At 46.3% G+C, this 70,573-nt stretch overlaps 3 protein-coding genes across 3 annotated transcripts; 2 read left to right on the top strand and 1 right to left on the bottom strand.

Annotated features, from left to right (window-relative positions):
* Positions 1-20,828: 20,828 nt before the first annotated feature.
* MZT2B (mitotic spindle organizing protein 2B) lies at positions 20,829-32,757 on the top strand. Its single transcript, XM_033151156.1, has 4 exons — positions 20,829-20,986; positions 22,766-22,884; positions 28,095-28,283; positions 32,359-32,757. Exons 1-4 carry the CDS (start codon positions 20,829-20,831, stop codon positions 32,499-32,501), a joined length of 609 nt encoding a protein of 202 aa, XP_033007047.1. The 3' UTR covers positions 32,502-32,757.
* A 4,235-nt stretch (positions 32,758-36,992) lies between these two features.
* Positions 36,993-51,534, top strand: HMGCS2 (3-hydroxy-3-methylglutaryl-CoA synthase 2). The gene is made up of 10 exons (XM_033151155.1): positions 36,993-37,150; positions 39,883-40,340; positions 41,113-41,238; positions 42,669-42,833; positions 43,914-44,082; positions 46,842-47,012; positions 48,479-48,585; positions 49,621-49,746; positions 50,333-50,475; positions 51,228-51,534. Exons 1-9 carry the CDS (start codon positions 37,047-37,049, stop codon positions 50,437-50,439), a joined length of 1,533 nt encoding a protein of 510 aa, XP_033007046.1. The 5' UTR covers positions 36,993-37,046; the 3' UTR covers positions 50,440-50,475; positions 51,228-51,534.
* Positions 51,535-52,142: 608 nt separating this feature from the next.
* On the bottom strand, positions 52,143-64,444 carry PHGDH (phosphoglycerate dehydrogenase). The gene is made up of 12 exons (XM_033151154.1): positions 64,277-64,444; positions 60,551-60,702; positions 59,131-59,196; positions 58,436-58,490; positions 58,242-58,340; positions 57,929-58,061; positions 57,085-57,233; positions 56,059-56,211; positions 55,403-55,535; positions 53,719-53,846; positions 53,070-53,292; positions 52,143-52,371 (listed from the first exon to the last, which is right to left on the bottom strand). The coding sequence occupies exons 1-12, from the start codon at positions 64,418-64,420 to the stop codon at positions 52,223-52,225; spliced, it is 1,584 nt and encodes a 527-aa protein (XP_033007045.1). The 5' UTR covers positions 64,421-64,444; the 3' UTR covers positions 52,143-52,222.
* Positions 64,445-70,573: the final 6,129 nt, after the last annotated feature.

Genomic DNA, 70,573 nt, shown 5'->3' with positions numbered 1-70,573 from the left:
CTCACCCACTAGGGAAGAAGCAGGGAGAGAACATCTATACTGGAAATGGGGTGGGGCGGAGAATCAAATCAACTTGTGGGGTTTGCCAGCATGTCCCCCACTTTCAGCAGCCATGTGCAGGAACTGTGGGTGTCTCCTAGCAGATGCTCAGAGGGCTCTTCAGCCCAGCCCCCACCCCGTGTGCAGTTGGTGGGGGACAAGGCTACCTGGCGTCCCCTGCTCATGTATGCTTTCGATAGGTACTGGGGTGTGTGTGTCTGTTTCCAAGGTGCTCAATCTCACTGTTCCTTAAGACCCTCGTTCTGCTGGTGGCTGTACAAAGCACAAGGATCTGGCAACACAACAGAGGAAGCGAACTTCTAGGAGCTGCCCTCATTGAAAGGAGTTGAACTCGCTCTCATCTTCAAAAAAAGGATGCAAGTTCCTGACTCTGCACCTAAATCTGTTTCTCATATCTTTGGGTCCAAGGGTCTCAACCAACAAACATTTCCCCAAGATGGCGTCGTTAGTGGAAACACCAATTTGAGCTCCGCGTTAGTAGTGCAGTTTTTATTAGTTTTATCAGTCTTTTATTTGTTTTTATCAGCCTTAGTATTTTATCTATAACATTTGGCAGCTCTTCCTCAACTATTATATACACAAAGCTGGAGTTAAAAGCTTAAGTTAAAAGTCCTATGAAAGTCTTGGAAAGTCTCGGAGAAAGCCTTAATTAGCCCCAGCTCGACTTAATCTACCAACTACTTATCAGCAGGAGTGGAGATTAAACACTCTATCCTGGGAGGATGCCAAACTTCCCGATTACAGCAGTAATTAGCAGTGGCTGCTGCATACCCAGGAAAATGTCTAGGAAGAAGAAGCGACCGGCCTCATCTCCACAAGTGAGCCCACAGCAGAAGTACAAGCAGAGTAAACTGGATGATTTCGTAAGAGCACAGAATTCAGAACCTGCTACATCTAAGAGAGCTCACTCCCAGGTAGGTGGGGAACGCTTTAATGTGTGGAGATCACCCAGGGGGAAATGCTGAGACGAGTGCTCATGAACTATCCAATGAACTACTATCCGAGGGGGCACCGCTCTATGCGGAAATACTCGCAGACCACAGTCTGCTGACTGCAAGAACAGTGGAGAAAATTAACATCAAATTAGAAAAGGTAGCGTCTCTCCAGTCTGAGTTGGTGCTTCTGGCGGACAGAAATAGCTCCCTCAATTCTAAAGAGGCCGACCACAGCATTGCCCTCCCCCAAGACCATCATGTACAGGGGTGTAGCCAGTCTGGACTTGATAACCGAGAGACTACAAATAGTAAAAACAATAAAAGAGAAAGCAGGGACCTGATCCTACAAAGCACTAAAGTAGTTCTCGGTGTATATCCTTTCAGTGGTAAGCTGCCTTACTGGAAATCAATCAACAGCGTGAAGAGAAACTTTAAGCTTTTACTAAACATCCAGTATGACAAGTTGATCGCGATAGAACTTGCTTTGCACGGACCCCCAGCATACTAGACTCATGCTGACATTTTCCGACTCGACTACTCCTTAAAAGCTCCTGAATCATAGGGCCCTCTTACAGGACTATAATATTATTTGGAGGCGGATCACCTCATCTGTCTCCTGAGAAATCTCTATGTGGGACAAGAAGCTACAGTTAGAACTGGATATGGAACAACTGATTGGTTCAAAATTGGGAAAGGAGTACGACAAGGCTGTATATTGTCTCCCTGCTTATTTAACTTATATGCAGAATTCATCATGCGAAAGGCTGGACTGGATGAATTCCAAACCGGAATTAAGATTGCCGGAAAAAATATCAACAACCTCAGATATGCTGATGATCCTGCCTTGATGGCAGAAAGTGAGGAGGAATTAAAGAACCTTTTAATGAGGGTGAAAGAGGAGAGCGCAAAATATGGTCTGAAGCTCAACATCAAAAAAGCTAAGATCATGGCCACTGGTCCCATCACCTCCTGGCAAATAGAAGGGGAAGAAATGGAGGCAGTGAGAGATTTCACTTTCTTGGGTTCCATGATCACTGCAGATGCTGACAGCAGTCAGAAATTAGAAGACGCCTGCTTCTTGGGAGAAAAGCAATGACAAACCTAGAAAGCATCTTAAAAAGCAAAGACATCACCTTGCCGACAAAGGTCCGTATAGTTAAAGCTATGGTTTTCCCAGTAGTGATGTATGGAAGTGAGAGCTGGAGCATAAAGAAGGCTGATCGCCGAAGAATTGATGCTTTTGAATTATGGTGCTGGAGGAGACTCTTGAGAGTCCCATGGACTGCAAGAAGATCAAACCTATCCATTCTCAAAGAAATCAGCCCTGAATGCTCACTAGAAGGACAGATCCTGAAGTTGAGGCTCCAGTACTTTGGCCACCTCATGAGAAGAGAAGACTCCCTAGAAAAGACCCTGATGTTGGGAAAGGTGGAGGGCACAAGGAGAAGGGGACGACAGAGGATGAGATGGTTGGACAGTGTTCTCGAAGCTACTAACATGAGTTTGGCCGAACTGCGAGAGGCAGTGAAGAATAGGCGTGCCTGGCGTGCTCTAGTCCATGGGGTCACGAAGAGTCGGACACGACTGAACGACTGAACAACAACAACAACAATCATATCACCCCTTAACCTTCTCTTCTCCAGGCTAAACATACCCAGCTCCCTAAGCCGTTCCTCATAAGGAATCGTTTCCAGGCCTTTGACCATTTTGGTTGCCCTCCTCTGGACACGTTCCAGCTTGTCAGTATCCTTCTTGAACTGTGGTGCCCAGAACTGGACACAGTATTCCAGGTGAGGTCTGACCAGAGCGGAATACAGTGGTACTATTACTTCCCTTGATCTAGATGCTATACTCCTATTGATGCAGCCCAGAATTGCATTGGCTTTTTTAGCTGCTGCATCACACTGTTGACTCATGTCAAGTTTATTGTCTACCAAGACTCCTAGATCCTTTTCACAAGTACTGCTCTCAAGCCAGGTAGTTGCTAGTTCAAGAAGTGATGATACCAGGGCCCACGGATTAATAACTGATGCCCCAGACATAGTGGAAGAAATACTTCAGGAACCGCCAGGGGCTCCAAGCGATAACCAACCTTCCGACATGCACCAAGATTGACTTTATGCCATAGCTGGGAACCTGGGGCAATATTCCTCCTTGAAGGTGTTATCGTGGAATGTGGCAGGGTGGTTCTCTAAGCTGTGTCTCCCTGACTTTACAAAGTTATTAAGGGATCATGATATAGTATGTTTACAAGAAACCTGGTCATTACGCCACATCGAATTTGCAGGTTTTAATGCCTTTTCAGTTCCGGCAACCAAAAGTCACAAGAAAGGTAGACCTTCAGGTGGACTGTTAACCCTGGTGGCTCCCCATATAAAAAGTGAACATATCCTGTCGACAAACGCTAGTTGTAAATTACTAGTAACAAAAATAGAACTGGAGAGCCAGGAAATGTTATTGATCAATGTGTATACTCCCCCCCCCCCAATCCTACTGTCACAGCCAAGAACTCACAATGGAATTTTATTGCACATGTCCTTGAGAATCTGGACTTCACCTGCCCTGACCTACCTATCATCTTGACGGGTGACTTTAATGCCCACTTAGGCCAAGGATGGGAAGTTTACATAAAAGCATGGGAGATCTTAGATACTTCTGTTCTCCCAGACTTCTGTTCTTGGGAACACAGATCCCGGGATCCAGTAATTAATCTGGCAGGTCTGCGACTCACTAAGCTGACTACCACCAGGGCCCTGACGTGGCTCAATGGGCTAATTAATTAGGAAGGCTCAGGGAACTTTACCTATATCTCCCTGCAGGATAGCAGAGTGGTTACCCATATTCTGTTACCCACTAAAATGATGTCCTATGTGGCTGAATTCTACATAGGTGATCCTATGCTTAGTGACTATCTCCCCCTACATTGCAAACTTGTCCTTCCACTGAGAAAGCCAGAACAGTCAATTAATCCACTCCACCAGGAATTGAGTCCCCAACATACAAGGACACGAGTAAACGAGCATTCTCTCTCTCTTTTCCAAAGCTTGGTGAACTCGGATCATGTAATCCATTTGTTCTTGGTAGAAAAAGGTGAACTTTCCCCTGTTGCTGGAGTCACTCAGTTTGAGGAATTCATCGACATTTTAACTGAGCTGCCCCATATACACTCGTATAGGCCACCTAAGAAGAAGAGAGGGATCGGCGATTGGACTGACAAAGAAACCATAGCGATTAAAACCGAGGTCAGGAGAATCTATAGAGAGTTCAGAGAGACAGACAGCTCTCGATTGCCTCATATTTACTTCTCCAGATCCCGACAACTCAGGGAAACTATCCAGCTCAGCAGGATAAGATATAATCAGGCCTGTTGGGATACACTACTTTCAGCTATCCTAACGAAAGATCATAGGAAATTTTGGAAGGCTGTAGCAGACTCCCCACAGACACAGGACGATTCGCTGACATTGATTATGGGAAGAGCATTTCAAGGCGATTTTTTCAATGATTGTACTCCCCCTGATCATCAGGATCATGCCATTTTTACTTTGCGGATGAGTGGCCCCCTGTCTCCATTACCGAAGTTTTAGGTTTAATTGATCAGTTGAAAGCAGGAAAGGCTGCCGGCCCTGATGCTATTCCATCTGAATTGATCAAAGCCAAGTCAGAGTGGTGGGCTCTGATACTAGCGGAATTATTCACTATGATAGATAGATCTGGAATTATGCCTAACTCATGGCAACAATCCATAATTATCCCAATTTTTAAAAAGGGTAACAAAAAGCTGTCATCCCACTCTCGACCAATATGTCTATTATCAAACCGGGAAATTGTACGCTAAACATCTGTTAAATAAACTAACTACTTGGCTTGATGAGAATAACATGATAGGTCCATCTTACGTTCAGTTCACATTTCTGCATCAATTTGTGAGTATTATTTTTTTAAGTCCTCATGAAAATTCATCAGCATTAAATGCACATTTCTTCTAGGCTGCACATGGCTGTATGCAATTTTGCCCGATGCACATTTTTTTGCAAGCCATTTTCCTTTAATAATATATTTTATATATTTATTTTCTAAATGTGCATTTTTAATTCACACATTCATCTAATATACAAATTTTTGTACATATTATTTAGTCAGAGAGCCAGTTTAGAAGAATATCTGTTTTTTGGTCCACATATTGTTTGAGAAGGTGCAAATTAGGTAGGCTTGTGTTAAATGTCTTACCGACCCCCCCCCCCACCCCTGCTCATCCTTGGCTCCGCCCAGAACACCTGCCATTAGCTGAACCAAAAGCTTTCCTCCTCCTGAAGGCTGCCAAGCGCAGCTTCAACGTGACCTTCATTCTGCCTCTTATCTCTGCCCTGCTCAGGTATCAGGCTGTTTGCAGTAAAAGGGAATAGAGGAGAAACCAAGGTGTGCCCAGCAGGAATTATTCTCCAACTGTTTCAGCCTAACTTCATTCTCCTGCCTCTTTCACTGGAACAATGTGGGAGGGAAGGAACAGGCAAACCAGAGTAGGAGAGGGTGAAGATGGTTCTTCTCTTCCTGGTATAGCCCATCTGGCTCATTTTCCTGCCTGGATGTTCACTAGAGGGGCAAATGCAGAACCAGGGAGAGGGTGTTCTTCTCCCTCATGCAGCCTGGTCAGAGAATATTCATTGCTGCTTCAATTCCTTCTGGGCAAATTGGGTTGGAGGGAAGTCAAGACTGGAAGCATCAACAGGCCATGGGGGAGGAGAGATCAGTGCAACCCACCTCAAGCCTTTGGAATAGGGCGAAGGAGGAGGAGGAGGAGGAGGAGGAGGAGGAGGAGGAGGAGGAGGAGAAGAAGAAGAAGAAGAAGAAGAAGAAGAAGAAGAAGAAGAAGAAGAAGAAGAAGAAGAAGAAGAAGAACTCACACTTGATGTAGATCCATTGTGTCTGTGGGTCTGGACTCTGAAACAGAAATGGAACAAAACATGAGGTTATGAAAGGTGCCTATAAGCTCCAGATGGAAATGCAGACATGATGGGACACTAGGGAACCCACATTATGGGGCCTTTTGCATGGGAAATTTTAAGAGATCTCAACTGCAGTCCTTTAGTACAACTATTTCCTGCAAGCTACAGAACTCCAGAACACTGCCTGTGCAGATCCACCCCCTAGGGGCTAAGGTCCCTTCACCCCCCCAAAAAAACCTATATGAGGATGCTGGGGGGGCCTGAAGTTGATGTGCATTGCCATTCAAATGGTGTGCATGCACCGCATCATGTGGGCAGGGTGGGGCTTATCTGGCCCCCCAAATATTTTATCCAAGTTGGCACCCCAATCCACTGCCTTACCCCCCCCCCCCCCGAGAGATGCTGGGAACATTGGCCTCTTCAGAGGCAGTGCACGGCACTGGGAGAGTGGAGTGCTACTAGAGAGTAAAACCTCTGTGGGCTGCAAGGTATCTACTTCTGTGTTTGTGTTCAGAGGCAGAACAGGGAATGCTGAGCTCTTAGTAAACCCCAGAGGGGTCAAGAATGATGGCCTCAGAATAGTTAATATTTTGCAGGCTTTGGGATTAGAGCACTTGGCAGCGTCTCATGTGTAGCAGCCCCCCCCCCCCCAAGCAAAAGGCTGTAACTTCACATATACAGCAGCTCCAAAATAGCCATGTTGCTATCCAATATTATTTCCTGCCTTTGTTTTAGTTATATAACTGGATTCGCATGCCCACAACATAGACTGCAGTATTATTAAAATTTTCTCTCTCCCTGTGTATGTGCATATGTATCTAATATATATCTGCCATATGTCTGATGAAATGAGTTTTAGACTAAAACAGTTTATACTACAATAGATCTGTTAGGGTTGTGTCCAAGGAACTCATATTTGGAGTAGAACCATTGAAATCACTTGACTAGTCATTTAGTTGAGTAGAATCCTTACAGCACAATCCTTTTTTTTTTTTCTCCCCAAAAATATTTTATTTATAGGCTGTTCAACAAAGATATACAACAAGCAATCCAACTTCAAATCATAATAAAAATGTTTCCAAAAAAGAAGAAACATTGTCACTTATTGTTGTCAGTTTGTTAAGTTACTGTTCCTTTCGTTTCTGGTTACAAAAAACAAAATTGCACTAATTTAAATGATGTTAGCCATACATATCCTTTCATCAATCCATATACATAACACCCAAAGGGAGAAAGAACACAAAAACCAAAGAAAAAATAAAGAGAGAAACAAATCAAACACCCTCATCCCCCTCCCTCCCCCAAATACAACCTAAAAAAATAAAACAACAAGCATATTAGACCTGAAAAAAAAAACCATGTCAACCACAAAACTCAACCCTCTCGACTTCCTGTCAGTCCCAAACGTAAAATTCTCTCTTACTCATGAGTGTGTACCAACATATCTCCTTATCTTTCTAAAACACTTTACTTCACTACCATCTCGACCAGTGCCCCCATTTCCCTTCAATCTCTTATTTTCTTTCACCAAGGCTATTGAAAAGCTGGCATAGCCATCCTTCCCTTAGTGTACTTTTCAACATATATTTTATATCTCATCCAATTATCTAAAATTTTTTGCTTTGATCCCCCTCTTAAACTGTTAGTTATCTGGGCCATCTCGGCAAACTCTTGCAGTTTGTTATGCCACTCTATTAATGTAGGTGGCTCTTGTTCTTTCCACCTCTTTGCGATTATAATTCGGGCAGCCGCTGTAGCATACAGGAAGACCTCCCTTAATTTGACTGGGATTTCCTTATCTAAAATGCTCAATAGGAGAGAATCAGGCTTCTTAGGGAATGTGATCCCTAACATTTTCTTAATTTCCTCATAAATCTGATTCCAGAATGTTTTTATCTTCTGGCAAGCCCACCACATATGGAACAGATCTCCGTTAGTCCCCCCACATCTCCAGCACACATTAGTTGTTCCTTTATAAATTTTTGACAATTTTGAGGGTGTGAGGTACCACCTGTGTTGGATTTTCATCATGTTCTCTTTTATATTTGAAGAAGTCGTAAAGTTCATACTGACCCTCCAGAGGTGCTCCCACTCCCTCATCATTATCGGTCTTCCAATGTCTTGCGCCCATTTCACCATAGAGGACTTCACAGTTTCTTCCATTACTTCCCATTCCAATAATAGTTGGTACATTTTTGCAATTACTTTATGATTATTCTTTATTAAATCTGTCTCCAACCTTGTTGTCTCTTTAACAAACCCTGTTTTTTTATCTTTCTGGAACACTCCATGTAATTGATGGTAATCCAACCATCCTCCCAACTGATCTTTTATCTCATCGTACTTTCTCAATTTAAGTTCTCCTTCATCCTCTATTAATAACATATTGTACGTAGGCCAATTAGTTCTCATATTTCTTCTTTTGAGTGCCTTTGCTTCTACAGGGGATAACCATTTTGGTGTTTTTGGTTCCAATAATCTTTTAAATTTTTCCCAGGTTTTAAATAGGGCGTTTCTGATTATGTGGCTTGTGAAGTCTTTATGAACTGCGTATTTTCCATAGTGTAGATATGCGTGCCATCCGTATCGAAGATCGAATCCTTCTAGATCTAACAATTCGTTATCTCGGAGTAGAAACCAATCTTTCAACCACGCAAAACATGCGGCTTCGTAATAAATTTTGAGATCGGGGAGTCCAAATCCACCCCTTTCTTTTTTATCTATAAGCACTTTATGTTTTATTCTTGGCCTCTTACCTGCCCATACAAATTTTGTTATCTCCTTATTCCACTCCTCTATTGGTGTTGTTTTCCCTATTATTGGGATGGTCTGATACAAAAAGAGCAATTTAGGTAATACATTTAATTTAATTGCTGCTATCCGTCCCAGAAAAGAGAATTTTAGTTTGTTCCAAAATATGAGGTCTCTTTTGATTCCTTCCCAGCATCTTTTGTAATTATCCTCAAAGAGGTTTATGTTTTTATTTGATAGCCAAATGCCCAGATATTTAATTTTGGCGTATATTTTAAGTCGCGTTATCTTTTCAATTTTGTTTTTGTCCTCCACCGAGACATTTTTAACTAATAGTTTAGTCTTATTGTAGTTCAGTTTAAATCCGGAGACTCTGCCGAAGTCTTGCATAATTTCTAAAACTTTTACCAGGCTCCCTATTGGTTCTTCTGTAGTCACAATTAAATCATCCGCAAAGGCCTTTAACTTGTAGATGTTCTCCCCCAATCGGATACCTTTGATACCTTCTTCTTTTCTAAGTTGGTTGTTTAGTATTTCCATAGTCAGAATAAAGATCAATGGGGACATCGGACATCCTTGTCTCGTCCCCTTGTTAATCTCACACTCCTGTGATATATCTCCGTTTATAATAATTTTAGCTTTCTGTCTCTTGTAGATTGCATTAAAACTATTGCAGAATTTATCCCCCATTGCCAATTGTTGTATCGTTGATGTCATAAATTTCCATGATAAGTTATCGAAAGCTTTCTCTGCATCCACTGCCATGAATGCAGCTGGTTTGTCAATTCTGGCATCTAAATATTCTAACAAATTTATTATTGTTCTCATATTGTTTTGAATTTGTCTCCCGGGGAGAAACCCTGCTTGGTCCCTATGAATGATGCTCTGTAGTACTTTTTTTGTTCTTTCTGCTAAAATGGAAGCAAATAGCTTATAATCGTTGTTGAGGAGTGATATCGGTCTAAAGTTTGATATATTCAAATGATCCATTCCTTGCTTTGGGATTAGGGTGATATAACTTTCCCTCCAGGTTTCCGGAATATTTCCTCCATTCATGATGTTATTCATAATATCTTTAAGCGGTATCGCCACTATAGCTTCAAGACATTTATAATAACTAGCTGAAAGGCCATCTGGGCCCGGCGATTTCCCACTTTTAGCATTCTTTATTGCTTCCTGGATTTCAAACATTGTAATAGGGCCATTTAACCACTTCCTTTGTTCTTCTGATATTATCGGTATATTGGCTTGTTTTAGGTAATTTTTTATTTCTTCATCAGTTTCCTGTCCTTCTCTATAAAGTTCCTTATAGAAATCCACAAATCTTTTTTGGATATCTTCGGGGTTTATTATAATTTGGTCACCTATTTTTATTTTATTAATTATCCTTTCGTCTTCCTTTTTCTTCAATTGCCACGCCATGAGTTTCCCTGGCTTATTGGCTTGTTCGAAATTTTTCTGTTTCATAAGTTTCGTTTTCCACTCCAACTCCTGATTAATTACCATTGAATATTGTGACTGTAATATTTTGATGTCTCTTTTTATTTCCTCGTCATCTGGTTTTTGATATAACTCCCTCTCTTTTTTCTTTAGTTCTTCCACTATACCCTGAATTTTCTTTTCCTTCTCTTTTTTTAAGTAGGCACTTTGCCCTTACAGCACAATCCTAACCATGTCTACTCAGAATTGAATCCTTTTGAATTCAGTGGGGCTTTGTGCCAAGTAAGCAGGATTAGGATTTTAGTCTTTAAGTTAGCATAAGGCTATTATTTAGACTGCAGCAGACTGGCACAGTCCCCTGTCCCGTTCCCCCCCCCCCCCAAAGTACAGTTTTCCAACTATACTTCCAAACATAAAGAGCACCAACATCTTCCCTGGTTCTTTCCGTTAGAAGACACCTCCAGAATGCTCTGGCACCCATTATGATTTTACATATTAAACAAACACATATGATTTAGATCAGTCACCCCCAACCTGCAGCCCTCCAGATGTTTTGGCCTACAACTCCCATGATCCCTAGCTAACAGGACCAGTGGTCAGTGATGGTGTGAATTGTAATCCAAAACATCTGGAGGGCTGAAGGTTTGGGGTGCCTGATTTAGATATTATAAATATAAAAAGATCTCTAATGTTCTGAACCAATTACAAAGATGATTACAATTTCACAGCTTAAAAAGAAGAGCGAAGGACCAGGGTTTTCCCCTAAGCAGCCCCCAAATGGCCAGTGCACTTTGGCATCTATCTGCCTAGAGAGCTCTTGACATTTGTAAATGGGCCTCTTACTAGGGAAGAGGTGGGAGCAAGCGCTGGTCTCCCTTAGTCAGTCTGTAGGTGGTGCATGTAGCTGCTATAGGGTCCTTGTGATAGTGATGCCTGGGGGTTTGGTTACCACTCTGTGTCCTCCTGCTCAACCACATATGGTGGTGACAGATGCTGTTTGTGTTCTGCAAGCAACCAAACATACAGGTAGGTTGGAATGTTGTGGAAGTATCTAGAGGCCGAGAAAATGAGACTTTATTTTGAATCCAAATGAAGGCAAAATTATGTTGGAAGGAAAGATTTAAGGCATCATTTTCAAGCTTGCTTTCATTTGCACGGTCCTGGTTTCAGATGTCATCCACAGTGGGACTAATTTGGCTTAGTATATGTACAGAAAGCAAACCAACTATGGATGGTGGTTACAGTATTCAAAAGGCAAAGCAGACACCTTCACAGCAACGTTGCAACCTTCTTGAGGATAGTCCCACTTCGTATAGCTAGCATGCAACAGTAGTGTCTCCAATCCCCATTTCATCTTTTCATCTTAAAACTATCGATAAATCCATGGTGACAGTTTGTTTGCTCGTTCCAACGATCTATATACTGCTTGCTACCATAATCTCTAAACCATGCAGAGCAAGCTTACAAAAAACATCCAACAGACATACAATGTTTTATCTTGAATTTTCATTCACTGGATACTCAAATGAAAGAATTTTAATAGATGGACAAGAATGAGAACTCGGTTATCAACTTTAAGACAATTGTTGAGTTGCAAATGTAATTTTTTCTAACCTGTTTATTTCAGGTTCTCCCTACCCCCCTTCCTCTGATCACTGTTGCAAAAGCCAATAAATGATTGTTTTTCCAAGGTAAAATACTGTGATTATCCTTGAAGTTGTATTACAGAAAATATGGGCTTGAGAGGCTGCACAAAAACTGAGGTTCTGCTCCTTGGTATGGGGCGTGGTAAAAGTTTGGTTGCAGCTTTATGTAAGGAACTACTAAGTGACACACAGGTTCAATATTGGGTACCAGCTTTGTTTAGGAGGGGGAGAGAGGAGAGAATATAGATGATGGTGGAATATGGCATGATCTGATCAGTCAGTGAAACCAATCTTGACCCATACAAGAGAAACCATGCTTTCATTGTATCATGGGTGGTACAAGACCCCAATACAAACTATGGGCTATATCAGCCTCATATGACCAACATGCTTAGCTCTACTTAATGCATGGAGGGGTTAAGGCCACAGTGTAAGCTTAGTTAGGTCACACCCCCTCACCTTGGGAAGAAGGGTTACCAAAGCCTTTGTTCTTTTTCCTTTCCTCCATGTGAACCAACTGTAAGGATGTCTAAGCTGAATGCTCCAAGCATAGACCATGTGGCTTTAGCAAGCCATCGTTTGTGTTTAGGAACATTTACCACTCTTTGAAACTACGTTGTACTGCCTGTCTTTTCTTGCTGCTGTATGGAAAAGCACATGAATTTGACCTTTGAAGAGTTTGCAAGTAAACCATTTTTAACTTCTCACAGTGTGGTCTCTTGCTATGCTAAGGGGAAGTGGGTAACTTTGGAAGAAACTTATTTTGTGATTTTAAATCTCTGCTAGGGCTCTCTTGCCAGAGACTACCAGGCACCCAGGAATTCTCTTTTTATACCTATTATTTTCCTTGCCAACCAGCCCACGTTACAGATAGCATCTAACATGCTTCCCAACTGCTGGTGAGGCTGCTAGGGGAGCCTACTTCCAAGTCTGGTGGAGTACCTGCAGGTCTATACATTTTGGTCTCTGGTTTTCAATGAAATTGCAGCAATTATCAGTGCTTTTTTTCCTTGGGATACTCAAGGGTATGCAGCACCAGCACTTACTGTAACAACTTCATGGTGAGTTCTGGCACCTTAAAAAAAAAAAAAAAAGCACTGGTGTCAGGGAACTGTCCCCGCTGCAGCGCAAGGTGGTGGAAGGGCTCTCCGGATGTTACAGAGAGCCCCAGTCCCATCTTGCCAGCAGCTCCTCCTCTGGTAGCGAGAGGAGCAGCCGAGACATCCAACGAGGAGGGGGAGAGTTCACAGGGGAAAGGGAGTAGAGGCTCTGGGAATGCAAGGGAGTCCCAGCACTCCCACAGTTCTGAGGGCGATACAGGGGGAACGCAATTTTCATCACCCCAAAGACGTCGTGGGGTGAAAAGAAAGGATGGGAGGCAGGGTTTTCGTATACCAAAACTCATTTGTTGGGGTCAGAACCGGAAGGGGCCATTCCTGGATTCTGACACCGCTTGATACAGACATGAACTTTTTAGCTCTGCACTGTACATAGTTTGCACAATAAAATCCTTAAAGGAAACAGTGGAGTTCTGGCTGCTTACTCATGAGCAACTGACTGAGAACCTTACAACTGGCAATTACTAAGGAGTTGATTCAATTATCCCCTCAGGCTGCCTCCACTGGAGAGGCAGGGAGGAGGGGCTGTAGTTTCCAGGTTCCAGACCTTTTGTGAGATCTCACTGGAAGCCACAGCCACACAACCCTGGCAAGTGACCCTCTGGCAGCAGCAGCGGTGGGGGCACCTTCCCGTTTCACCTCAGGTGGCAAAATGGAGTGGGCCAGCCCTGCATGCGGGACCACTAACAGTAACTGGCTGAAGACCTCTGCCCTTAAAAGTATATTGAAGCCAAGTTGTTAAGGGTCTTGTAAAATAATACAAGAACCTTGAACTTGACCCAGAAGCATTTGGGCAGCCAGCATGGGCAAGCTTCCGGGGACTTAGGTGCTGTCTGTCTGTCTCCACCACCAGTCCAGCCTCAGCATTCTGCGCCAGTGGGAGCTTCGAGATCAGGCACAAAGGCAGCCCCACATCAAGGGGATGGAGCAATTCCTGACAGGAAAAGTTGCAGGCATTTGGGACTTTTTAGTTTAGAGAAGAGGCGACAAGATAGAAGTTTATAAAATTAAACACGGTAAGGAGAGTGGATAGAGAAAAGCTTTTCTTCCTCTCATAGACATCCAATGAAGCTGAATGTTGGCAGATTTTGGACAGATTTTTAAAAGTCCTTCTTTAAGCAGCACATGGTTAAACTATGGAACTCACTCCCACAAGATGGCCACCAACTTGGATGGCTTTGAAACAGGAAAATTCCTGGAGAGGGCTCACAATGGCTAGTAGTCATGGTGGCTCTGCCCTGCCTCCACCGCTTCTGAACGTCAGCTGCTAGAAACCACAGTGGGGGAAGAGGGCTCAGGTCCTGCTTGTGGGTTTTCTCTAGGCATCTGGTTGCTGGACTGGATGAGACACTGGCCTGATGCACCAGGCTCTTTGTAGGTTATTACAAGACCATGTCAACCACAAAACAGAGACCATGGGGCTGAAACACAACCTGTCACTGGAAATGGCCCTGTATGTACAAGTGTCCCTAATATTCATCCCACAGACCCGGTTCAGGAACATCCCATAATCAGTGGAATCAAAAGCGGCTGAGAGTTTGAGAAACAGAAGCAGAATTGCATTCTCTGTCTTGTTCTCAATAAAGTGTCATCCATGCCTTGAACCTGGATTGAAATGGATCCAGGTATCTCCAGGAATTCCTGAACTTCTGCAAATAAAAACCCCACTCTCTTCACCAGCTTACCATCATTTTATTTCTGCCATTGGTGGTGGTTCTGTTAGGATTTCACCCTTCCCTACGCTGCAGATATAGGATTGTTGGGTCACGTGTCTGTATGTAATGCATTTCAGCTGCTGATTGTTAGAGCTATGTAAGCGGAAAGGGAGATACGCTGTTTGCTCCCTTCCTCCCACTGTTCTCTCACAGTGATGTTTTGTTTCAGAGGTATCTCTGAGGAAGAGAGAGAAAGAGGAGCCATGTTTACTTTGTACTGTTATGTTTGATTTTGTTGCAATAAATAAGGATTAGATGTTACACCTCAAGGCTAATGCTTCTATTTTGGACTCTGCTAGTCGTGTGCTCATGTCCCAGGAGGATATGGGTCACATCAGCGTGACGGGAGACCAGAGTGATAAATCCTGGGCAACGCTGCACTGGGGGAAGGCACAAGGCCTCGGAGTTATCTCCCAACAGGATAGAAAACGGATAGAAATAATTTTCTTTTAATATTAGAACCAGAGCCACACACACACACACACACTCACCGGTGACATATAATTCTTATTATTCAAAAACTCCTATTCACGTGGAGGAAGCCTAAAAGGCCATTAACTTGGTGTAATTCATTCTTGAATTGCCCCCCCCTTAAAAATCAAATTGCCCCCCTGGTGGGCGTGTGCCCCACATTGGGAACCACAGATCTAGAGGAAGAGATTGCTTTTGAAGTTCCACTGATTATAATTTAAAGATGTCGTTTAACAGTTCTTGACATTTCTGGAAGTCACTGGTGAAAGCTAAGGGCAGACTTTTTACTTCAGTGTTGCACAGAACACTTATGATTGCTTTCATGCAACCTGTTTATTGAGAATTCATCCTGCTTTTTTGTGGGGAGATTAAATAGACACCAACTTTTCACTGAACATTCATTCTTTATAGGCCAACATTTTCAATAAAATTTAAAGAACCACATGCTTAGTTTAAAACTAAATATTAAGGCAGGATTTGACCTGTTTGACTAAAAGCAAAATATAGTACAGTTTACTGGTTCCAAATGGACAACTGTATTCCTCTACCAGAGGAGTTTCTCATAGGAGGGAACTAATTAGCCAGTAGTTCAACCCTACTTCTGTTGACAAAACCCACACACTAGAATTTAAAAGGTTAAACCACAAAAACTGCAAAGCTAAGACAGATTATCTTATTTCTTGGACCAGCCCATCATCATGTATCAGATCATTACCTTTCTTTCATGATCCTTTATTTTGTTCAATGTATGGTTGCAGGTTTATCCATCAGGGTAGATCAGATATATTTTCCTCTCCAATCTGACCATTACATCAATTACAGGTTGATGAAGAAATAGTGAAACTTTTGAGTGGATACAGTGTTAAACACTAGGTTGATTTAGAATATGTCTCAATATGTATAGATTCTTTAGCTACATTTTAAAAAATTAAGACACAGTTTGCAAGGCTGCTATTCCAAGACCAATTAAAATGGCTCAATGAAACTTCCTGAGCCAAAAACAGATCAGGACTACTCTTAATTAACTTCACTGAGAGGAAGATGATTAGTGTGGTGTAATGCTGCTGTGACAGCATTACACCTATTGTAAATTCATTCTACTAGCATTTTGTGAAAATTTTCCCCAGCACAGAAATAGTATCCTAAGCACATTGCAACTGGCATGGAGTTCACAAGTAGGGCAAACTGGACTCTCAAAGGATGTCAACATGCTGCCCCCATTGCAACTGTCTTTATTTTAGCATTTCCTGTTCTCCACAAACACTAATAATTAACAGGAATACTGTAAAGCCCCTTTCCCCCCAGCCTTTATGTTCAGAACTAGAAACTTGTTGTCCCCCCAGCAGTCCCTGGATGATCAGGACTATCACATATTTGGGTCTCACTCCCAGCCCTCTCCACCTCTTTTCACTTTTATTCGCTGTGGTCTTCTAATCCAGTGTTTCCCAACCTTGGGCCTCCAGCTGTTTTCAGACTACAATTCCCACCATCCCTGACCACTGGTCTTGCTAGCTAGGGATGATGGGAGTTGTAGTCCAAAAACAGCTGGAGGCCCAAGGTTGGGAAACACTGTAATCTAATCTGTGCGTGGCAAACCTAGCCCCACTCCCGCAGGCAAGTACGTTTCCAAATCTGGACCTCCCTTGCTGAATCTGGCCAAAGTAAAAATGTGAGGTTTACTTCTGTTATTTTCCAGTGCTGGCATTTATCACTAAATTTTGGGGATGAGGGTGGCATTGCACTTTTTATTTAATGCACTTGGTAGGGGATTGGACTAGAAGACCCACGGGGTCCCTGCCAACTCTACGGTTCTATGGTTCTAAGCCTTATTTTCCAATTGTTTCAGTGTGCCTTGATAAAGCCTAGCATTTTCTAACAAAAGATAAGCATGAGAATGAAAATTGTCCCTAAGATTGCCAAGCCTTGAGATTATCAGCAAATTTCAAAAATAAGTGGCATGAGATTTTTTACATTTACTAGTTACAAATTCTGAGATTTACCAACAAATGATGAAAACGAGGACAAAGTTTATCTTTAGTCAAAGGCACTTGGCGATTTTTGAGGTATACTAACAACTGTTGAACACCAAGTGGAAATGTTCATTACGTGTTCCTAGTATTTAAAACCACCCGTTTCTAACAACAGTTGATGTGAGAAATGGCTATATTTCTCTCTTAAAGGAAGCAAAGCAATAAATCTGTCCCACATTGTTGGAGAATCTTGTGATTAAAGAGGAAAACAATGTGGGCAAATATTCGATTCAGAGGATGAGCTCAAATAACCTGCCATTTACATTATAACTTCTGCAAAGGTAGATTTGCACATACCCTAATTCCACAGAAGCCCACAGCTTTTTGTATGCGTTCCTTAGCATACATGCAAATGAACAGATCAAGGGACCATTTTAATAGCAGGCTTTCCAATACCAATCATGCGATTTTAAAACAGCCCTATTATATGAAAAGTGTGTAACTTTTTCTGATTCAGGAGAGCCTCAAACATAAACAAAATCTGTGGACTTCAGGATGGGAAAGCCTCATCTGTGTCAGGAGAGTCATACCTGTAAGGTTCTTTTGCAGACTTACCCTAAGGTAGCACAAGCCAATGCAGATCAGGCAGGCAAGCAAGACCACCAGCTGTACAGCCATGGTCCCAAGCTGCATCCAGATCCGTCTGCCTCTTTTCCTGTCCTCCTCACACTCCTCGGCAGGTGCTTCTTCCAGTTTTCTGGCCTCCATCTCCACTTGTTCCTCCATGTGCAAAGCACAAAGGAAGAAAACCAACACTTAAGCCAGAGAGCTGTGGATTCCCAGGGACAGCTATTAAATAGCATTAAGAGATCATTTTAAGCCTTATATGCAAACAGAGGCGGGGAACTTCTTTATGACTAATATGAAATTTCCCTTGAATCTCACTCTCTCTCCTTCTGTGGGTGATTGTGGTGGTTGATATTTAAGATATCCCAATTCATTTTTAATAGACATTTAAGCTGATCCCCAAGATATTTGCTGTCAACGTAAAGTTGTTCTGGCATATAGGAATTTCCTCCACTCAAGACTATCCTCTGGCAAAACTCCCCTTGAAGTGAGGGCAGGTTTCAGAGACTGGGTTTTGTTGTTTTATACCTTGGGTCAAAATAAGAAGAGACGATGGCTGAGGCTGAACTTCTTTCAGGTGTTGGAGGTAAGGATGGGGATTTATGGATATCTTTTTTCCTGGCTGTGCCTCTCAAACGTAGATGCACAAGGCAAATTAATGCCACTCAGTGAACACAGTACAACACAGTAAACTAGAAATAAATAGAGGGATGGGTTAGAAATAACATAAATAAAAGCAAAGTTTAGCTGGGATAGCTCAGTCAGCCTTAATCTCAGGGTTGTGAATTTGAGCCCCACGTTGGGCAAAAGATTCCTACACTGCAGGGGGTTGGACTAGATGACCATCATGGACCTTTCCAACTCTACTATTCTATGGTTCTAAATAAAAGATACTAGGTCAGCCCCTGTTATTAACCGGATCTCTTTAGTACTGCCCCTCACTCCTGAAATAATATCCTTGATCTTTGGCTTCTCCCTTTCCTCCTCTAATCATGCCTGCTCCCTCTAACCGTTACGCCTTAAATTCAAACAAGTTCTATAGCTGTGTTCACACCATACATTTATAGTGTAACCCCCCCCAATGGGAACTGTAGTTTGCTAACAGCGCTGGGAACTATAGCTCTGTGGGGTGTAAACTACAATTCCCATATTCTCATGAGGGCATAAACCTCCAGCAAGTGTCACACAGCACTGACCCCGAATGCCAGCCCTGGCCAAATTCTTCAAGTAAAGGAGGTTATTTTTCATTTTTAAATGCCTTCAACGGTTTGATTTTTTTCCCCAATCAGAGCAAGGTACCATTTTCATGTGGTTGTTTTATTTTTATTTTTTAAAAAAATCTGTCCTAGTACCATGAACACAAGGCAAATAACGTAACATTGTTGTTTAGTCGTTTAGTCGTGTCCGACTCTTCATGATCCCATGGACCAGAGCATGCCAGCCACTCCTGTCTTCCACTGCCTCCCGCAGTTTGGTCAAACTCATGTTGGTAGCTTCGAGAACACTGCCCAACCATCTTGTCTTCTGTCATCCCCTTCTCCTTGTTCCCTCCGTCTTTCCCAACATCAGGGTCTTTTCTAGGGAGTCTTCTCTTCTCATGAGGTGGCCAAAGTACTGGAGCCTCAACTTCAGGATCTGTCCTTCTAGTGAGCACTCAGGGCTGATTTCCTTAGGAATGGATAGGTTTAATCTTCTTGCAGTCCTTGGGACTCTCAAGAGTCTCCTCCAGCACCATAATTCAAAAGCGTCAATTCTTTGGCGATCAGCCTTCTTTATGGTCCAGCAATCCACTCCAGTATCCCTGCCAAGAAAACTCCATGGACAAAAACAACAGGCATATAAAACACAACATTACCTTTGATATAATCTAATAAGCAAGGAAGCATTTTGCTCACTTCTGAAGTCAAATGAGAAGTTCTTATTTCTAGGAGTTCCTAAGATGCCCCCTTGTGGCTCACATCTATTTATTGTTGGGCACAGCTTCAAGCCTGCCTTTTGCAGGAGGATTGTGCAATTAAAGTGGGTGAAAGTACTTGGCCATCATGACACATCATGGCCCTTTTGTGGTTGGGAAAGGGACAGGAAAATGCACTGAAAAGTGCAGGGCAAACAAATGATTAACAAGAAGATATATAAACACTGGGCAAGCAAATCAGGATGAATGCTCAGTTTTGTATATCACCCCTACAAAAAAAAAAAAAACCTGAAACACTCAATAAAAACTAGACAGCCTAACTTTTGCATAAGTTTTATGAAAGCAAATCAGGATGAAAGCTCATTAAATGGCTCGTTTGAAGGAGCCCTAAGCTGAGAGGTGCTCATTTCTGACATAGGATTGCAATTTGGAAAGTATCTGCATGAAAATTTCCATTCCCCAGAAGGTATTTTTTGGACAGGTCGTTTAGAAATAACTGGGCTTCCAGCAATTTAAGTAGAACAGTCTTGCAGGACCTCATAGTACCACCATAGGACCTAGCACAAGCTAGAAATTGTAGGACCACAACATTTGTACAGCCACAGCCCCCTTGTATATATACCTGGCCAGGAAGGGAGTAACAACTGGACAGTAGTTCTTCAAACCTCCGGGTTCAGGGAGGGCCTTGTAAGGAGAGGCTGCACGCACCACGGCCTCTGTCAAGGCGGCTGGACCTCTCCCCAATGGGGCATCCCGCGGGTAACTAGAGGGAGTCTTTTAAAAGAGGCCCCGTGGACTGAGCATGTGTGCTCTGTATCCTCGGGGCCTCTGTCCTCTTTCAAGTGTCTCGTCCATATCTCAAAGCTGCAATAAAACGGATTCTGAAACAACAGGGCCAGGTCGTGATTCCGTGGCCGCCCCTCCAATCCTGCGGCAATAAGAACGGAGTGAAGGCAAGTGACTTTGATGCTACGCTGGTCAAGCCTCCTTTCCTGAGCTGCCTTCATTTCCAACGGGCCTATCTAGCGGGAGTGCCGGGGTTGGGCGATGACTAGGGCCGCCTCGCTTGTCCCGCGGCTTCGCGCCCCCCCCCCCCCCGCTCCTTCCTTCGAGAGAGCGCGGGAGGACGAAGCAGCGCCGGGCCGCGCATGAGCGACTCGCCTCCCCCGCACCCGCCCAACTACGCTTCCCAGAGTTCTTCGCGGCAGGGACGGGGCGCGGCGACGCTCCCAGCATGCCTAGCGGGGCGATGTCTGGCCCGGGCGCGGAGGCGGCGGCGGCGGCGGGGGCCGGAGGGCCTCGCCCCCGGAGGAAGCTCCTCACGGCGGAAGAGGCAGAACTGTTCGAGCTGGCGCAGGCGGCGGGGAGCGGCCTCGACCCGGAAGTGTTCAAGTGAGCGGCGCGGGGGGGGGGTGCGGCGTCACGTGACGCGCCTTTGTAATCCGCCCCGCGACCCTTGCGCGAAAGGCGGCACACAAAAGCCGGCGGGGGAATTAAAAGGCTCCCCATTGCTAAGCCAAACTATGGTTAATGTATTTGCCACGTGTTATTTACACCCTGCCTTTTGTCCTGATGGGACTCCAGGCAGATTGCAGATAAATAAGGACAGGTGAAAAGCTCGAGGGGTTTGTGTAAACCCATTATTAAATAAAACAATCAAGCATTCATAGAATTACACCCACCCACCCACAGAAAATCTCTTGAAACCGCACAGAGAGTCATAGCAAGGACGGAACAGCACCAGCCTCACTTAAAGCAACCAGTTCCCCAAAGCCTGTGGGAGTAATAATAATAATAATAATTTATTGTTTGTACGCCGCCCATCTTCGCCTGTTCGGAGGCCCCTGTCCCTCTGTGGTGACTCTCTCTCCAATGCTACTACATAACATTGCAGAGGAATTGAAATAGTGCCCTTGGTACTCCTCTTATGTAGCAGGAAAGAGCCTTTTATGGGGCCAGCGCTCTAAGCTACCACTCTTAGAGGAATTGGCAATAGCTGGCACCAGAGAGGTACTCCTGCCTGTGTTACTCAGAGCTCCCAGGACCTTCGTTTTTTACCTCTTGTGCTCAAAGGTTTTCTGTAAACCATTCCCTCTGTCAGTCTCAGTTGCAGTATGAATGATAGTTCCCAGCAGGGCTGGGGAACTGGATTCAGGCAGCCATAGGATTATAGAATCATAGAGTTGGAAGGGACACTCAGGATCATCTAGTCCAACCCCCTGCAAAACAGGAATAAGCAGTTGTGCCGTATGGGAATCGAACATTGGTGTTATCGGCACCATGCTCTAACCAACTGAGCTATCTCCCCCTGCCCCATTTAAACATCTGTCTCACTTTTAGAAGACATTTGAAGGCAGCCCTGTACAGGGAAGTTTTTTAATGTTTGAGGGTTTTTGTGTTTTAATATTTTGTTGGAAGTCACCCAGAGTGGCTGGGTCAACCCAGATGGGCAGCTAATAATAATAATAATAATAGGTAGGGCTGCCCACCTGTCAGCCAATGGACATAATGGAGTCCGTTGATGCATTTTTGACCATGCATGCAAAGGCACAGACAACAAAATGCAGACAACCAGCTGATTGTCAAGCTTAGTGCTCAGTACTTTCCAAGACCCAACAATCAGCTGATTGTGTGGGGTTTCAAAGCTACAGCATTACCTGCCTCACACCTGGCATCATATATGGAGTAGGGCAGGTGGACATGGCTTAACAGGCCATCTTAACAGACCAGAAAGCTCACACACATTGTGGGGATAAATGGTCTGTTGTAAGCCACTTTGTCTCCACTCCAGTCCACAATATGGGGGTAATACCTATGAACTGAATTTGAATTTGCAGGACATTTTTTGTAACTGTTTCAAGACTAATTGACTGTAGGAAAGCTCAGTTGGTAGAGCATGGGACTCTTAGGGTTGTGGGTTCGAGCCACATGTTGGACAAAAAAATACTCCTGCATTGCAGGGGATTGTACTAGATTACCCTCATGATCCTTTCCAACTCTACAATTCTATGATTCACATAAAACAAGGCGTAAGTAAATGTGAACTAGTCTGTGTTTTTGCAAAAACAAAACAACAACAACCCAGCAACAACAAACGAATCAGGAAATCTAATTTCCAGACAATGAATTGTTAGTATAGTACTTTTAATGTCTACCTATGTTCCCTTCTAGGATTCTGCTGGACCTTTTGCGCATGAATGTGGCCCCTTTGGCTATTTTCCAGATGCTGCGCTCCATGTGTGCTGGGCAGAGGCTTGTCAGTGCTGAGGCTGCTCCTGAGCCAGCGCGAGGTTAGTGGTGCCCCATCCCTTAAGGAAAGAGGTGCTTGTTAAAGGCTGCTGCTCATCAGGGCTTAATTTGTGCCGGGAAAACTAGTAGCAACGATAAGAGTATCTTTAAGCATCTGAGTGCCTCTCCTACATTTTGATTATTTTCCACAGTCAGTTTTCAATTTGAAGAAAATGGTAAGCTGCTAGGATGGGCCTACAGTATCATTTTCTTTCCATATGTTAATAGCTTTCAAGTTGTACAAATCATGCAAATCTGACTGACGTTATACATCTTTGAAAGTATAAGGCCATTTTTAAAACTACTCTCTTTGCTATGCAGTTGAAATTAGAATTTGTGAAATGTCCATTTTCTGACCTCTGATATTTTCTGTATAACTCAAGCCTGATCTTTTTTGCACACAATCCATTAAAACCAAAGCTTTAAAAAATAAGTCCCACTCTCTGCATGAATTTATTTTACTGATTTTTAACATCCACTTTCTAAGCTGTAGGTAACATCCTGTGTAATAGGTATTGTATTGCTGGGACTATAGGAAACCCTCTTGATATGAGTCAGCCCTTCGTTTGGCTTAGTGTTGTCAACACTGACTAGCAGCTGTTCTCCTGGGTTTCACATGTGTCTTTTCCCCTGGAGACGTCAGGGAAAGCTGCACCGCTGAGCTATTGCTGAGTCAGCAAGTTTTCAATAAAATGCAACTGTACATTCTTGCGTTGCATTCAGTCTAATCCTAACTAGGCTTCTTTGGAAGTAAATTCTTTTGATTTTCAATTAGACTTGTCAAACTGCATTGAGCATTGCAGTCCCAATATGATATACATTCCAGATCACCCTTTATGTCTGTTCGTCAGGCAGCATTTGAAAGATCAGTAAATATTTACATTATTAGAGCAGATACAACTTTGTTCACCTTGTTTACTGTTCTTTTGCCTGTCATGGTTCAGAGTTATTGCTTCTAATCAGCATATCTGTGTTGACCAGAAGCAGTAGTTCTTGGGTGGCCTTGTTTTATTTCATAGCACTGTCTGTTCTTAGCCAAGGCCCCTTCACAGCAATTCTGACCATGTTTGTGCTTAGCACTGGATATAATCTGGTTTCTGGGTTACAGTCTCATTCAAGAGAAGGGCAAAAACAAGGCTTTATAAAGCGGGAGGCAGAGGACCAGGGAGATGAGGCTTAAGTACTAGAAGGCAGCACAGAAAAGGTGAGTTTGCGGTAGAAACTGTGAAGACTATGGGGAAGCTGTTCAGCCACTAGGAAGACATGGCAGTTGAGATGAAGGCACACGTGTGAGAAGGAAAGAAAGTGGGTCCACAGGAGACAAGCTTGCAGGAGGCGGGGAGCTGAGCACAACAGGCCACCCTCTCTGTTGCATGTTGGTGAGCATTCATGCATGCATTCACATACATATGATCTGTTAATTCTTCTGGTCCGTACTGGAGTCTGCAGCGCTAGACCACTTAACTGGATGGCTTCCTACTGATCAAAGGCTGAGGTCCCGCATACAACCCCCTGGATTTATTCTGTGTTTGGGCTTGCTTGTTAATTTCTCCCATCTCTGATATTGTACCTACCACCCTGAGCTGTGCTAAAAGTTGCCCAGATCTTGCCTTCCTGTTCACCTACTCCCCACTTTCATTGTAGCACTCTTCTTGCTTTTTAAGGCTGAGGGGGGCATTGAAATAAGCCAAGAGCCCTCATTCCCCCCCCCCCCCATCTTTCTGATTGAGGAGAAGAGTGCTGCTGTGTGGAGAGGAGCAACTGCTGCAGCCTAACATTTGTGGCTCCTCTGAATTAAGCATCAAATTACTTGGTGCACACAAAATAGTCCTCTTTTTTGTTTTGTTAGTGGAAAAGCAGCTTTTGGGAGGCAAAGCTTGGAACAGAGAAGTGGCTGCTGACTTAACTTTCTTTCCACCTACTGTTTCTCCACCCCCTGCTAAAGCCACCCACCCACCATGCACACAGGTTACTGCACTGACACTTATGTGACTAGAGCCCCAGACATTGGTGTTGATGGCTGCAGAATAGAAATGGCAGGTGGAGAAGCATTGAACGCCAGCTCCGTTGAGTCTGTATTCCAGATTGTGTCTCCCAACTGCCCACTCTCAGTAGGGATTCAGTGGCCTGCTCTGTCTAAACATAGAGGTTCCCTGTAGCTGCCGTGGCCAGTAGATCCCAATGGACCTCTCTTTCTCCACGAATTTTCTTTTGAAAGCCATCCAAGCTAGTGGTCATCACCACATCTTCTGGCAATGGATGCTATAAGTCTATTGCATGTTGTGTGAAATAACACTTTTCATTTTTAATTAACTGCCAGTCAGTTTCATTGTATGGCTCTGGTTCTAATATTAAAAGAAAATTATTTCTATCCGTTTTCTCCACAACATGCATAATTTTGATAAACTTTTATCATGCTTTCCCACCCCAATAATTTCTTTTCTTTTCTAAACCAAAAAGTTCCAAGTACATTAGTTTCCCCCGTGGGAATCACGTTCCGACTCCCTTGGCCATTGTGGTGGTCCTCTTCTGCATCCTTTTGAGATGGGTCAACCAGGAGCGTATTCTCAACCACGACCACACAGTTGATTATGGAAGGCATTGCAGACTCAAACTGGTACCGAGATGAAGCAGTCTAGCAAGCTGAAGGCTTCATATTACATGTATCGGGTAGGAAGGCAGAGGCCCAAATTGGCACCCGTGTTGTCACCGTATGCTGCACGTTACGTTACAGTCACCAGAGAAGCACCCTCTCACATAAGGCATTAGGAGACTGGCAGTTTTATTTGCAGTCCCTTTCCTAATGAGAGCTTTGGGCTGCTTTCAAGGAAGGGCGGTGGACACATTAAATAAATAAGTAACCCCAAGCCTGGAAATTGTCTTTTTCACAGCGGTTGCATCAACATCTTCCTTGAGAGGTGCACCACGGCCTCCCAATCTCTTTCCTGGTTAATCACTACCAGTTCAGACCTCATCAGTGTACAGAAGTTGAAATTATTTTTCCCCACTTACTCCTATTGAACTGCTGTACACCTGATTCAAATTACTAAAATACTTTCAATCAATCAATCATTTATTGTATTTGGCTAAAAGCCATTACAAATCCAGTTACAAAACCAGCAAATCCAATAAAACCTATTAAGAAAGCTCCAGAAATAAGCAATAATTTACAATAAATCAAATACAGATTGGCACAGCAGGGATCTATATAAAGGGGCTCGGCTTTGGTCCTCCAAAAAGGTTTCATCTGCTATTTTTTAAAAACCCTTTAACTTTTTAAGCTTCTCAACTTGCAAGTTGGATGCCCTTCTGGTTGTTTTGGGACCCTGTTTTAATTGTTTGAACTGTTTATTGTATCTTCTTACCGTCCCCTAGTCTGGAGGAAATTTCTTTCTAAGGAGCCTCTTCATTATTACCTCCCCTTAGCTGCTTGCTCCCTGTTTAGCTTTCTGCTACATTGGGTTATTTGCTTGCCATCATTAAATACTATCATAAATTATCTAATTTATGATTGTATTATATGCTACCAGTCACTCCAGATCCTTGCGGACTCTGCAGCTTGTATCCTGCATCTATGCTCTTTCCTGTTCTTTGACCAGTTGCTGATTCATATGAGGAGGACTTTTGCCACTATGCTGGGGGATATTTGTGAGTTCAAAGTATATAATGTCTTCCTCTATTAACATGCTTGTTAACACTCAGAGGATTGATGATGCGGTACTTGCCTTTGCAAAAGTCATGCTAATTCTTCTTGAACAAAGCTTGTGCTTCTTTCATTAGTAATGTTTCCACGAATTTAGGTGGATCAAGCATTAGATGAAATAGCTCGTAATTTGCTGCCCCCATCTCCCAGATGTTTTATTGCTCACTTGCCAATCTTTTGGGAGCAAGGCCTCTTTTTTCACATTCACTAGTTTCAGATTTTAGTTCCTATGTTTATGGTATCTGGTCCCATGTAGTTCCATACTTTTTCAGTAATGTTGGATAGGAATATATGACCTGCACTTTTATGTGATCATAAAAGACTTTTAGTATTTTTTTCCTGGTAACTTTGTGACAATACATGTTGATGAATCGTTAGCCTGGGCTTAGCGGAGGTATACAGCCTGAGCAATATTAAGGGGTTCCTGAACAGCCTTGAAAGATGCCAAAGGCGTGGGATTCAGGGAGCCATTCAGGCGGTGTATGGTTTTACACAGAGGTAGAACTGGTGTGAAGCATCAGGCATTAACATCTGCCAGCCACTCTTGCTCAGGGCAAGGGCAGCCAATTGGGCACCTTCCAGGTGATGTGCGCTACAACTCCCATCAGCCCCAGCCAGCATGATCAGGGATGATGGGAGCGACTCCATAACAACTGGAATCTTTCACACTGGCTTCCCTTGCGAGAGAGAGAAAGCAGCATAAAGCAAGTTGAAGCAAGTCCTTGAATAATGACATCATGATTATTATTATATTATAATTATTTAAAGAGATCTTATGTGTCAGTTTTACCACACTACATTGAGTTAGAACAAAGACAGTATAAGTGTTCTTTCTCCAGAAACACAAAATCCTAATCACACGTAAGTGAGTTGTCTTGTGCAGTTGTTGGGATGAACATATTTAGGTGATTTAGGACTGTTGAGAGAAGGAAATGATTTTGAGACTGAGGAAATCTCTTCTCGCCCTGTTGCACAAAGGAATCCCCCTCCCCCGAGCTGTGCCTGCCCCTCATTCTGCAATGTGCACTAGTGGGTCAGTGGGGTCAGGGCCACAACAGAACCAGGTTCCTCCTCACCTTGCCCGCCCAGTGAGCCTTGTTTTCTCTTCCCTCCATGCATGTGCCTCTTTGCAAGTAGAATGGAGCTGTTGCTTCTGCTTCTGCCATTCAGTATCTTATCAGGAACATTTCACAGAAATCCATATGCATATTTACAAAATCAAGACCTTTGGGTGCATTACATAATGGTGATATACCCCCTGTTTCCTTCTAGACCCTTCAGCCTGGCTAAAAGATCATAATACAAGTATCTAAGTGCAGAATTATTCCACTAATTGTGAATTGTATAGGGGGAGTGAAAATAGCCATGATTACATAGCCCTATGTAACAAAGCATTCAAGTCATACATCTTTGAACATTTGTTGGGATATTTGAGCATTTGCAAGTTTGTTTCTGTGTCTATCGCCATGTGGTGTTTCTAATTTGTTTCTGTGTCTCTCTTTGAATTAGAGCCCCCATTTGTCTCTGCCAAGACCAGTAAAATCCCTGCACCACTCTCACTTTCCTCTGCCCTTCGACCTCCAAGAATAAGAGTTACTAAGGCTGTGGTCTACAGTCCTGCTGCAGCTTGCTCGCCTCTCTCTCAAGGTCCCCCTGGCTCTTTCCAGTTTTCTTGCTGCCTGTTCTCTCCTTTTGCAGGTTGTGTGTGTTCATTACCTACTGGGTTTTAGTTCAGCCTTCTGTGACCAATAGAGAATCCCCTTCAAAAAGTTATTCTCTTGTTTCCAGATCCTAAACACATTTACTTGATAGTAAGTACTATTGATTTCAGCAGAACCTGTTTCCAAGTAAATGTGGTTAGTACTTTAACTTATAAAAAATTAACACTGTGTAGTGTTCATTGCAGTTTTAACGAGAGGGCATTTGGGGGGAGAGGAAACATGGGAAGCTTTTAATACTACTACCACTTTATTAAGAGAGTGTGGAAGACGGTTTATTTTCTTTTGTGCATATCCTAAATGCACCTTCTTGGCAGGAGAGGTGACTCAAAATTCCGGTGATTTCTGAGGGGGCTGCATGTCAAGACCGAAAACGCAGAATGGGTTGCATCCACAGAGGAATGCCTTCCCATGACTGCAGGGCCAAGCAGGATATGACGTGCAGAGATTTAGCTATTTTGTTGCTGATTTGGATTGTGCCACCCATGTGCTTTTTGCTACTTGGGATCATGATAGCCTGGTCCAGACACATCTGAACATTGCAATGCGTGCAAGATGCTTATTTGCAGAGGTCCCTTTGCCAAATACATTAGCCTGTCATGTGCTACCATGTGCTCTGGAAACCTCTGACTGAGTTACTTTTCTGAGATGCTCTGACTGAGCTTGGAGTTCTTGTACAGTTTCCCTTTCTGTTCAGACTGCATAACCTGTTCATTCTAAGATACAGCGTTGAAATCTTCAGCTTTCGGAATTCAAACTTTTGGGCTAAAATGTTCTGTCCACTCTTTTTGATACCTGAATTCAGTGTTCTTGAAAACGTTGGGCAAATCCTTCAAGAGCAGTTTTGTATGCGTGTGGCAATATAAAGTTGAATGTGTAGTGCGTGTGTGTGTGTCCCCTTCAGAATGCCATTGCATATACACAGGAGAGAGAGACTCCTTCCTCTGCACTGTCCCTCTTTGTCCCTTCCACAGCTCCCCAGCAGTTTTATCTGCAGCTTGCACTGGGTGCTGTTTGCCCTTCAGTGCTCTGTGTGCACCAGGAAGCATGAGGTCTCAGGCTGGAATTGCAGAAGGAAGCAGCAGCTTCTGCAAGTTGCAGACACTTAGGAGCAATGATGCCCTCTGGGGAGGCCGAGGGATCCACCCTGCAACTGAATTGGTGAAGGCTGGTGTAAGCCATCGGCCCCATCAGGATTAATCATGTTTGAGGTAGAAACAGTTTACCTCTGTGTACAAATGAAAAGCCTCCTACAGCTTCCACTTCACCCTCTGTGGAAAAGTATCTGGCAGGAGAGCCTAGTGAGAAGCTGGATTCCCTGAATGACTGACTGGTTCCTATGGTTGAGGGTCACGTAGAGGGACTGGATTCTGGAAGAGGATGAGGATGAGGAAGGCTTGGAGAGGAATAGAAACAGATTTCCATATAGACAGTAACACCTGAGGAGGATTGATTTCTGCTGTAAGATTTTGATTGGAGTTCTTGGTATATAACATAAAGGATGGACTTTAACAAGTTTCTCAAATAGCACAAGTTTTTGGATAGATACATTCAGAATAAAAATTCCAAGTGCATATAATGATGGACTCTTATGAAAGGGGAAAATACAGTGGTACCTCTAGTTATGAACTTAATTTGTTCCGGAGGTCTGTTCTTAACCTGAAACCTTTCTTAACCTGAGGTACCACTTTAGCTCATGGTGCCTCCCACTGCCGCCACCACGCAATTTCTGTTCTCATCCTGAGGTAAATTTCTTAACCCGAGGTACTACTTCCAGGTTAGTGGAGTCTGTAATCCGAAGTGTTTGTAACCCGAGGTACCACTGTACTGGGCACCTGAAGTGGGGCAAAAAAATTCTTGCATTGCAGGGGGTTGGACTAGATGACCCTCGTGGTCACTTTCAGCTCCACAGTTCTGTGATTCTGTGAAGTGACAAAGAAATGTATAGCTTTCCTTGGGAGATGGTGCCAGAGATGCCCAACCTCTACCCCCACCCCTTTCCTCCAGCCCTGGAAGCCAGAGTCCTAAGGAATCCTAAGGCTTTTACCTTGTTCTCTCCACTTCCTGGTGATGGTGACTCTGCTGCAGCCCGACCGTGGCAACATAAGAGACAATGTGCTATTATATGCATTGTTATATTAGTGTTACGTTATATTACATTAGCGTAGTAGTAACTTCTGTGGATGCTGTTTGGAAATACAGTAAGCCAGCAACTTACATGCATGATTTAATTCAGCTTTATGTGCTTGGCAAAAAGAAAGAAAGAAAGAAAGGGGGGCAGAAAGGGGGCTGGCATCTGGGGAGAAAAGTCTTTGGCACCCCACCTGCCATTGCACCCAGTCTGCTTTGGCTATATGTGATTTTGGCATTATCCCCTGCAACTTTCCCCTGCGTAAGTTGCAGGCTTACGGTATTACATCTGTAGATAAGCTTGAATATGTCTCCATTCAATATTATAGTGCCAAGAGCATAGAATACCATCTTTTAATAGCTGCAAGTTCTTAATTTGGGAATCTGAAATATACCCTACTGAAGCATTGTGATAAATTATATATTATATATAGAAGAACTATGTTTTCACCCTGAAATTCCACATAGTTGCTCACTTTGATGCAAATTGTATGGAAAAAAATACCTTGTCATAAAAGTGGACCCAGTGAGGAGTAGCTGGCACATCTAGACAAAAGGTGTCCTTGAATCTCAGCCCCACCAGTCAGTTGGGAAGGATGTGAGTTGCTGAATTGTTTCAGGAAGTGCAAGCTTGTCCGCTTTTAATGGAAATTCAGTGTGTGTTGTGCAATTGTTGCTTTCAATAGTCCTGCTATTTTGGAGGAGGCCCAGGATCCCTAAATGCAGAGCAGTTTGCTCTTACGCTAAGAATCGAAGATGATGTCAGCAGGGAGAAGATTATTATTATTATTTTTTGTATGGTGAGGAAAGAGGGAGGAATACACAGAGGGAAGCTCTGCTGGCTTTAGGTCTCTTGCCAGTTGCAGGGAGTATTGACGGCCGGAGGCAATGGATGGTGAACTTGGTTATGCTACCTGGATAGTTACTGTTTGTAAAAGTAAAGTTTAGGATAAGAATTCTGAATAAGTGTTGATGGATGTTGAGCTGAGCTCCTCTTTCAATCTGGCATAGTATGCTGCTTTCCTTAAATATTTGGTCAGACTGTAGCTCACAACTACTATTCAGATGGTATTTAACACTAGTAAGACAAAGTAAGAGATCAGTGCTAGCATTTTCAAGCCTCCAGAGTAAACATATTTCACATTCTGCAACCTTTCCACAAATACTGGAACTCTAATGGCAGAAATAATACTATTGGCAGTATTGTTGGTCATGATTTACCAAAAGATCCTTAGTAATAATATTTGTTTACCTTAAGGGAGCAGCACCCAGTGAGAATTTCATAATGACCACAGTTTGTATGACCACTTGCCCAGAATTGGGTGGGGAAACTGATCCACCTTCTTAGGTACTAAGAACATGTTATCCGGCATATAGAACCAAATTAATAACTATATGGGTCAGAGAAGGCTGACATCACAAGTCCATAAAGAAATTGGCTTTTAAAATTTCTTATTCAAACCACAAAGTTCTTGATGCCGTAAACCTGTAGAATGATATCCGACATTGGTCATACTCAGAGTAGTCCATTGATTTCATTGGGTCTGCTCTATGACTGATATTGAATATTACCCACATACTTTAATAAGTGAAGTATAGTTTTGTTCATGATCCTCAGTAAGACAGAGTGAAAGACAAGAGACAATTACTCATATTATGTTAAATAGTAAGAGTGGTATCTATGGACTGCTATGTTAACTACTGATCTGACAGCTTGTGTTTATTTACATGTGTTAACTTGCTTTTTAATGTTCGACTTACTATTCAAATTTAAAATTAAATAATAAAAGCAAAAAAGAGCAAACTTAAGAGTATATCATGTTATAGATAAACTTTAGGCAAATTTTATGCATTTGAGCAACGCTAGCAATTGATAGTTGGTCACAATACAGCTCCGCAGTTAGCATCCCTTTGCTTTCCTGTAGGGAGAACAAGAACCAGCTCTGCAGCAACTGGGAGCCAAGCTCTGCTAGATCCCAGCAACCGCGAAGGCTCTGTTCAGCGAGTCCCTCGGCAGCCAAGTGGCAGCAGGCTGCAGAAGGCTGGGTGTCACGTGAAGAGTACATAAGTGCTTGGAAGATTGGTGGTTCCAGTATTATGGTGAAATTGCAATGAAGTGCATGCACCTAGTCAAGATGGATTTGTAATGTTCCAAAAATGTCACATATAGCTCCTATCAAGAAAACAAGTACCAAGGTTGTTTCATCATGGTTGGGCTGGTTTCCAAATTCAAAATGTGGTCATAGCTGATGATATAGGATATACTTTTGCAACTCCCTGTTACAGGTGTGTGTCCTTCCTTCATAAAGACATTGTTGGTGCATCTCTCTCGTTGATTTGTTTTCCTTTTGGGGAACTTAGCAATCAAAGAAAAGCACACCAACTTTTTATAGTATGGAACTGAATCTTGTTACTGCTTACTGAATCCCACTATGCTGCCATTGTTGTTACATGCCAAATGTTAAAATCCATAAATAATTAAAATGCACAATGAAACAATTCCAGCAAAGCATCCATAATTAAAATAGACAATGAAACAAGACAGTTAAAAAGCAGAGCAGTTAAAACAGTTAAACAAAACAGTTAGGAAGGTCACGCTCAGGGGAATGCTTGCCTTCACGAGCCAGCAGAATGCAGATCTTGTAGGCATTCCTCAACCCTGGCGCCAGCAGGGAAAAGCTCTCCTCTGCATCACGGAAAGCTGATAAGCACTGGGCTGTGGCTAAACTAAATAAACTTTTTAAAAAACTACTTACAATTTTATAAGGTAGTCCAAGGGCCCTTCTCTCCATCCTTTCCCTTTCCCTTCTCAGATTCAAAGCTGCTTAGAGCAGCTAGAAAGTGTGGCTCTTGCTTCTGCAATGGTCCAGGAAGTTGCTGTATGTCATGATGTGTTGTCCCTTCCTGGGTAATTGTATGAAATGAAGAAAGTGCACCTGGACCATTTATGAAGCATTTCCAGGCAGTGTAGCAGATGCCATGCTTTTGAGCCTTTCTAAGCAGCTTCCAAGCATCAAAGGAAAAGGCGAAGAGCAGTCCTCAGATCACCAAATTGGACAGAAGAGCACATTCCAGAGCATACCGTTTTCTGAGCCACACATTGCTTGGGGAGCTATGGGGAGCTTGAGTTCTTCCTGGAGCAAATCCTCCATGTCCCTCTTAGCCAGAATTGGCCTTGTAGAGGAGGGTGGCAGCAGCAGCAGTCAAAGGGGAGGGGGGGTTAACTGCTTTCCTTCCCCCAAGGGGCCAAGTGGGAGTGAGTTGATGATACAAACACTTAAATGGATATATTAATATCAGAGGCTTAAATCCTTTTTGCTAAAATAAGAAAAAGATGACTGGCATATTATTAAGAGCTGTATATAAATTACCACCACAAATTCTCTTAGAACGTACAGCTTGCTTTTTAGAGACTCTTTAATTTATATAAGCATGGATGTCTTAAGCTGTATATCTTAAATTATATCCCCCTCTCTAGCCTATGAAACGTGAGGTATTTGATTGGTTTCGAGGTTGCGCTGGGGAAGAGCAGGCCTCTTGCACCTTTGAACAGCTGTGCCTTTTTTAGTATGGAAATACAGTTATGGCCAACAGCTCACCTGTTGACACTCGGTCTCTTCCATAGTTCTTTTTACTTGTGGGTGGCTCCTGACTTTCACACCCCGGTAAGTCAGTGGCCCTATAGTCTTACTAAAGGAGCCCAGGGCAACGTAGAAAAAGCTTCCCTACTTGTCTTATATTTGCCAAAGCAAAGACGACCAGATGGGGGTAGGAACCTGGCCATGGTTTTCTCCACTACGGTGAGATATATTTCATTGTTCATTTGCGTCTACAGTGGTACCTTGGAAGTCGAACAGAATCCGTTCCGGAAGCCCATTCGACTTCCAAAATATTTGGAAACCAAGCCGCGGCTTCTGATTGGCTGCAGGAGCTTCCTGCACTCAGTCAGAAGCTGCAGAGGTTGCGTCGGACATTCAGGTTCCAAAGAACGTTTGCAAACCGGAACACTCACTTCCAGGTTTGCAGTGTTCAGGAGCCAAAATGTTCGACTTGCAAGGCATTCGGGACCCAGGGTATATACTTATAAATTGGCATATAAATATAAATATTTATGCAAATAAGTGAAAGCTTATAATATTTGGGACTTTTAAGTTTGGGGCAGACATGATACAGATTTATAGAATTATTCATGGAAGGGAGAAAGTGGGTCCAGGGCAGAGTTGCTCCCTCTTGCATAATCCTTGGCGGGGAGTGTGTGTCATCAAATGAACCTGAGAGGTGGGACCAAAGGAGGCACTTCTTCACACGGGGTGGGATGGGACAGCTGGCAATGTTTAAAGGGACACCAGCCAAACTCATAAGGTAATGGGTGGCCAGCAGTCACGATGCCCACAATATTGGAGCTCGGATGCCTCTGAAGGCTAGTTGCTGGACAACCAGAGGGAGCCCATCATTGCACTTAAGTCCAGTTTCCAGCCTTCGCAGGGGTGTCTGGATGGGCCACTGTAGGAGACGGGATGCCGGGCGAGATTAACTTTGGATCTGCTCCAGGACAGCTTCTCGTAGAGTCCTACTGAGACTGAGTCTAAAGTCCCTGCCAAACAAAGGAGCAAGGGAGCCAGATCAGAAGGATCTGAAATCAGCTGCCCTCTTGAGCAAGATCAGCCTGCTGATGCTGCAGGGGTGACGTGTGGCCACCTGACCTCTGCCCTGCAGTGTTTCCTCACCCTTGTTGCTCTGACTGGCAGCCAGCGGGTGAGAGCCCTCATTCGTGATCCTTAGCAACTTCCTCTCGTTTCTGATCCCTCAGACTCACATGCTACTCGGCCATTTCAACAATATTTATCTGTTGCCTTGACCTCTCGCCTGCATTCCTGTGTGGCCTTTGCCCTGAATTATTGCCAGGGCCTCCTCTGAAGCAGAGAGCTCCTTGTTCTCCTCCCCCTCCTCTCCCCCCCCCCCCAGCTGGGCCACTGCTTTGAAATCTGCATTCAACCAGACCCTGTTCCGTAAGTGTGTGTTAAAAGAAAACAGAGCCACCTCAGGGTGCCATCCTTGCACCAGCTCCTTTCTTGGTGCCTTCATCCTCTCCATGAAACCATCCATGGACGACCCAGGACTTGCTGGTGGAGTTGGACTTGGGTGTCTTTGGAGCCTGCAGGGGGGAGCACTCCCCGGCTTCTGCCCTCTGCTCGAGGCTCCTGGGAGCTGGAGTCCAGCCACATCCCAAGGGGCAGCTGTGCAGAGTAGCCTATTCTGCCCGCTCCCTTGGTTTGAGGGGCTCTGGACCCTAGCCAAGCCAGCAGCCTTTTAGCCGTCCACAGGCGACCATTGTCAGAGGGCACCTATATTTTTAAAGCTAGAAACAGCAGTTGAATGAAAAGGATTTTTCTTTTGCAAACATAGGCATGGCTGAAACCCCAGCATAAGCATTGCTATTGCAGAGACAGATAAAAGAAAGCACATAGTTAAACAACAGAACACATTCCCACAGGAGGCAGTGATGATCCCCAGCCAAGATGGCTTTAAAGGGGGATGGGGCGCCATCTTGGAGAGGAGGAGAGGGCTATCGATGGCTAGCAGCCACAAGGATTCTGTTCTGCCTCCCCAGCTGGAGGCAGCAAGGCTGGGAACTTGGGTTGATTAATCAACCTTTGGCCTTTTAAACTGTTGCGGGGTGGGGGTGGGGAGACTTGTTTTTTATTATTATTTTATTTATTTTCGTGGTTCTCTCTTGAAGGGCGGTATAGTAATTTAAGAAATAAAAGCCACAGGAGAGAAAGAGCTCTTGCTATGTGCATTTGTTCAGCCACAGTGAGAACAAGATGCTGGACCAGCTGGGCCATTGGCCTGATCCTTCTGCCAGCCTTTGCTTATGTTCTTAAATCATGTGAGGGGCTGGCAGAGGAGACTTTTGTTAACCCTTTCCTCCCTGGCATTTTCTTCATCTAAATACAGTGGTACCTCAGGTTACAGACGCTTCAGGTTGCAGACTCCGCTAACCCAGAAATAACGCTCCACGTTAAGAACTTTGCTTCAGGATAAGAACAGAAATCGTGCTGTGACGGGACAGCGGCAGCAGGAGGCCCCATTAGCTAAAGTGGTGCTTCAGGTTAAGAACAGTTTCAGGCTAAGAACGGACCTCCGGAACGAATTAAGTTCTTAACCCAAGTTACCGCTGTACCTCTGCCTTAGTGCTATTTGGCTGGCTGGCAGAAACAGCGTATAGAAAGTGAGCATTTTGTCTCTTGCAGAGGGTTAGAGCTCCACGGTGGAAAGGGACAGGATGAAGCGGAAGGGGTCTTCCTTGGGATGGGAACCCTTGAGGGTAGCAAGGCTCAGGGCTTAGAGATGACTGGGGTCTTCAAAGTAAGGAATCCCCAGGACTAACCCTGCAAAAAAAGGTGTTCAGGCCTGTTAGATCTGTCAATGTGCTATGACCTTTAGTTGGGAAATAGTGAAGTACATCCCACTGGCTTCTTTGATAAGTGTGGGGAGGGACTTAGTTGGGCTTTGCCGTGGGGGCTCAGGGAATCTCTTTAAAAGCCAGTGGGGTTTGCAAGGAATTCACTCCCCAGCTTAGCTTGACTCTCCAGCCAGCCAGCCTGTGAAAATGTTCCGGCTTTTCAGCAACACAAAGCGCTGCTGGCAGATGAAACGGACATTGCAAAGGCCCCCTGGGCGAGTCCATTTACCATCAATGGTGCAGCAAAACAGGTAAGGGGGCCGAAGGGGGAGAGGGGGCAGCCTTGACAGCCTCAGTCTGTGTAAACAGGACATTTCACACAAGTTTTAAAAATATATACATGATCTGCCTAGAACGCTTTGACAAAATAATGATGCTCTAAGGAATGCAGGAGTTAACAAAGGGCAGCAGGTTTACATTTTCTCTAGACTCACCTGCATCCTACTTGAAAATGGAAAACAGGCCATTCTGAAAAATCCTTTTCTGTAAAACAACCACACCAGTTCTTTTTTATTTTCTTTGTATGTCACACCTTCCAAAACAATTACCACCAGTTCCTTTCCAACTTTTGGGAGAGCATTTGTGGATTTTCATACCTGGAGGCTGCCAGGACAAAGGAACCAATAGCTCAAGGGGAGCCTGAGGGATTTGGACCATTTCAGTGCAAGTGCAGCCACATTTTTCCAGGCTATGTTCCATATGAATGCCAAGCCCCAAAGCAGTTTCGTCCCCACTGGGCAGCATTCATCTCCCAAGGATGGGCATGAAGCTCCCAGACAGCAGCACTTCACTCTAGTGATGCCTTAACCACAGGAGGAGGGTACCACATCTCCAAATGCACGTGAAAAGTACTCATGAAAATCTTTCTACATGACAAAAAGAGGAATATTGATTCCTGGCTGCATTTCCCATATTCTAGCTGCACCAATAGCCTGTATCCAGCAAACATTTTCACAGAAGTGTTTTGCAGGCAGAATCCACAAGTAGGAGGCAAAGTTCCTACTGCTTCTGCTCAGAGATCCTGACTGCAGAATCCATAGATGGACTTGGGCTTCCTTCAAAACATTGTGATCCTGTATTCCTTCCTGCACACAAATCCCATAAGGGAGGAAACATTGTACATCCAACCTGACCTTAGACCAGGCACTGAGTAATGGGGGAAAGTGGATTGACAAAGTGGAGCCACTAGCAGAGGAACTGGAGAACATGTTTGTTTGCTTGCTTGCTTGCTTGTTTGACCGATCATTAAAATTTATTATGCCCTCCTTTTCTTTATAAAATAAACCCAAATTAGCTACCAAAAAAGTTCAAAAAATTAATAAAACACATTAAAACCTGGACAAATTGCTTAGATCAGTTTCCTATGATAAAACCAAGAGCAGGATAAACCAATCTGGCACAAAAACGGGGGCAGATCTTTTAAAATATGAATTGAGAGTGGGTTTTGTTAAAAGGGCAAGAATACAAATCTGGTTTGAAAAAATACATTTGCCCTTTGGACCTGAACTGGAGCTGTGTGCAGAAATGTTGACCTTGCATCAGCTTAATCAAAGGCCTTTCAATTACACATTAACCTCCTGATAAGCGTCAGTGTGCAGGGTGAGATTATAACACAGGAATCTCTTGATTTTAGGGTTAGGATGTGGGATGGTAAGGAGGTCCATGAGGGGGCAAAGGAACCAAAAATGTTTACCAGAAGGCACCCGGGTCCAAGTTGCTGCAAAGGTGACAATCTTAAGGGGCATCACAGCTCAAGCCAAGGTGCAAAGCCGTTACTCAAAGGGGTGGCGGGGGGTGGCAGAAGGTCACATCTCTTCTCATTTTTTAAAATCTTAAAATATTTCTGGAAAAAACCAGAAACAACAGCAAAAAAAATTGCACAATGCACTCGTTACAGAAAGAAGAATGATAGCCAGTGTGGTGCAGCGGTTAGACCGTTGGACTAGGGCCTGAGAGATCAGGGTTCAAATCCCAACCACTGGGTGACCTTAGGCCAGTCACTCTCAACCCAGGTCACCTCTCAAGGTTGTTGTGCTAATAAAATGGGCGGGGAAAGAACCATCTGCAGCACCTTGAGCTCCTTGGAGGAAAAGTGGGATGTACATAATAAAAACAGTAGCAGCAAGAAAGCAGGAACTAAAACAACACAGAAGCAAAAAGCAGAGATTCCTCTTCTCAGGACTTCTCAAAGGTTTTTACCAGCCTCTGGAAAGACAGCTATAAGAGCTTTTCTCAGAAGAACGGTACAATAAAACATAAAAATAGAAATGCAGGACGTTTCAAAGAATGATGAACAAATTTAACCAAAATGTTTTGAGCTGGTGTCAAAATTTCACAGCAAAAAGAGTTCCAGACCTGGCTGTCGCCATGGAGAGCAGGATGTTAGTGGCTCTCCATAGCACTGGTTTTCAGAGGGTGTGGCAGGAGAGGAGGGAAAGGGAGACCAGAAGATGGAAGAACAATCCATTTTGGGAATGAGCCACATTCTTACGTAGCTGCATTGTTTTATGTTTTCTGGATGCCCCATGATCATATGATGAAATAATTGTGCTCTGTGTTAGAAATCAAATACTGCTAGCAGTTGTTTCTTTTTGTTTTCCAATGCTTTTCTTTCTTATCAATTAAAAAAAATGGTGTTGATTGAGCAAATTTTTATTCTGAAAGTGTGGCCCAGAGAAAAAAAGTTTGAGAAGCACTGCTTACTAGCATGCAATTGTAAGCAGAGCTAGGGAGGGGGCTCAGTCGGAAGGAGATGCACTACTCGGGGCCCAGGATTTAAATCCGACCTCCTGGCCAATGATCCCTTTGGAACCTCTGCGGAGAGGTCAATGCAGCTGCTTTGTGATGATCTACCGTGGAGACAGTTCTGCGGAAAGCAATGCCATGGGGAAATCTGTTTGGTTACATGCATCTTGTCTGAGCAGCCAGAGTTCCTCTTCCTTTATAAACTGTAAGGAAACTCTTCTCTCTGCTTGCCTTGCAGTTTCTCCAAAGGCTCTGTGCATCACCAGGCAAATCCCTCCTCCTCCTGGCCCAATGATGTGGGCATCCTTGCTCTGGAGGTGTATTTCCCTTCCCAGTATGTGGACCAGGTTGAGCTGGAGAAGTATGATGGGGTGGAGGCTGGGAAATACACCGTGGGCCTGGGGCAGAAGCAGATGGGCTTCTGTGCAGCCCACGAGGACATCAACTCCTTGTGCCTGACAGTCGTGCAGCGTCTGGTAGAGCGAAGCCGCCTGCCCTGGGAGTCCATCGGCCGACTAGAGGTTGGCACAGAGACCATCATTGACAAATCCAAAGCTGTCAAGACAGTTCTGATGCAGCTCTTTGAAGATTCAGGAAACACAGATGTTGAAGGCATCGACACCACCAATGCCTGCTATGGGGGAACAGCCTCCCTCTTCAACGCAGCTGACTGGATTGAGTCCAGCTCCTGGGATGGTAAGTGATGGTGGTCTCAGACCCCCACCTGGAAGGTGTCGTCTCCAAAAACAAGCATCCAGGCATGTCCACAGGGCCGACTTGGCCCAGTCATATATCCTTCCATGCCTGCCTACAGGCATCCCACTCTCCACCCCATCTCTGAGTCATGGATGCGAGGCACAGCCGCTCTCAGAATAGCAGGTGGCGTTGAAGCCTCGGGGCCACAAACACTTGCCTGAGGTCTCAGACCAGGAGACAGTTTGGAAATGTTTAAGAGCTGGACTCTGTGGGAATCACCCTCAAATTGCCCTCCTTTGGAATTTTCAGAAGTTGCTGTGAGTGAAACATTTTGTGACGTTTCCTGGCTCCACTCAGCAAATGATGCTTCCTATTCCTGGAGCTTTTTGTAGAGAAGCCTAATGGTCCCCAGGCTCGCACCCCTGGGAGGTCACTTTGGTGCTGCTAATGCCTTCCGTCCCAGAGGCAGGCGGAAGACTGCATCAGCACATGTCCAGCCTGCCGTTCTTTTGCTTCTCCTTAACTACTTCTCTTGGCTCGCTACTGTCAGTTATACTGCAAGCAGGTGGGGGGAGGGGTTTGGCTTTTTTCCTGCTCTGACTGTGTGAAGTGCCAGACAGACAGACAGAGATTCAGAACTCGCTGTCACTATATTGCAGCTCACACCTGCAGGTGAAACACTGATACGTTTTTATGACGCAGAGCAGGAAGAGCTTTTTCCGCCTTCCTCGTCACTGGCCCTGACACTTTGGTGATGCTCTTCCCATGCCAGGACGCTATGCCTTGGTGGTTTGTGGCGATATTGCCGTTTATGCCACCGGGAATGCACGGCCAACAGGTGGTGCCGGAGCCGTGGCTATGCTGGTCGGACCAGATGCCCCCCTGGCTTTAGAGAGAGGTGAGTATCCAAATGTGGCCATGTCCAAAAAGGTTGCTTTGCATAGCGAGGGATTTCACCCATAAACCGACCAGCCTTCCATTAGATTTTTCTGCATTGGCTTAAGCGGGTGCCGTGGTCACAGGTGAAACCATGCCATTAAAATAAAAATAAAAAGGGAGGACGGGATGGGGGGGGCGTGCAACACCCCCCTTCTGCTACAAGAGGGCAGACTAGGTGGCCAACACATTCACACTGCCTGTGTCCCAACAGGCCCACTGCACGTGGGCATAGCCAGAGGGGTGCAAGGGGGGCAGCTGCCCCCCAACCAAGAAAATAAATAAAAATGCTTAACTAACTGACCAGTTGCATCACAGATAACTGGGTTCTTCCCCCCTAACATAAAGCCTGCCCCCCTCGAACTTAAATGCTGACTACATCCATGCAGCACAGAAGAAGTGGGGCGTGACGTCCGATCTGTGGATTTGCTTGAGTGCAAATGTAGAAGAGAGCAGGGCAGTCAAAGGAGGACTTCTGCCAGGCTTCATAAGCCCCTCTAGGCAAACAGATTCAACCTGCATGAACGAGTCCATTGTGGTGTGCTGGGCTGGAGATCCACGGAGCTCTTGCTGGTGGGAAAGCAGCACATCTCGGCCAAAATAGTCAAATGCATCCTCTCTCTCACAGTTTTCAGGAATTCATGTGGAAAGTGGCAAATGAGGGAGGGGCTGATTCTCCTTTTCTGCACCCGGAGGGGGGGGGCAGGCCGGCTTTCCAGGGAGGAGAATAGGCCCTTTATGCCTGAAGTATGCTTAGTGGTAGCTCTTAGAGTAGCTGCCAAAGATTCAGGGCTTCCCAAGTTAAAAAAAGAAAAAAGAAAAGAGAGAGAGAGAGAGAGAGAGAGAGAGAGAGAGAGAGAGAGAGAGAGAGAGAGAGGTTTCTTTTATTTTGGACATAGGCGCCAGTGTCTGGGCAACACTAGTGTTGGCTCAGGGTAGAATTTTGCTTTAGCATCTTTTGCACTCCCCCAGTAGATTCTCTCTCTCCTTAGAGTCACACACTTTTGCATCTTTGCTCCTAGACAAGGTGATGTCACCTGGGAGAAAGATGCATAGCTTGGAAGCATAAACCAAGTGTGTCAACCAGAAAATGTACCAGTCACACTAAGAAAAAGTTATTAGGGGTATCTGTGGGTTTTACCTCAAGTGCAATTGTTAATAACTGGAGGATTATTCCTTTTGTTGCCATTGCTAATACTGGGATGTCATACAATAGTCGAGTTGGAAGGTACACCCAGGAATCATCTAGTCCAACCCTCTGCAATGCAGGAATCTCACCATGTGGTCTCCCATCCAATCTGGAGCCATGCCAGACCCTGCTTAGCTTTGCAAATGTGCTAGCAGAGTTATTGCTGCACCACGCAAGCTCACCTGTGACTTTTTCCTGCCAAGGTCTTCGTGGGACCCACATGGAACATGTCTATGACTTCTATAAGCCGGACTTGGCTTCAGAGTATCCTGTGGTGGATGGGCAGCTCTCCATCCAGTGCTACTTTCGAGCCTTGGATCGCTGCTATGCCACATACCGCAAGAAGATTGAGAGCCAGTGGCAGAAAGGTCAGTGTGGCTGGGAGAACGGTCAGCCGCGCCTTCCTTCCCGGCTGTGGGTGCACCAGAGCATGAATGTGCACATGGACCACACAGATCTCAATCGTCCATGCGTGCTTCCTCGTATATTCATTTGCACCCGACTGCTTTCAGTGGAACCTGGTCCAGAAGGGCTTTGCTGGCTGGGGAGGAGCTGCTCCGCTGAGATCGCTGTTGCTTACCAGAAGCGGGAGGGGGCCATGCGGCAAGGAGGTCGGTGTGCCTCAAATGCACTGGTAAAGCCCTCATGCTGGTCCTGCCAGGGTGCTTGCACCATGCCAACCTCCCAGCCTCCCTCTCAGTGAGCCAACAGCCAGGATGCTGAGGGAGAAACCCGCCCCCCCCCGGTGGAGGGCCCCCTCTTGACTCCCTCTTTCCTGTCCACACGAGTGGTTGTCCCCCACCCTCCCTGAGCTCCAGAAACCTAAGGTCCACTGTGAGTCTTCCACTGAACATGAACATGCACAAAAGAGTCGGTTGGGGGGGGGAGCTGTGTGTCACACCTAGTGTTCCCCCACAGCCACTGAGGAATACTTTGCCCACAGAAGTAGGGGGTGAGGGGATAGGTGGTTGTGGCCCCCAGGAAAACACCCCCCTCTCTTAAAAAAAACCCAAAGCAAAAGGTCCCCAGAACATCCAAAAATGCTTCTGTACCTCCACAGTTGGGTAATTTGCAATTTGATTATGGTGATAATTTATTAAATGTGTATTCTGCCTTTCATCCAAAAAATGAATAATCTCAGGGTGGTTCACATAACACCCCCCCCATTTTATGTTTGATTACCTAACCCCCCCTCCACATTATCAGCAGATCAGGGGAATCCTAACTGAAGTTGGGGGTGGGAGTGTGTGGGTTGGCACTGGGAGGATCATGTGAACACTATGAAAAGCAGGCACCTGTGCTAGCTATTTTTTGGGGTGGGTGGGTGACATCTTGCATGCTGGGGCTGGGCAGGTGGTGTGTCTCCATTGCACGTCTCGTTTCCTGGGTGCAGTTGCGGGGGGGGGGGGGCTCCATCTCTCTGACACTTTCTTCTACCCCCGAGGCAGCTGGGATCCCCAAGCAGTGCACCCTCGAAGACTTCCAGTTCATGATCTTCCACACACCTTTCTGCAAGCTGGTGCAGAAGTCTCTGGCGCGGGTGTTGCTGAACGACTTCCTGGCCTCCCGCAACCCTGATGTTGAGAGTGGCGTCTACAAGGGGCTGAAGGACTTCAGGTCAGTGGAGACTCTGAGGGTCCAGGAAGGAGAAAGGGCCGGAGGAAGAACAGGGAAGGAGTCACAAGCAGTAGGGCAGCTTTCCCCAACCTGATGCCCCCCAGATGCTCATCGACTGTGACTATCGGCTGCCCTGGCTGGAGCCAAGGAGAGCTGTAACCTGACACATGGGGGGGGCAGCAAGTTGGGAAGGCTCCTTAGTGGGAGGGGAGTATGTTGGAATCTACAGAGTGGTAAATATTTTTCTAACAGCAGCATGCAAAAGAGTGTAGCTTCCTTTATTAGGGGCTTTGTATGGGCAAGTTCTAAAGACATCACCCAAGAACTGGAGAAGGTAGTGGGACAGGGGGCAAGCTTGTTCTTAGAAGTTCTTCAGGACAGGGATGGGCAGAAGATGGATCTAGATCTAGTAGATCCCTGAATGATCTACAATGGACTAGGTAAAGGTAAAGGTAAAGGGACCTCGACCATTAGGTCCAGTCGCGAATGACTCTGGGGTTGCAGCGCTCATCTCGCGTTAATGGCAGAGGGAGCCAGCATACAGCTTCCGGGTCATGTGGCCAGCATGACTAAGTGGCTTCTGGCGAACCAGAGCAGCGCATGGAAACGCTGTTTACCTTCCCACTGGACCGGTCCCTATTTATCTACTTGCACTTTTGATGCGCTTTTGAACTGCTAGGTGGGCAGCCCCTCTTCCCATTAAAATCAGGCGATTAGGGTTTCTTATCTGAAGTAACTCAGATGTACTTGCGTATGCAGGTCGCATGGTAGATCAATGGCTCTGTCCTCTGAGAGAGGGCTTGGTGTCTGGATCTGGTCTCCCCTGCCTCTCCCCCCCCCCTCCTCTCCCCCGTTTTTTGCACCTGCCTCTGGTTGTCTGACCTTGCGCTTCCTCCAGGAAAACAAAGTAGACCTTGCAAGTCCTCTGCTCACACCTCCCTTGGGACTGGCCTTCTTTTCTTTTAGTGATGATAACCCTTCGCTCTCATCCCTGACTTGAAATTCACCTCAAGTTCCCTTATCTCCATTAGCTTGCATTCACCCATTGTCAAACTCGCCTGCCAGCTGCTGGGGCAGAGTCTTCTCTTTTGCTGACTCTTCCCATGCGAAGCCTTTAGTAGTGCACATATTACAACCCTCAACTTCCTTCATATTTGCCAATAGACAAATTTATATTCTTTGGGAAAGCTTATTTATCTGTTTTATTTGTTGAGATATTTATAAATTACTTTTCTCAAAGATTGAAAACAGGGAACAAAAGGCAAAACTCAATATTAATAATTAATCCTGTAAACCTAACAATTAACCTGAGCAAGCCTCTGAAACAACTGAAAGTCAAGTGATTTTAAAGAAATGCTTTATGTATTTTATGCAGTGAGGTCCTTCTCAGCAAAGCACTTTGAGCCTGATTCGGGGGGGGGGGGGGGCAAGAAAGGCTTCTGCCTCCAGCAAGGCTAGGAGGAGAACTCCATAAAATGTTTATTTCTCTGCCAGCTTTGAATTTAGCTGAACTTGCCACCTCTACCTCTATGGAGAAAGTTTTAGGCTCTTTTAAAATGTTAATTTATTAAAATGTGCTTATGGAAATTAAGCCGAGCAGAGAAAGCTCAGTGCACCCCCATGCCTCTGTGTATGAGAGCACACTCCCTGGCGGTCTCTGGTTGCCAGACGTCTCCGTTTCCCGGGGACAGTCCCCGGATTTACAAATGTGTCCCCAGACAAAATCCATCCCCAGAATGGCCCCGGGTTTCATTTAATGTCCCCGGATTTATATTTTAAGTGTTGTAGATTTATTAGTAGGGACTGAATGTTGCGTGATTGGTTCAACAGCACAAGACACATCATATGGGGACTTCTGGCAAGGCAACATGGCGGGCGCCACGGCAGCGAGCAGCTCCTGAAGCCAGCCAGAGCCAACTGCGCTACCAGGCTGGCTCCGGGCTGCTGAGGCTGCCGCTGCCACCGCCAAGGGGGAACCACTGACACACACACACCCCCATGACGCGAATCGAGCTGGGAGCGAGAGCGCCCAGCCACCCGGCCGACTACCCAGCGGTGCTCCGGGGCCAGTAAAAACCCCGGAGTCAATGCAGGGAGAGGGAGGAGAGGAGAAGGAGAAGGAAGAGAGAGGAAGAGGAAGGAGAAAAAAAGAGGGGAGCCCTGACCTTGCTGCACCGCTGCCGCTGAGGAAGGGAGGTAGGAGAGCACCGGGAGGGCAAGGACATGTGGCCGAGCCCAGGCCCGACCCACCTCCACAGCGGCTAGCGCTCCAAGAGAGCAGGCCAGGGCCCAGAGGAGACCACAGAAGAGAAGATATTACTTCTTCTGTTATGTATTGAAGTTCTCACCCTAGGCCAGTAGGGGTGTTGTGTATATAGTTTCACTCTGCCTACCATGGCTGCAGTTCTCACTCAGGTCCGCGCATGCAAATGAAGGATTGAGATTGCCGCTCATGGATTGGGTAGCGAGAGAGAGAGTCGTTACTGTTGCATGTTACTGAGTACTAAGCAGGCTGCTGAGCCCTTCAGTTCAGTTCTGTTCCAGCCTGAGAAAAAAGAGAGCTGCTTGAAAATCACTGTGTTGTCTGCTATGTTCACCCACTATTTAATATCTTCTTTTTAAATATTTTAATAACTTTTTTCCTCTTCAAAAACAAAAAATGTCCCCAGATTCTTTGAAAAAAATCTGTTAACCCCCCCCCCCCCGAAAAGGGTATTCCACAGTTGGGGCCAGGACTGACTGCCCACCTTCCCTTTTAGTAACGTGAAGTTGGAAGAAACCTACACCAGCAAGGAGGTGGACAGAGCTTTCCAGAAGGCCAGCCAGGAGCTGTTCCGCCAGAAGACGCAGCCCTCTCTCTTCCTCTCTGCTCGCAATGGAAACATGTACACTCCCTCAGTGTATGGCTGCCTCGCATCTCTCCTGGCCCAGTAAGTCACCCATTCTCTTTCCTTCCATGCCTCCCCTGCCTGCTCTTTCCAACAATGGATTCTTCCCACTCCAAATCCAGGGCAGGTGGGCAGGTGAAGAGGACACAGAAATGGCAAAAATAGTTGTGGTCCATAACATTTGGCCAGAAGGCAAGGGCTGCAAACACACCATGCATTTATTTAAAGCGCATTTCTCTGCACAGAGACTCTTGGGAGCTGTATTTCACTCCTTGCAAAGTACAATTCCCAGGATCCTTGGTGTGTGTGCAGCCATGATTCCCTGATGATTAAAAACCCTCTTAGCCAAGGTGCAGTGATTAATTCTGCTAAATAGGGGCTGAAGTTGTTGCCCCCACCTCCTTACAGCCATACTTTTATATTAACATACCCATGAATATGTTTCCTGTTTCTGCTCATTATATTTTGGGGGTTTTGTATAGTACGGCATTTGTTGGTTTTTAACCTGTGACAGTGGCTAGCTGCCTTTTGAGCTTTCAAGCAGAAAGTTGCATTTTAAAACTTTAAACCTGGGGCGGCTCATCTGCAGCTAAGATCTGCCAGCCTTGCTCTGGGCTGCTTTTGGCCTGGGCAGGGAGAGGAGACTGTGGCTGTGTAGAAATCTCTGACAGTAGCGCCAAGGAGCAACGGATGTTGCTGACCCCCTGCTACCGCCTTGACATCTTGCCCGTCTGCTGTACACTGCAACACAACCTTCCAAAACATGTTTCAGTCACGTCCTCTGTCACACTATCCCTGCCATTCCCCGCAAACCAGGATGAGCCAGGAAGGTTGCCTCAAGGCAACCTGTTTATTTGAACATTCATCCTGATTTGTTTGCAGGGTTATACAACGTTGCATCAAGTAATTGTTAGTCCACACTTCTCTGTGCATTTTCTCATCACTTGCCTTATCACAAATACAGTGCTACCTCGGGTTACGAACTTAATTTGTTCCGGAGGTCCGTTCTTAATCTGAAACTGTTCTTAACCTGAGAACTACTTTAGCTAATGGGGCCTCCCGCTGCTGCCACTGCGCGATTTCTGTTCTCATCCTGAAGTAAAGTTTTTAACCTGAGGTGCTATTTCTGGGTTAGTGGAGTCTGTAACTTGAAGCGCCTGTAACCCGAGGTACCACTGTAGGCCTGTTTGGGTGTGTGGAGTGTGTGTGTGTGTGTGTGTGTGTGTGTGTGTGGAATGGGCTTGTTGTGGAAGAACACTAAATCAGCTTGAATTGTGGCAGCTGAATTTGCAAGTATGTGATTGCATCTCACTCCAAAACTGCAACCATCTGGAAAAGTCTTCGTGAGGTAATGATTTTTGCAGGGGCATCAATGTCTCTAAGGTGCTACTGGAGGGAATTTTTTTATTTTTTATTTTGTTTTGCCCTTGCCTGGTGTGATTTCTGGGGAAGAAAGGAAACTTGCCCTTTCTTTTCCTTTCTGACATTTCTGGTCTCAATCCCTGCAGGTACTCTGCCCAGCAGCTGGCTGGCTCCAGAATTGGGGTCTTCTCCTATGGCTCAGGACTGGCAGCCAGCATGTTCTCCCTGAAGGTGACCCAGAATTCTGCTCCAGGTGAGTCCCTTCTTGATGTAGAGCTCCCTTTCCTCTTCTCAAACTTTTTCAACTCCTGGAGGATCCTGAGTTTGTGCTGCCTGCAAAAGTTGCTTGAGCTCTACATTGCTGGGGCGCTGGAGGAATTAAAATGCTGGTGCCCAGTGCTCCTTTGAACCCTGGGGGAGGGAAAATATTAGAGGAGCCCGGACCCCAGAACAGTCTCGTGTCTGCATTGGTGGGCCCTGCTGGGCTCCTGGGGTTTGGCCAATGGTGCCCAGTGCTGAAGCTGCATGGGGCCATTCCTCTTACACCCAGAAGCTCTTCTTGCAGCCTCACAAATGCACATTTCACAGTTTTTTTGGCTCATTTCTGTGGGAATGTATGGGGGAGGGTATATATTATTTATAATATCCTCTCCCTACTTGTCTTCACAAGTTTAACAAAATTAGCAGAGTTGACATTCCCTTATAAATACACGCGCAGCAGATAGATTGCGCAGACTCGTTAAAGTCTTTGTAAATATTCCCTGGTCTTTCTCCAATCAGTCCCTCCTAAAATAAGACACTGCACAGTCTTATTTAAAGTATAAAAAAAGAGTTTACTTGCAGTCATCAATTGTTCAACAGTAAGATCCCAGTAAAAGGCAGACTTAAACAGATTGGAACATAATGTAAATAGGGTAACAATCTCCTTGTGGAGAAAGCCCCCTTTTACCAAGGGTGCATCTTAGTAGAGCTGTTGTTAAGATGGCATCGCTAGAGAGAGAAGAAGAGAGAAGACAAAATGGACGCCAGCCTGTCGTGCTGGTTTCTGCTTCTGCTGGACAGGCCACGCCCCATAGCAAGTTACACTTCAATGTTGTGTTTGGCTGCACTGGATTCTTACATCCCACAATTTCTGCACAGTAACTAACCAGGCCAGTTAATTCATAATTTGCCCCCAAATCATTGCCTTGTTGGGGAAATGTTACTACACCCATGACATGTGGGGTTGCTGGGGTTCCTGAAAGCAGCAGGATTTCTCATGGGGAGCTGTGTGCCCTCTCTCTTCCAGGCTCCCCTCTGGAAAAACTAGTATCCAGTCTTTCAGATCTGGAGACTCGGCTGGATTCCCGGAAATGTGTCCCCCCAGAGAAGTTTTCTGAGATCATGAAACTCAGAGAGGACACTCATCACTTGGGTGAGCATGCGAGAAGCTTTAGCTGTGCACCAGGGTGCCATAAGCTTTGCCTTAGGACCTGGAAAGACATTGTCACAAGGTGAATTGGCTTTGGCAGGAAAGGTGTGAAGGGAGAAATCTGGACTCCAGTTGCTTGCTTAGTAATGTCTCCTGCAAAAACCACTTGAGCTCTGCATTTCTGGTGAGAGCGTTTTCAAAGATGTTCATTAAGTTACATTTCTTTATGGGGAGTGGGAAATCTGAAATCACATTCAGCTCTTGGAAATGCAGTTAGAAAAGCAGCCCCAAGGCACCCTCTTGGGCGAAAGGGCTCTTCTTTCTCTGGAGTTTCTAAAGGCACTTCAACACAGCACAGATTTGCCATTGCTCTGGGGAATAAATGGGTCTCTCTCCAGGAGGTTTGAAAGGGAGCAAGAGTTTTCTAAAGCAGCTATCTCCTGAAGACCTAAGCCACCTCCGATCATAAAGGAAGGAAGAGCCAGTGTTCACAGCTGGTCTTGTGGGTGACACCCCCCCCCCCACCATCATATTGTCCTGGTCCCTCCCTCTGCCTTCCTACCCCCCTTCTTGCTTGGTCTTTCTGCAGTGGGCCACACCCCGCACGGGTCCAAGGATGACCTCTTCCCAGGAACCTGGTACATAGAACAAGTGGATGACAAGAACCGCAGGAAGTATGTCCGGAGACCAGTCTAGGGGAGAGCAGAACGGCCAGGAGCAGGGATTTTCCTGGTAAGTCAAAATCTTGGGCTCTAAAAAGCAGTCACTGAAGGGAAACCGGTTGATGTGGGCTGAGTTGTCATGTGGGAAAGTCCAGAGAAGGCAGCTCAGCTTTTGGTGAGGGAAGTAAATGCTCTTCTGGCCGCAGGCTCTTCCCCTCCAATCCGCCTTCTCCAACCCATCTCCCCCTAGGACTTCTCTCAGGGCTGAGAAAGCACAGGCAGAAATATCAAGAGGCAGCTTGGCCAGCTCTTGCCTGAATTGTTTGGCACTTCGCTTTTATAGTCCTGCTCTCTCCCTGACACAAAGCAGCTTCCATGAACCAGCAGACTCACGGAAACTGAACAATATGGTCGTGTGAGAAAAAGAGAAAGGGAAAGGAAGTTTCAAAATGGTTTCTGGCAGAAGGGGGAGGGAAATGTTGCAGCACAAGAAAGGCTAAGAGGTTCCCCCCAAACCTTTCACCATTTCCCAGAGCCCCATTTTGAGCTGAAAATGTGTTAAAGTTTTACGTCAACATGCTTCATGATATGAAGAGGGAACTGGTGGTCTCAGGCTCCAGGCAGCTGCCTTGGTCTCTTCTGTGACTCAGAATAGCGCCCTGGGCATAGCTAGCGTCTTCCAAGGCAAGTAGCCAAAGTCGGTGTCACTTTATGACTTGGTTGTCCCCTTAGTGGACCTGAAAGGGGACTGCAGCAGCCCCTCTTTCCCACCTGGAAGAGCCAGCTAGTTTGACCACACCTCCCTTCTCTTTGCCCCTACAGTCTCAGCCTTATGGAAGGAGGCCAGGCGAATGACTTCACCATCCGAAAGCATAGCAAGTCGACCTATGCCTGCACTTCTCAAGACAACTGCTCTGGCGGGGGGGGGGGGGGCGTCCCTCTTGCACAGCACTGTGTCTTATCCATGCTTGTTAAGGGAGAACGGCCTCATCTCTGCCTCTGCTCTCCCCCCCCCCCCGGTTTACTTTGCTTGGAGGCACCTGCTTCTCCCTGTTGGCACTTTTTTGGACAATAGATCTTGTTAGTGTAAGAAAGATTTGTTAAAGTATATAAAGTATTTTAACACAGAGGGCGAGGGATATTTTTATTTGGGAAAGGGGATGATTTTTGTGACTTCCATCAAGAGAGATCCTGGCACATGCAGAAATTTTACAACTACGGTATTTTCTTAGTTTTCTAAATAAGATTTGATTTTTTTGTACTGTTCTGGAGCATTTGCAGAGGCTGATGAAGAATAATTCCCAACTTTGGAAATGTGATTGGATAGCTCAGTTGGTTAGTGTGTGGTGCTGACAGCGCCAAGGTTGCAGGTTTGATCCCCGTATGGGGCAGCTGCCTATTCTTGCATTGCAGGGGGTTGGATGACCCTCAGTGTCCCTTCCAACTCTATGATTCCATGATAAATCCCTGTGATAAAAAATTATGCCAACCACAGGAGGTAGCTCTTCTGCAGCCAGCCAGCCTCAGTGCTCTGCTCTGTGGTCTTCTCATCTGGGTAGTCCAGGACCTCCACACACATTGCCCAGGCTTGTGCTCTGGAGAGGTCAGTTCAGTGCTGCTAATGCAGCGGTTTGACTTCACCCCTGGAGGTGCACTCCATTTTCTCTCAAGACAGACGGATATCAACAAAAAAATTACCCCTTAGCTCTTGTAGCTCAAGGATGCAGTGGACAGCAGTTTTTGTAAATTCTTTTTATTGGAATGTGCAACATTTAATTAAGGAAATGTGCTGGCCCTGCCAGGTTTTGAACCACAGCTTAAAGGGCAACCTGAACAGCTTCTGTCACATGTCGCTTCAGCTCCTGAAGGTTTTGTAGGGCAGAAGACACACTCAGGACACTCCATGCCTGTCCAGCCACGGTGCCGGAATGGTGGTATGACAACAGCTCTGACTTCCCCAGCAGCCCTGCAAACAAAACAACATTGAGTCCATGCATCCTAGGAGACAAATATAGCGAGATCAGACTGCCCTGCTTTGGCTAAAACGGCTTCTATCGGGGGGTGGGGAATAAAATCTAACGAAACATTGGGGCTGCAGATAACAGGGCACAGTCATGGCTGTATGCTGGGTAAGAGAAGGTTTGTGCCCCTTAAGGAGTGTCCAGGTGTGGCCATCTTCCTGAGGAAGCCTGAGGGCAGCACAAACCTCTCCCTGGGAAAGATAGACCATTTCTTCCCTTACCTATCCACAGCTGCTCTCTGTACCTTCCCTTCCCTGCATCTGTTCCCCACCTTGAGGTTTTCCTTGGTGGTGTCTTCACCCAGCCATCCCCAGAGGTTTTCCATTTCCTATTCATCCCACCCAGGATCCCTTCCTCATCATTTTTCACCCCAATCCTTCCTCATCTGTGGGATGTTAGAACCCTCAAGCATTGGCACATGTCCTTCTCGTCTTTGGGGCGCACAGGGCTGGAACAGCAGCCCTTGCGCAGGGTGGCTGGCAGGGGAGGAACAATTCCAGGGCTGACAAACTCCGTCCCAGCAAAGCATTTTTCTGTTGAACAGCCCCAGAGAGTGAAGGATGCACTGTCAAGAGACGAGGGTTTCCCCTTGCCAATTGTTAGATTAGGTAGCTCTGAAAGGGAAGAGGCGGCCTCTCCTTACCAAGGACGGTTGGCAACAGGCTAGCATCAGAGGTCTTGGCTCTGTAGAACAGCAGAGTGCCGGAGAGGGGAACATGCTGTTTGAAAACGGCTCCGCAGAGTTCATGCAGGACAGGAGTGCTGCCTTCCACAGACCCAACTAACACATAGGGTGACTCTTGTGCAGAAAGTTGCAGCAGGGCCTTGTCACTACCCAGGGCTCTGCCACTGTGGGTTGTGGTGATCTGCAGGGGGGGAAATGGCAAAAGAGATGCAGAGCCTGTTCATTGCAGAGGAGATGGGCTTCCAGATTCCCTCTTTGGGGAACTCGAGGAGAGCTCAGCTCTTGCCCATCATGGAGCGAGAGAGAGAGGCAGGGAACAGCAAGGCCCCTGCTGAGAGGGCAAATGTAAAATCTGCTCAATGGGCAGAAATTCAGTATGTGAAGCCGAGCCACATATCTGTGCTGAGGAAGCTGCACCAGTTGAGTTTCTGACAGTTTTGCAGCTGCAAAGATAAAAACCATGGGGGGGGGGGAGAGAGATGCCACCCTCTCCTGAGCAGACCAGAGGAAAGGCTCAAAGACCCCACTGCCAGGTGATTGTACGGCTACGTCAAGGCTCCCCAAGGAGCTGCCCTAGGGGCCTGTCAGCCGAGGGCACCAGACGTACCTTCAGCCCAGATTCCTGTGCCAGGAGAAGCCCATTCACAAGGTTTGCGTCCTTCTGCACAGTTTCCTTAAGGAGGCCGATGGCCACAGCAGGGCTCAGGTAGCTGCCCGCCTTCTCCAAGGTTGCGCCTAGTGAGTGTTACAGGCATGGTCAATTAATTAAAAAAGAAGTGCCCCGCGTGTTTCCTGTCCTGTCCTCACCCTGCAACCAGAAGACAAGTCAATGAAGAGACCGGACCATCTGATCAAGGGCTGTGCCAGAACCAGACACCCCAACCAGCAGGACCCTGGGGCCTGACTTGCTTCTTGGCGGTATCTGTGAAAAGCAACACTGGGGCTGCTGCCTCCTCACTAGCTCCCCTCCAGTGGGAAACGCGAGACAAAGGCCGCCGGGTGGGCTAACAGCTCCCCACCCCTTTCCCTTTACACAGGCCCCATAGTGACACCTTAAATAGCAGCAAGTTTTCCAGACGGGAAAGGTTCACTTGCTCAGCTGTCAGGCTGCTGCTAAAGGGACAGCGTCAGGGCCGGTAAACAAGCACACCAGCCTCGCTGCAGCTGCAGCAGCACATCCAAGGTCGCATTGCTTCTCCTCAAATGTAACACCGGAGCAACAGAGCACATTCTCATCTCTTCTGTGTGTTCATTAGTACCACCCATGACGGACTGCTACCGGTTAGCGGCTCGTGTTTCCTTAGCAGCAAGAGCAGAGGGGGACGCAGGCAGTTAGGGGCAGACCTTGTGGACTTGGCAGAAGAGCAGGGAGGAGGGAGAAGAGCAAACACACCCAAGGCAGCAGGGCAGAGCGCTGGGCCTGCGATAGGCAAGTTGCAGGGAGGACGAAGCAGCGTGGCGAGGAGGCAGAAAGGCCAGAGAGGAGGAGGAGACAAAGGAGAACCTTTCAAGAGGGCTGCAGAACAACTGAGAGAGAGCAGGTGTGGGGGGAAACTGAGGCCCCCACAGAAGCTGGGACTACAGCTCCCAGGACCCTTGCTGGCCATGGGCCACATTGGTGTGGAGTTGGGGGTCCAACCACAGCGAGGGCCTCCGGTTTCCCCAGCCTTGTGGTAGCTAAATAAGCAGGGCTCTGTGTCTTCTAAAGGAGGACCCAATACAGGATTCAGCTCCCTGAGAACCTTGGATGTTCCTACATACAGTGGTACCTCTGGTTGCGAACAGGATCCGTTCTGGAGCCACACTCACAACATGAACAGAATGCAACATGAAACACTGCATCTGTGCATGTGCATGGCACAATTCAGCGCTTCTGCGCATGTGCGAAGCGTGATTCTGCATTTCTGCACATGCGCAAAGCGCCGAACCCAGAAATAACCTGTTCCAGTACTTCCGGGTTCAAAACGTTCGTATCCCGTGATGAATGCAATCTGAAGCTAACGTATCCAGAGGTATGACTGTATAGAAAAACAAGTTTGCACCCATCATGGTTGCAGCAATTGCCTTAAAAGTAAATGGTTCATGAGTGGCAAAAATTCATTGATATGGGTTGCAAAATTAAACTGTTCTTCACACAGAATGAAGAAGGGGTTTAAATTACAAGAACACAGAACCCTGCACTAAGGAGAGGTGAGAGAGCAAAAGCAGAGGGGTAAATAGACTTGTGCATTTAAAAAACAAAACCCGACAGTATCTCCAGCCCAGTGCTGCTCCTGGATCTCTCCTCTCACCGTGAGTGACAACCTGAACGCCTCCATTCACTGGGTGGCTCAGTGCCTGCAGCACAGTCCCCAGGGCCCTGGCCAGGGCAATCCATGGTTTGGTATGAGGTGCATATGCACTGTGGAGAGCTTGGCCATTGACCTGAGGGAAAGAAAAAACCTCTGGTCCATTTCTCCTGCTTATACTGCCTGGGATCCAACACTTTTAAAGAAGGGCAGCGGTTCTCTCCTTCTGCCTTCCTGCAAACCAGGCATCCATCCAAAGCCCTTGCCGGGGCTCAGTTCTATTGTTGCTATCATTTGCTAAACAGTGATATTGGCAGTTAAAGAGTGCAAATGCTGAGCTTGCTGGATCAAAGCGTGACACTTGCTTTGCAAAGAAGTTGAGCCAGGCTGCCACCTTACACTTTGAAAGTCTGCCCAGTTGCAATGCAAAATATTTTGCTTTATCTAACAAGCTTGTTTTTAAACAAGCGTTGAGAAAACCAACATGCCCATGCTTTGCAGAAAAGCTATTTTGCATCTTAAACGTTGCTAAAAAGCTCAAATTTTAGAAAACAAAATAAAACAAAAAAGAACAAACAAAAAACAAAATAAACCACAGATTTAAACTAAAAACCAATATTAAGATTAATTTTGTAAACTGAAAAACAAGAAGAACTCACGGCGCCAACCAGTGCCCTGCCCTGGGCCCAGTCCACGATTTGCACTGCAATCTCCCTGCCACAGCGACTCTGAGCTTCTCTGGTGCTAGCACCCAAGTGGGGGCAGCAGATGACATTGGGGTGGTTTACCAAGGCCTTGTTTGTGGGTGGCTCCTAGAGGGGGCAGAAGAAGAGCCAAGTCGGTTACCAAGACCTGCCTCGTCTCCACAGAGCATTTCGTACAGCGTCCTTGTCCAAGCTGATCTCTTGCGGACAGCCAGTGAAGGAGAATGTTGGGAGATTCAGGGCAGACAAAAGGAAGTCCTTCTTCACACAGCACAGAGTTAAACTACGGCAATCGCTCCCACAGGAGACAGTGGTGGCCACCAACATGGAGGGCTTGGGAAGAGGACGGGACAAATTCCTGGAGGAGAGCAGAGCTATCAAGGGCTACCAACCATGACGGCTCTGCTCTGCCTCCACCACTGGAGGCAGCAATGCTTCTGAAGGCCAACTGCTGGAAACCACGGGAGAGGAGAGGAGAGGGCTCTTGCGCTCCTGTTCTGCTGGCTGGCTTCCCACAGTCATGCAGTTGGCCCCTGTGAGAACAGGATGCTGGACAAAATGAGCCCCAGGCCTGATCCAGCAGGCTCTTCTTCTGTTCGCACACTCAGGTTAAGCTATGCTAGAAGCAGCCATCAAGCCCAATGCTGCAAAGACAGCAACCCTTCATTGCCATCTTCTCTGGGAACCAAGGGAGGAGTCCTGGAGCCCTTTCATGCTTCCACACTCAGCAAAGTTCTGGCAAGGCTCAGGCACTCACTCCAAAGGCTTCCCTTACCAGCAGCATTTCCTCCACGAGGCTCTTCGGTGCGGAGGGGCCGTCCCGCTCTATGGCATTGGATGAGACCCTCTTGCCACATGTTGGCATTCCAACAACCACACAAAAGCAAGAAGGGCTCGTGTGCAGCCTGAGGCATTGAAAGGGGTCCCTGATGGCACCCCAAGGAAAGCCAGGGAATGAAATCAAATGCCCAAACCCCTCACCTCCGTGAAGACATCTAGGGCTGCTCCCCCACACTGGCCAGACTGCAGGGCCCGCAAAAGGGCACCCTCATCCACAATGCCTCCTCGGGCACAATTGACCACCTGGACCCCACGCCGGCACTGAGCAAAGGTGGCATCATTCAGGAGCCCTGGAAAGGAAGCAGCCGTCAAAACAGAGGTGGCGACAGCTCCCATGCCACTCCAGCCACAGCCACCTTTCCTGAGGAGGGGGACGGGCAAAGCGAGCCCACCATCCCCTGGGGGGCTTTTGGGCTGCACGTCTATGATTATCACACCCCCAAATGTTGATGGGTGCCATCCTGGAAATCAAGCTTTCAGTTTCATAAAGAAGGAAGCAGTTTTCTAATCCTAAAGTTGAAAAAATAGAAAAATGCATAGAGAGTGCCAGGAGAAGTTTCTGAAGTTTGCCTGCATAATAACTCTTTGCTCCTCTGCATGAGTACAGAAACAGAATTATGAAAAACAAGCCAGCAGGCAAACCTCACTATTATTATTGCAGCAACAATACAGCTTTTCCCCTGCTGCCTTTCTGTACCAGCTGTACGTCTCCCACTTGAGGCGATCCACGGACCTTTCTTTCTGGCAGCCACCCTTCCTTTCCTCCCTCACATCCATGATCCACCTTCTGCACTCCCGTGCCAAGGCTGCTTCAGCCAACTTCCCACGCCCAAGCAAGTTGTCTGGGCTCCTCAGTCCCCACACACAGTCCTGCTGCCCCATTCGTTGTGGAACCAGACAGCTTCCCAGTGGAGCACTCTGCAGGCACACACGCAGCCCAGGACCCTGCAGGATCACCTCTGGTAATCCCCAGGGGACCCCTTACCTGTGGTGGAAGGCAGCAGAGGGGTGTGGACAGTGATGAAATCACACAGCGGCCAGACTTGTTCCAAAGGCAGCTGCTCAACTCCAAAAGCAGCAGACTCCTCGGGAGTGATGATGGGGTCATAGCCTATGGTCTGAACGCCAAGGCAGAGAGAGACCGAGAGCTCTTTAAGGTGGCTGAGATTCCCCGCCCCATCTCATCACCCCAAACATGGAAGAGAGGCACAGGGCCTCTTGAGAAGGCAGCGGATCAGGGCCGCGGGATGTGCCTCCTCCAGACCACAAGTGATCCCCCTCCCTAAGGGCGTTCGTACCTTCATGCCAAAGGACTGCATCCGGACGGCCACTTCTCGTCCAATCCTGCCAAGGCCGAGAATGCCCAGCGTCTTCCCCTGCAGCTCCATCCCCATGAACTAAGGCAAAAGCACACCTCCACGTGAGAAGACGGCAGGCCTGGCATGTGCCACCTCCTTCCTGCGCCCCACAGACCCCGACACCAGCCTCCTACCTTCTTTCGATCCCATTTCCCTTCCTTCATTGAAGCTGCAGCTTGCGGGATTTGCCTGAAATGAAAGACTCCAGTTTAGCAGGTTCCAACAAGGGCCCAAGCCACAGCAGAGGAACTATCTGCATGTCTTCTTCTCTTGGACATGCTGGTGCGGAAGATTTAAGATTGTTTTGGTTGGGGGGGGGGAGCTAATCTTCCCAAAGGTAGGAATGGCCTATGTCCAAAAGAGACACAGCTATGGAAATTTTCACAAGTGTGTTTGTGTTTTGTTTGTATAACGAAACCTAACAAAGGAACTGCAGGAGGAGGACATTTGGAGTAGAACAGTGGCAGGGAATGGCTTCTAGAATCCACCTCCCAAAAACATCCTCTTTCCCAAACAGGGTTTCAGACACGTGTATGTGAGGGCCCTTTTCTGCACAGGAACGTGTAGCTTGAAGGGATGGGTTTCAGCAGAAAAATAACAGGAGAGAAGGGTGCAGCACCCCCTCCAAAGCTGCTTTTCTGTGACAAGATGGGGGCTGCCCTGGTGCTATGGAGTATGTCTGCACAGACAGTGTGCAGTTCCATGTGAAACATGTCGTTGGGAAGAGCCACAGGTTCTGCGCAAGCACTTTAGAGCCCAAAGAGATGCAGTGCGGTGCAGCCGGTGCGTCTTGAACTCCTCGTTCTTTTCCCAGAGCCCCGTCACCTACCTTGCCAGGCTCATGACCATGCCACACGTCAGCTCGGCCGCACTGAGGCTGTTGCCAGTCGGTGTGCTGAGGAGCAAAACAAAAGCAGAGGAAGTTGGGTGGAGCCCCTGGCAAAAGCCATGGCAGACCCTGAAAAAAGCTCCAAGGCCCCCCAACTCTTGCACAATGAGAGCTGTGAAGTCTCATTGTTCTTCAGAGACAGCAAATACTCCCTGGCATCCCTTTAGGGCTCACCCACACCTGCCCACCGAGGAACAGGTCAGTGCTCAAAAGCTGCATGTCTGAGCACACAACTCCGTGGACAAATCAGACAACTTTCCTCCCAAGTTCTGCTTGTACAAATTTGGGCAAAGCTAGCAATGCATCTAAATCCCCCTAATGAGCATGATGTGTTATCACCTGAAATGTTTCTCACAGGCAGAATAATACTTTGCTCCCTTCTCCTCCTGTGGTGCAGTTTGGAGGAAGAAGCTTTTGCTTTAATTTTCAGTTAATTGCAATTACTCAATATAGCTGAACTGAGAAATATGATTAGTGTTAACAGTGGTTAAGTACAGCTTGCCCTGCCCCCCCCTTGCCATGCCAAGGATCACTCAACGTTACATGGCACTAGGGAGCACAGCTCAACCACAGGGGGAAATCCCTGCCCCTGGGACTGAATGTTTTGGCAGAGAGGTACCTGCCTCAACCTTCTGCACCAGAGGCAAGCACAAGGCTGTCTGTTTTGCTGTAAGAGCTGCTCAGAGCCCAGCTCCGAAACAAGCTCAAATTTACCAAGCTGGAATGTTTGCAGAAGAGGGCAACCAAGATGATCAAGGGGCTGGAAAGCTTGAGGGAGGTGGGTCTGCTTAGCCTGCAGGAGACAGGATAGCCATCTTCAAATATCTAAAGGGCTGTCACGTGGAAGATTAAACAAGCTTGTTTTCTGGTACTCCTTGGTAGTCACCCTTCTATCGGATGTCAGTGATAAACAATTATATGACTTTCTGAAGACCTCTGAAGTTTTTAATGTTTGGTGTTTCACTGTGTTTTTTATATTATGATGGAAGCTATCTAGGCTAGCTGGGGCAACCCAGTCAGATGGGTGGATATTGTTGTTGTTGTTATTATTATTATTATTAGTTCACCAGTGAAACAGACTCCCTCAGGAGGCGGTGGACTCTCCTTCCTTGGAGTTTTTAAAGCAGTGTCACAGACTGCTTCATGAGATTCCTACATTGCAGAGGGGTGGGACTAGATGACCCTTCCAACCCTACAAATTTACAATTCTATGAACTACGTTGTGCATGTGTGAATATGTGTGTGGGGGGGGGGGTCTTGAACTATAGGTTGTTGGCCTCCACCTTCTTTGGACACCCTTCCTGCCAGGCTTCCTCTGATCTCGTGACACCTCCCTGCACCCATGTGAGAAGCTGCTTACTTCATGACCAGGATTCCTTTCCTCGTAGCGGCATCGACATCCACATTGTCCACACCAGTCCCAGCTCTCCCAATGACCTGCAGCTTCTCAGCAGCATTGATGACATCTTCAGTCACTTTGGTGGCAGATCGTACAATGAGCCCATCGCAGTCCTAAGAAATCACAGCAGGAGTCAGCAAAGGGCTGCCTAGAGAACCGGAAGCCAGCAGGGAAGCTGAGGAACAGGGCTTAAAAAATGGAAACCATTGGCCAAGGCAACAAATATTTTGCACCAATAGCCAAATTCTGTAAGGTGCATGAATGAAGTATTACAATATGCAAATTCAGAAATTTGGATGCCATTGCTTAAATTATGCAAACATAGCTACTAGGGTGGGGCGATTATCTGGGGGTTTAACTCTGAAGTGTCTGAAGGCCAAGGGAGGCAGGATTAGACCACACTAGGTGCAGAAGTTCTGAGGTAAATAATGGCTCTTGATGGGTACATCTTTGGATATAATATGCCAGCAGATCCTCAGGTCAGTCTCCAGCCACACAGACCCTTGTGAGACAGAGAACAGGAAGAGACAAGAAGAAGAGTTTGGATTTGATATCCCGCTTTATCACTACCAGAAGGAGTCTCAAAGTGGCTCACATTCTCCTTTCCCTTCCTCCCCCCCACAACAAACACTCTGTGAGGTGAGTGGGGCTGAGAGTCACCCAGCAGCTGCATGTGGAAGAGCGGAGATGCGAACCCGGTTCACCAGATTACGAGACTACCGCTCTTAACCACTACACCACACACTGGCTCTAGAAGTGTTATCTGGGTTGTGCTATGAGCAAAGAGTCAGCAAAAGTCAAGTTGGTCACTATGGCACCAATGTATTTTTAATCCTTGCTGGAAGCTGCCCAGAGTGGCTGGGAAAACCCTGCCAGATGGGCGGGGTACAAATAAATTATTATTATTATTATTATTGGCACAAAATCTCCCAAAGCGAAGTCCCATCTTTAGGTAACAGTAGCAGACCATCTGCTTCCAGTTCTGGGATCTCTCTCCTGGACAGATAAATGTAGTCGACCTGGAGAAAGAAGCTGTTCTGCCATGAACAGGTGAGGCCTGGCTTTGAGGGCTCCATACCAAGCGGGTACCCCAGTATCTGTCCCCAAATGCAGCTGAGCTAAGGCTGAAAGTCAAAAGTGCAGCCAAAATATAGCCAGAGAAACCCAAAATGCAAATTCCAGGTGCTCTGCAATGACTGTCATTGCAGTCATATGCACAGGAGGGCCGGCCTCTGATGGCTGCCCAGACACTTCAGCAACTGCTGCCCATGGCTGCCTTGACTGCCTCTCCACAGGGCTCAGCCAAGAGTACATCGAACCAGGGTCTGTGCCCTCAGCCTGGCTCAAACAATTCAGGGTGCTGGCTTTGGTTTGGAGAGGCTTTAACCCTCTGAACCCAAAGAAAACCCCTCCTCCCTTGGGCCCCTTGACAGATTGTCAAGTTCACTCACACGACCATCTGGGAGCTCCTTTCAGCCACACAGGATGGACACAATTGTGCCACATAAGGCGGCCCATTCCACAAGGGCAGAATCTTGCCTTTCCAGCTGGGATGGCTTTCAGTGGCATTGAGTATAGACAGTGTGCCCAGACAGACACACACATACACAAATCCACTGTTGTTTGGCTTTTGCAACTTATGCTGCAAAGATTGTTCTCCTTGTCACCCTCCTCACCAGAAAAAGCTGGAATAGGGATGAGGGAGGTGTTTTCAGCCAGTGTGCTGAACGCTGACACATCAAGAGGAAAGTTAATCAAATTCTCTGCTTTTAGTCTTTCAAATTCAGAGGTGTGCTGTAAAATCAGACAGGTGGGGCAAGTTTCATTCCCGTTCCACAAGAACTGAGGCTGAACCAAGCAGATAGTCTGCACCTTCGGCTGTTCTAAACAAGCACAAAAAACTGGGAGAGGCAGCATTTCTTTAGCGCCAGCCAACCACATTTTAACAAAACAGCAGTTTTCCATGGTGGAATACCGGTATTTTCCAGTGGTTCTCCCACAAAGCCCCTCCCTGTGAGAAATGGGAATGGGAGATTATCTATTAATAAAGCTAAGGATCATGAAAGAGGCAGAGAAGCGATCAACCTGAAAACACTTTTGCCCTTCCCTAACATCTGTGGTAGGGCAGCAGTGAAATATAAGGAAGAAGGAGTGCAAGCTTGGATAAACTACCCGAACAATTACAATTTTTATTTTAGAGTTGCTTTGTATTTTATCCATAATGTCAAAAACTTCACACACCAAGTTTTAACTGTTCAATATCAAAACGTCTCTTCTTTTTCTTTTTTTGAAATAATTTTTATTGATTTTACAAAATAAACTCACATTTACCACATTTAAATTTTAAAATCAAACAAGATTCTTCCAAATCTTAGGACTCCCCTCCTCCCCTCTGTGGATCTTTTATACTGTTGAACCTGGTGTTACAGATGGGATCCATTCCGGAGGCCCGTCCGTAACATGGAACTGACGCAAACCGAAGCGCTGCGCATGGTGCGATTTAGCCATTCTGTGCATGTGTGAGCAGTGAAACCCGGAAGTAACCCGTTCCGGTACTTCCGGGTTGTCGTGGGGATGCAACACGAAAACACATAACCTGAAGTGGACGCAACATGAGGTATGACTGTATATCTAAATCAACTGCATATTATAGTCCTCCAAAATATCCAAAGTCTTTGTAAGGTTGCAAGTTACTAAAAGCTTGCCGAAAAGCTCAAGTGACTATAGTGTTCTTTTACCTGTAGCCTGTATTTGTCCCTATTGAAGTTTTCTCCTCTTTCCATCGCTTTCCCCATTCTAAACGTCTCTTCTAAGGTGTCTGAGTGAGCTGGTGTTCTAAGCTATACTGGATTGGAGAGTTGTAGCAAGTGTGTGAGTAGCTCAGCCAGAGGAAAGCAGGCCAACACCAGGAATTTTGAAGAAGAGATGGATCAATGCCAACTCTTCCATTTCCTGGGGTTGCCAGCGCTTGTTTTGCCTTGCCCAGCTAATGCGGGAGCAACTGCATTCTTAGGGCCAAGCTTGGAAGAGGAACTAAAAAACCCCAACAATTTTCAGAGTTTTCAAAGTGCATTGACGGCATGTGGGTGACTGCAGAACCTTGTTTTCTTCCAATATAGGTTTGCCATATTTTGAAGAGCAAAAAAGAGGGCACATTTGCCGACTTCCGCTTTTAAATATTGATCACTAGGACGATTTTTATTTTACATACCCATGAAGAGGAGGACGTGCCCTGCAAAAGGAGGGCATGGGGCAACCTTGATATGCTAACTTCATAAACTTCTTTAAAAAACCCATTTTCGCCCTTCTTTTCTAGAGCCCCTCTACTCTGAGCAGGCGCCCTGCCCTGCCCTTTCAAGCTCTGGAGATGCTCCTGGCTGCCGCCGCGATCCGCGATCCCCGAAGCCGCCGGCGGGAGCCTGCGAGGCCCGGGACTCAACTCTGCGGCCACCAAGCCGGGGTTCCCGGTGGCTGGAGGAGCGATCCTCCGCGTCGACGCGCGGTTTCTCTAGGGAGTTGCCGGGGCCGCCCGGTCCACCCCGCCCCACCGCAGCGAGGCGCCTTTTGGCCGGCGCAGCCCTAGAGGGCAAAGACTCCGCGCGCCGCGGTGCGGGCAGCGGAAAGGGCGCCGTCGTGGCGCGCCGGGTTTGCGCCGCGCTCGCCCGAGGACCCGCTCGCTGGACTCACCCGGATTTCGGCCAGCAGCTGTTGGGGGCTCAGGCCGGCCTTCTCCACCACGCCGACGCCGGCCTCCCGCAGCAGCCGCGGGCACGACGGGTCCAGGCTGTCGCTGAGCAGCACTTTCTGCAGCGGGGCGCCCGACGCCGCCATCGTCCGCTCGCCGCTCGCGCCGCCGGGGAAGGCGAGGCTCCGCCGCGCGCCCTAAAGACGCCTCTCGCCGCCGCCGCGCCATTGGACGAGGCCGACCCCGCCCCGCCGCCGCCCCTCGCCCGCCCCGCCGCCGCCGCCGCGATCCGAGGGAAGAAGCGCCTTCCCGCTGCAGCCCCGCCAGCCCAGGGCGGCGACCGCCCGACTTCCCCCTTCTCGTCCAGACTCCGCGGGCGGCAGCGACACTGCATTCTCTTGCGCTTCCGCCCAAGGGTTGCCTCGGCCGCTCTCGCATGCGCTCCTTCGGCCATTGTAATCTTAGCTCGTTCTTCGCTTCCCGCATCACCCAGAGAACTCCGGTTACTGATTGCCTGCCTGAGAAATCCATTAAAGAATCCTATACCTAGAAACACGCCTGCAGCACGAGCCGCTGACTTTGCACATTCGTGGCTCCTTGCAATCCGCGTGTCACGTCAGGACTCCCCAACAGGCTTATATCCCGGCACAGGAGAAGCCAAAGTGGTCTCTCCGCATGTTCCCATCAGCCCCAGGCTGGCAGCTTGGCCAACGGTCGGGAATGATGGGAGTTGGAGTCCTCCTGCAATACCTGGAGGGCACGTGCCATAATTGGTGTTCTGCTTAGAAATGCTGAACTCATATCTGATGTGGTGCAACCAACTTGGTCACTTGGGCTGCAAGACGGGCAGAGAATTCCTACTTAAATATATGGTAGGCTACAGGATAGGCGTGCCTGGCGTGCTCTGGTCCATGGGGTCACGAAGAGTCGGACACGACTGAACGACTGAACAACAACAACAACAAACTGAGCTTGGTCAGGTGCACTCCATTTAAAATGTCTGATTGATAAGTCCCTTCTCCAAGCAAACTATAATTGGCCTTCATCTGGGACCCAGGAAAAGTGGTTGGATTCTCTTATCAACGCGTGGCAGAAGCTGATACTGCAGCTCTTCTGCTCTGTCCTGTGTGCAGGCTAGACATAGGTGTCTCATTTTTGCTGCTTGTCACAGTTGCTTCAGGGCTTGGGGGAAAGCAGGCAGTCTCCCCCTCCCGCAGTGCCAGGACCCCAGTTTGCCACTCCCACGGCAGCACCCCATTTTCCAGCAGCTTGTGCACATAGTGGTCATCCTTCAAAGCCCTCTTTGCCCCCCCTCCTTTCCACACCCATTTTTATTTTTGCAACAAGATGTCATGGTTACTCCTGCCTCCTCAGCGCAGGCTTCCACAGCATGCTCAGTTTATTGCTGCTCCAATATAAGCCAGAAGTGTGCATGCCTCACAGAATTAACCTTTAGAAGATCTTAGGACATGCCATTTAGGGAGCTGGGGGTGGTAGAAGAAGCAAAAGAACTCAGGACTTGCCACCTCCTTGCAGACTGGTCACCCCTTGACTTGCCCTTGCTCTGCCCATGTGGTCCAGCTACCCAAAGATTAATAATAATAATAATAATAATAATAATAATCATTTATTTATACCCCACCCACTCTGGGCAGCTTCCAACAAAATATTAAAATACAATAATTCATCAAATATTAAAAGCTTCCCTATAAATTTATAACTGCCTCACACAGTACAGTGTAGAAGCAGGCAAATGCTGGAATATTAAATGTGTGCTTCTGCAATAACATTGTAGAAATAAAAAGGGAGCCAAGCTCCGTTGGAGGACCATCTCATTGCACAAAGCCAATCGTTTAGCCTTTGATAAGAAATGTTGCATAACCTTTCAGTCACAGCGGTTAATCACCTCATCATGATCAATCCCTAAGATCAAGGTCAATTTCAATATCTCCAAGCTTGAGTTTCTGCTCTGAAAGTTGATCCTATAGAGAGACACCAATAATTCTCCTGAGGCCATGTTAGTCTTGCCCAAAAGCTGGCAGGGAGAGTCTGGTTAAAACAGAAAGTCCCACGCTGCCCTCTGTGTGGCCCTTGGACCTCTTCGCAGGCCACACCCCTCACTTCACCCCTGGAGTGTTTGGGGGGGGGGGTAGAAGGGGTCCTGGTACCCTGACATGGCCTCTTGCTTTCCTGCAGGGAGGAAAGAAAGAAATGTGTGTGGAGTAACTGGTTGCCAGTATCAAAGGGAACTTTTCTAGTAATTGCTGGAGCCACTTTTGTCTCTGCCGCAGCCCTGCCCACTGTGGGAGGTTTGCCCAGATGGGAACAGAGCCCTTGGACTGAAAAAGCCTCCCCATCCCCACCCCAAAAAAGATTAAGAAAGGCAGTAATGAGCAATGGATTCCTGCTGTCCATCACACACAGTTGCCCCTTTCTCACGTCTCATAGTTTGGCCCCAGACAAGCCTCCCAGGCTAGAGAGTCCCTGGTAGTCCGTGTTGCCTGTCCAGAAGCCCAGGTCCCAAAGACAGAAGTACCTGGGAAGAGCTGCACCAGTAAAGAAAAGGTTGGTACTGACTGAGCCTGGAAAGCTAGCTGGCCCCACGCTAAGTGGGTGAACTGGTGGACTTCAGTGGAGGAGGAAACATACTGTTGTGGCTCCCACCTGATGGAGAACTCAAACTCAGGTCCAGGTTTCTATCCAAATCATTAATGTTCAGGCGGCTGCAAGACATGGGCAAGACGCAGCTCAAAGGCTGCACAAGGAAAAGCATTGCTGCTCATTTGACCATAGCCCAAGGCTGGGAGGAGTTGATAGTACAGTCAGGCAGCCTTATCTTTCTAACTTATAGGATGGCAGCTTATCTAATATAAGTAATACGCATGTATTTACTATAGGTTTTGAGAAAGCCATGTTGCTTCATGCAGTCTTCTATAAAAAGATTTTTTTAAAACCTTTTTTTTTTTTTACAATTGTACAATATCTGCAATAAAAACAAATGGTGACTGTTTAATGCTTTGAGTCGAGCATATATGTTTGCCCAGCAAGATTAATCTCTCCTTGCCTCTCCAGCTGATAATTCAGCATCGGCATAAAGCACCCAGGGGTCTCATCATGTTTCTGAGGGACAGAGAAAGGGATTCATGTAGTCCTGAGCCTCATACTGTTTTTTTTTCTTTTTCCAAGGCCCCAAGTCTGTGTACACATTGCTGGCTTAAAACACAGCCAGCTCTTTCTTTTTCTCAATTCAGATTGAAGTTGGTTTGCGGGAAACACATCAAAATGCAGTATTTCATAAGAAATGACAGGATAGATGGGGATTTCAGCCCAAGAGTCTCCTGCAATATTGGAGAGGTTGTGGGGGGGCAGCAAGAGGCAGCAAGTGGGGATTTCCTGCTGCAGGGAAACACTTGGCTTGTCTCTTCTTGCTGCTGTTTCACCAAAGCTCAATGCCACAGGGCTTCCTCCCAATCTAAGTCTTGGCCCATTTATTCTTTCCCATAGAGACCTTTGTTCTATTTTCTGTGATAGATTTGCTGGCAGATGACAGCATGTACCATGTTGGGAGCTGAGCCGAAGAATGAAGTCCTGTGAAACTGACTTATGTGGGGGAGGGAGACAGTGGTCCTGAAGGTAGGAGTCTATCAAGTGCTAAAGATGATCATCCAAATGTCAAGGACCAAATGGAGCAAACAGCACGCAGACCTAGTGGTGGGAAGAAAAATCCTTAAATAAGAGACATGGGGGAATGATCTATTGTCTTCAATGTCTGTATACTAATGCACAGAGCATGGGAAATAAACAAGATGAACTTGAGCTCTTGGTACATCAAACTAAATACGACATAATAGGCATCACTGAAACCTGGTGGGATGAGTCTCATGATTGGAATGTAGTAATAGAGGGATACAATCTATTTCAGATAAATAGACCAAACAGGAAAGGAGGAGGAGTAACATTATATGTCAGGGATGTGTATACCTGTGAAGAGATCCAGGATTTGAAACTCCAAAGCCAAGTTGAGAGTATCTTTTAACTGAGTAAAGATTTAAAAGGGATGTGTACAAAAAATGGGAAAAGGCAAATCTTTATTCTTTACTCTTCTTTTGGTTTCTTTTTCTTTTTCTTTTTTATCTCTTATTTCTCTTCTCTTTTTTCTCTTTCTTTTCTGTCCTTTTCCTTTTTCTCTTTAGATCTTGAATGAAGATATATGTAAGTTCTAATCTCGTTTTTTCTTTTGTATATATTCATCCATATATGTGATATATGTAAGAATATTTTTAAAGAGCAATAAAGTTATTTTCTAAAAAAAAAAATGGGGAAAGGGGGGAAATCACCAGAGAGAAATTCACACAAATAGCCAGCACATGTAGAGACAAAGTCAGCAAAGCTAAAGCACAGAATGAACTCAGGCTTGCTAGAGAGGTTAAAAGCAATAAAAAGGGCTTTTATGGATATGTCCGTGGCAAAAGGAAGAACAAGGAAACAGTGGGGTCACTTAGAGGAGAAGATGGTGAAATGCAAGCAGGAGACAGAGAAAGGGCAGAACTCCTCAATGCCTTCTTTGCCTCAGTCTTCTCCAAAAAAGAAAACAGTGCCCGACCTGAAGAATATGGAGCAGATGATTCAGCAGGGGAAACACAGCTCAGAATAAGTAAGGAGGTAGTACAAGAATACTTGGCTAGTTTAGATGTATTCAAGTCTCCAGGGCCAGATGAACTACATCCAAGAGTATTAAAAGAACTGGCAGAGGTGATTTCAGAAGCACTGGCAGTAATCTTTGAGAATTCCTGGAGAACAGGCAAAGTCTCAGCAGACTGGAGGAGGGCAAATGTTGTCCCTATTTTCAAAAGGGGGGAAAGAGAGGACCCAAACAAGTACCGCCCAGTCATCAATACCAGGAAAGATTCTAGAGCAGATAATTAAGCAAACGGTCTGTGAGCACCTAGAAAGGAACACTGTGATCACTAAAAGTCAGCATGGGTTTCTGAAAAATAAGTCATGTCAGACCAATCTGATCTCATTTCTTGACAGAATGCAAGCCTGATAGATGAAGGGAACGCTGTGGATGTAGCCTATCCTGATTTCAGCAAGGCCTTTGACAAGGTGCCCCATGATGTTCTTGTAAAGAAGCTGGTAAAATGTGGGCTAGACAATGTGGGATGTAAAACGCAGGAGCAGTCAAACACAACATTGCTAGAGTGGACATAAAGAGGGAACTCTAGGTTAGCCAGTCGGAACTTGCTGTTTCCCCTGGGCGGGGATGGCTTCCTCTGTGTAACAAGAGATGGGTGTGGTTTCACCTGGGCAGGTTAACACAAAACCACAGGGGCCATACTCCATCTTCCTCTCTCTCTCTTTTGGACGCCGTTCTCAAAAGAAAAACATCGCTATGAGGGTCTCTTGGCTTCCAGCCAAGAGAACACAAAGGAACTGTTTTTTCCTTATGGAACAGTCTCCTGAGTAAATGTTACTTTTACTAAGTTTAAGCCTGCCTCTGGGATCCAATTGTGAACAGATGATTTCTCGTGAGTAAACTTATTTTGAGAGGGATTAAAGGGGAAAATACCAGGACATTTATAACAAGGTTTTAACAAACCTGAGCAAGCTATCTGCTGCGTATGTGTGTTTAAAGGGGGAATGAGAACTCTGCTAATTTCTGGGATTTGTAAACACAAGTTGGAATAGGATATCTTAAACAATATATCCTCTCCTGCATACCAAAACATTCCCACAGACAATGCTACCATTCAGTGGATTTGTAACTGGCTGACTGACCGAACCCAAAGGGTGCTCATCAATGGCTCCTCTTCATCCTCTAGAGAAGTGACTAGTGGGGTGCCACAGGGTTCTGTCTTGGGCCCAGTCTTATTCAACATCTTCATCAATGACTTGGATGATGGGCTTGAGGGCATCCTGATCAAGTTTGCAGATGACACCAAATTGGGAGGGGTGGCTAATACCCCAGAGGACAGGATCACACTTCAAAATGACCTTAACAGATTAGAGAACTGGGCCAAAGCAAACAAGATGAATTTTAACAGGGAGAAATGTAAAGTACTACACTTGGGGGGAAAAAATGAAAGACACAAATACAGGATGGGTGACACCTGGCTTGAGAGCAGTACATGTGAAAAGGATCTAGGAGTCTTGGTAGACCATAAACTTGACATGAGTCAACAGTGTGATGCAGCAGCTAAAAAGGCCAATGCAATTCTGGGCTGCATCAATAGGAGTATAGCATCTAGATCAAGGGAAGTAATAGTACCACTGTATTCCGCTCTGGTCAGACCTCACCT

Source organism: Lacerta agilis, chromosome 6, assembly GCF_009819535.1.
Source record: "Lacerta agilis isolate rLacAgi1 chromosome 6, rLacAgi1.pri, whole genome shotgun sequence".
NCBI lineage: Eukaryota > Metazoa > Chordata > Lepidosauria > Squamata > Lacertidae > Lacerta > Lacerta agilis.
The sequence above is the reverse complement of the archived record's forward strand: the minus strand, read 5'-3'. Positions and strand labels throughout refer to the sequence as shown.

Coding starts and splice junctions, on each gene's coding strand:
- HMGCS2 (XM_033151155.1), top strand. CDS start 37,047: ATGTTCCGGCTTTTCAGCAACACAAAGCGCTGCTGGCAGATGAAACGG. Junction 44,083..46,841: donor AAGGGGCTGAAGGACTTCAG/GTCAGTGGAGAC, acceptor CTTCCCTTTTAG/TAACGTGAAGTTGGAAGAAA. Junction 48,586..49,620: donor GACCCAGAATTCTGCTCCAG/GTGAGTCCCTTC, acceptor TCTCTCTTCCAG/GCTCCCCTCTGGAAAAACTA.
- MZT2B (XM_033151156.1), top strand. CDS start 20,829: ATGCCTAGCGGGGCGATGTCTGGCCCGGGCGCGGAGGCGGCGGCGGCG. Junction 22,885..28,094: donor TGCTCCTGAGCCAGCGCGAG/GTTAGTGGTGCC, acceptor TCTTTGAATTAG/AGCCCCCATTTGTCTCTGCC. Junction 28,284..32,358: donor CCTGTTCTCTCCTTTTGCAG/GTTGTGTGTGTT, acceptor GCTTTCCTGTAG/GGAGAACAAGAACCAGCTCT.
- PHGDH (XM_033151154.1), bottom strand. CDS start 64,420: ATGGCGGCGTCGGGCGCCCCGCTGCAGAAAGTGCTGCTCAGCGACAGC. Junction 57,234..57,928: donor TCTGCTGCCTTCCACCACAG/GTAAGGGGTCCC, acceptor CTTCCTTTCCAG/GGCTCCTGAATGATGCCACC. Junction 53,293..53,718: donor CACAGGAATCTGGGCTGAAG/GTACGTCTGGTG, acceptor CCCCCCCTGCAG/ATCACCACAACCCACAGTGG.